The sequence below is a fragment of the Ictidomys tridecemlineatus genome, chromosome 6, assembly GCF_052094955.1.
Source record: "Ictidomys tridecemlineatus isolate mIctTri1 chromosome 6, mIctTri1.hap1, whole genome shotgun sequence".
NCBI classification, from domain to species: Eukaryota; Metazoa; Chordata; class Mammalia; order Rodentia; family Sciuridae; genus Ictidomys; species Ictidomys tridecemlineatus.
In genome coordinates, this window is record NC_135482.1 from 5,549,849 (window position 1) to 5,605,678 (window position 55,830).

The 55,830-nt window shown below is 51.0% G+C and overlaps 5 long non-coding RNA genes and 1 other non-coding gene across 8 annotated transcripts; 2 read left to right on the forward strand and 4 right to left on the reverse strand.

The window, feature by feature from the left end:
• Positions 1 to 6,864: 6,864 nt before the first annotated feature.
• On the reverse strand, positions 6,865 to 9,389 carry LOC144378482 (uncharacterized). 2 transcript variants are annotated; one of them, XR_013440191.1, is made up of 2 exons: positions 8,640 to 9,389; positions 6,865 to 7,354 (listed from the first exon to the last, which is right to left on the reverse strand). It is a non-coding gene; the product is annotated as an uncharacterized LOC144378482 (long non-coding RNA). The 2 variants fall into 2 exon arrangements; XR_013440193.1 differs by having other exon boundaries at positions 8,069 to 9,389.
• A 6,352-nt stretch (positions 9,390 to 15,741) lies between these two features.
• LOC144378483 (uncharacterized) lies at positions 15,742 to 18,251 on the forward strand. Its single transcript, XR_013440194.1, has 2 exons — positions 15,742 to 16,070; positions 17,937 to 18,251. It is a non-coding gene; the product is annotated as an uncharacterized LOC144378483 (long non-coding RNA).
• A 6,152-nt stretch (positions 18,252 to 24,403) lies between these two features.
• LOC144378484 (uncharacterized) lies at positions 24,404 to 28,155 on the reverse strand. 2 transcript variants are annotated; one of them, XR_013440196.1, is made up of 2 exons: positions 27,460 to 28,155; positions 24,404 to 26,846 (listed from the first exon to the last, which is right to left on the reverse strand). It is a non-coding gene; the product is annotated as an uncharacterized LOC144378484 (long non-coding RNA). The 2 variants fall into 2 exon arrangements; XR_013440195.1 differs by having other exon boundaries at positions 24,404 to 27,056.
• On the forward strand, positions 26,502 to 32,173 carry LOC144378485 (uncharacterized). Its single transcript, XR_013440197.1, has 2 exons — positions 26,502 to 27,191; positions 27,752 to 32,173. It is a non-coding gene; the product is annotated as an uncharacterized LOC144378485 (long non-coding RNA).
• A 1,002-nt stretch (positions 32,174 to 33,175) lies between these two features.
• On the reverse strand, positions 33,176 to 35,157 carry LOC144378302 (uncharacterized). Its single transcript, XR_013440001.1, has 3 exons — positions 34,973 to 35,157; positions 34,304 to 34,454; positions 33,176 to 33,460 (listed from the first exon to the last, which is right to left on the reverse strand). It is a non-coding gene; the product is annotated as an uncharacterized LOC144378302 (long non-coding RNA).
• An 11,025-nt stretch (positions 35,158 to 46,182) lies between these two features.
• On the reverse strand, positions 46,183 to 46,286 carry LOC120888731 (U6 spliceosomal RNA). Its single transcript, XR_005732424.1, has one exon. It is a non-coding gene; the product is annotated as a U6 spliceosomal RNA (small nuclear RNA).
• Between the last annotated feature and the right edge of the window lie 9,544 nt (positions 46,287 to 55,830).

The following is a 55,830-nucleotide window of genomic DNA, read 5'->3' on the forward strand; positions in this document are numbered from 1 at the left end:
AGCTGTGTTTTGGAGACAGAATACGACCCAGAACATGGGTGTATTGGGGTTTGTTATATTAATCTCTACTGTGTTTGAAATTTTCCATAATAAAATGATAAATAACAAAACAAAAAACTCCTATATTCCCTGTCCCCTTTTAGCTTTGTATCAAGGTTATTCAGGGCTGAGGCCATAGCTCAGTTGGTAGAGTGCTTGCCTTGCATGCACAAGGCCCTGGGTTCAATCCCAGCCCCCCCCAAAAAATGATTATTCAAGGGCTTGACTCCTCCGCCCTGTGTTGGCCTGAGCTCAGGTTCATTGTCCCCAGCAACTCCTCATTTCCTCCCTCAGAAGCCACAGGGAGTAACAAACCCCAGTGTGTCCTAGGCCGCTCATGTTGTGTGACGCGGTCTGCACTGAGAGACTATGGATAGGGGAGAACAGAAGGGTCCACAGGACAGACGGGCTGCTCCCAAGCTCCTGGGCTCAAGTGATCCTCAGGCCCCGGCCTCCTGAGTGCCTGGGGAGATGGGACAGGGCTACCATGTCTGGCTCTGTGATCAATCGTTTTTTAATGAAAAAAAAAAAATCAATGATCAACTGAATTTTAAAAGTGATACTAGGTTTTCTGGGTGTGGCCAGGCCTGTGATCCCAGCAACTCAGGAGGCTGAGGGAGGAGGACTACAAGTTTGAGGCCAGCCTGGGCAATTTAGCAAAGTCCTATCTCAAAATTAAAAATAAAATGGGCTGGGGATGTAGCTCAGTGGTAAAGTGTCCCTGGGTTCAATCCCAACTATCCAAAGTGAAAGATAAAAAAATTTTAAAAAATCACAGGCTCAAATTCTCCAGAAGGTTTTTTTCACCTCCAGCTCCTGCACCCACATCCCCCTTGTCCCCAAGGCCACCCTTCACTCTCAGCAGAAGATGTTGCCTCCAGGGCTAATGGAGGGAGACCTACCTGCTGCCTGGCTCCACTCCCCTCTCCACCCTCCCCCAGTCTCAGGAAGACCCTCAGCTTCCTACTGCGCCCAGCCGGGCCCCGCCCCCTCAGCCCCTCCCTCGGCTCTCTCTGCTCTTTTCCCTCCAACACGGGGCGGGGGTGGGGGCGGCCTGCTCTGGTGGCTCAGAAGACCCCTCCCGTGGCCATGGGTGATTGGACGGCCCGCTGCACCCTTGCACCACAGGATCCCCTCCTTCCAGGACCAAGCCCTTGTTCCCCAGCTTTCAGGAAGGTCACCAGCTATGGTGGCCCTGGCTATGAGAGCTGCCTTGACAGGGACACCCTGTGTCCATGTCTCGTCAATTCAGAGGACCAGTTCAGCTTCCCACTTTCCCATGGGCCTCCCCTGCCCTGGCTGCCCCTCTCTCCCCACAGGGGCAGCCCGCAGGGTGCCCCTGACCCCCACCGCAGAGGAGCTGACTGATGGCGGCTTGGCCGTTCACTGGGTCCACAGACTGGGATGGCCAACCAGCCGGACAGCAGTCAAGACCCCGCCCCACGGAGCTTGCCACAGTGACGGGAGACGGACAAACAGAACGGGCCAGAGCGCTCAGGAGCACTGGTGTGGCGCTCAGTCCTGTGGATAGAGTGCGGGTTGCCGTGCACCGTTTCCTGGAGTCAGGAAAGGTCTCAAGGGGTGACACTTGCATTTGAGAGAGGACCTGAAGGACACCAGGAAAGGATCAGGGATCTGCAGGCAGGATGTCCAGGCCAGAGGTGTGGGCACAAGGTGGCCAGGATGGTGGAGCAGGGCCGTGGGAGGTGGTGGGAGACCGTCAGGGCCACTGTGCCCAGTTAGCACAGCCCATGAAGGGACTCCTGGGCCTGAGATCGAAGCCCTTGGAGGAATTTGACAGAACAATCGGTCTGAACCTGCTGTTCGAACTGCAATCCCTGATTGCCAAGAAGGAACGGGGCGCGGAGGAGCAAGGCCAGGCAGGGTGGGACCAGGGTGGCAGGAGCCGAGGGGCGAGGGCTGGGGCTGCCGAGTGCGTGTGCGAGGGGCTGGAGGTGCGCTGCAGTCGTGGGCGGAGCTACTGAGTTCCCAGGAGCAGTGGGCGCGGCCAGTTTGGGCTGATTGACAGCTGGTTTATTTTGGTTTTGCTTTATTTTTGCAACTCTAGGGAGCGAGCCCAAGGCCTCCTGAGTGCTAAGCTAGAGCCTCACCATTGAGCTCCACGCCCAGCCCTGGGGCCAAGCACTGGCCTCGCCTTCCCTGAGGACACACTGAGACTAAGCGCTTTGCGGGTCTGGGACCACGCATCCTGCCTCCCAGCGCGTTTGCGCAATCTCCGCTTCAACGTGCCGTGTGTGGTATTAACTGTACAGTTTAACTCTTCGGAGGAAATTTATTCCACATCTGGAGCCTCACACGTCTGCTAAAAGAATATTACTTTGGCCCCGCGCGGTGGCCCTCGCCTATTATCCCGGCAGCTCCGGAGGCTGAGGTAGGAGGATCATGAATACAAAGCCAGCCTCACTAATTTAGTGAGGCCCTAAGCAATTCAGTGAGACCCGTCTCTAAAGAAAATACAAAATAGGTCTGGAGATGTGGCTCAGTAGTCGAGCGCCCCTGAGTTCAATCCCTGGGACCAAAAAAAGAAAAAATATCTATATATGTATCTCCTTGCTTCTGCAGGCTCCCACTGTGCGGCTCCGGCCTTCACAGCGGCTTCTTCTGAACCTCCTCACCTGGCTTTGATGAGCCCCAGGGGCTGGCCCAGCTCTTACCGCTGTCTCCAAGTCCCACCTCATCATGCCCACACGCATGTGCACGCTCTGCAGGAGACCCACACGGGCCAAGCCACTCGTGACTTCCGTCCCTGTCTGGCTCCCCCACCCTCCGCCAATCTATGAATGAGCTCTCATTAATGCCACCTGTGCCCTGAGGTGCCATCTTCAAACTTAGAACCACAGTGATGGGGGGCCCAGATTCTTCCTGGAAGGTCGCTCCATTTCCAATATTTGACAGCAGCTCTGTCCAATAGAAACGTAATGCAAGCTGCACGTGTAATTAAAATTATTCTAGGAACCTATTTGAAAAACTAAAAAGGAAACATTTATTTTACCCAATCTATCCAACATAATATCTTTTCAACATGCAATCATGAAAAGTACTGAGACGTTTTATATTCTCTTTTCATTTTATATCAAGCCTTCAAAATCTGGGGCTTTGCCCATCCCCCCAGCACACCTCCACCCAGACCAGCTGCACTCCAAGCTCCATAGCCATGGGTGCTAGCTGCGACGGTGTGGGACAGCGCGTGCTAGGTACTTGGTGCTCCCATCTGGCCCTCAGATGAGCAGCTTCTGTCTCACCTGGAAGCTTGTTAGAAATGCAAAGCCAAAGCTGGGTGTGGTGGTGCAAATCTGTAATCCCAGCAATTTGGGAGGCTGAGGCAGGAGGATCACAAGTTCAAGGCCAGCCTCAGCAACTTAGTGAGGTCCTCAGTAACTTAGTGAGGTCCTCAGTGTTGTGGTTTGGATGTGAGGTGTCCCCCAAAAGCTCACAGGTAAGACAATGCAAGAAAGTTCTGGGAATCTTAACCTAATCAGTGAATTGATCCCTGTTGGGATGAACTGATTGGTAACTAGAGGCAGGTGGGGTGTGGCTTTGGGTTATATATTTTGTGTCTGGAGGGTGGACTCTTTCTGCTTTCCTCCACCACCCTCTTCCTCCATGATACAAGGCTACACCTTGGGCCCCAAGGAATGGAGCCGGCCTTCTGTGGACTGAGACTTCTGAAACCGTGAGCCCTCAAATAAACTTTTCCTCCTTTAAAACTTGTTCTGGGTGGGGGTAGGAAGGAGAGTAGAATGCATCATTACCCTATGTACCTATACAACTGTACGATTGGTGGGATTCTACATCATGTGCAGCCAGAAGAATGAGAAATTATTCTCCATTATATATGATACAGCAAAGTGCATTCTGTATAAAGTACAACTAATTAGAACAAATTTTAAAAATTAAAAAAAAAAATTGTTCTGGTAAGATCTTCTAGCCATAGCAGAGGAAAAGGCTGAGACCCTATCTCAGAATATAAAAAGGGCTGGGGATGTGGCTCAGGGGCTAAGCAACCTGGGTTCAATTTCTGGTACCAAAAAAAAACAAACCAAAAAACCAAAAAACAAATCCAAGAGCCACTCCATCAGAGTCTGCCCTGACAGGAGGCTCCGGTGATTTGCCTGGGTGTTGAAATTTGAGAGGCCCTGGTGACCATTGTTTTGGTTTCTTCTTTTGTTTTGCTTTGTTTTGAGTTGGGGGTCTCACGGTTGCCCCCGGCTTGTCTCAAACTCCTCCACCTAAGTGACCCTCCCGCCTCTGCCTCCCGAGGAGCTGGGACTGCAGGCCTGTACACCATACCTGACTTTGGTTCGTTCTTAAAGATTTACTTATTGGTGCACACCTGTAATCCCAGCTACCTGGGAGGCTGAGGAAGGAGAGTTCCAAGGTAGAGGCCCGTCTAGGTAATTTAGCGAGACTCTGTCTTAAATAAAAAGGTCTGAGGAGGTGGCTCAGGGGTGGAGTGCTTCCCCAGCGGGAGCCGGGCCCCGAATTCAGTCCCCGGTACTGGAAGGAAAAAAAAAAAATAGCTTGCTTGCATTTTCAGACTCCACATCATTATTCTGGCTCCAAAAGCGTAGTCAACTTCCCCTATAATGGTTTCTGTATTAGTCAGGGTCCTCCAGGGACACGGAATCAATAGGAGGGAGATAGATACACGGAGATGAGTGATGAGGGGCTGGCTCATGCTGTTAGGAGACCCAGGAGCCCAGGATCTGCTGTCTGCAAGCTGAGGCCTGGGAGGGCCAGCGGCGTGAATTCCACTCCAAACCCCAAGGCCTCAGGAGCAGGGAGCCAGAGTGTGAGTCCCAGTGCAGCTGGACGCCCTGAGAACCAGGAGGGCTAGGTGGCCTTCCACTCCAGCAGAGGGAGCCCGCCGCCGCCGCCTGCACCCAGCTTCCATGGGGCCCACCCATGGGTGGGGTGCTCTGCCACACTCGGGCTACCCTCTCACATGCTGCTCCTTCCCCGAACACCCTTCCAGATACTCCCAGAAATAATACTTTAGCAGATCCCTGGGCGTCCCTCAGCCAGTCAAGGTGGCCCAGCCACGTGACCGTCCCAGTCCCCATCTCTGTGTTTAGGAAGGGGGCAGCCTCCGTCTCTGCAGGGTTGGTCTTCCCTCCGGTTCTTGGTCCCACGATCCTGCCTCCTCTGAGGCCCTCTATGTCCGTCCCCCTCTTTCCATCATTACCTCAGGTGACCTACATCTTATAAACAGACGAAGCCACTTACTTTGTCCCCCTTCTTCCCAGGCCATTACGTGTTCTTTCTCTTTGAGCCTCAAATGGTTCACCGTGATCCAAACTTGATGAATTCTCACTGCTCACTCACTGCTCGGCCCGCTGAGCTGCAGCGTCCACCTCCGTCCTTACAATTACATGCAGCAGGGTGACAGAGGACCTCGCACAAGGCTCCTTCCAATCTCCATCCCACTTAACGAACTTGATGTGTAGAATTCCTGGGTATTGCTCAGTATCTTTAGTGATCTTCAGGAAGCCTCTCTTGCCTGGCCCCCAACCTGCCTCTCCAGCTCCTCCTTCAAAAGGAATCAAGCCCTTTGTCTTAGCTGAAGGCAGCACATGGCACATGCCTGTGAATGCAGTGACTCAGGAGGCTGAGGCAGGAGGATTGCAAGTTCGAGGCCAGCCTCAGCAACTTAGTGAGGCCTTAACCATTATCAAATATATGATGTGAAAATATTTTCTCCCTTTCATTCAACTTTCTTGATGGTATCTTGATGTGCAAAAGTTCTTAACTCTAACAAAGTCTAACGTGTCAGTCTTTTTCCTTTATCGCCTATGCTGTTGGTGTCATGTCCATAACATCGTCACCAAATTCAGTGCCACAAGATTTTTCCCAGTGCTTTCTTGTAACAGCTTTAGTTTTGGCTTTTGTGGTGTGTGTGTGTGTGTGTGTGTGTGTGTGTGTTGCTGGAATCCAGCCCAGGGCCTCACGCCTGCGAGGCAAGCACTTTATCACCAAGCTACATCAGCCCCACTTTTATCTCTAAGTTTGAGTCTTTGATCCACCCAGGCCTCTGTAACCACTGCCTCCTGCGTAATTTTTCCTGAATATTTCAAAAGGTGCCTGAAGGGTAACGCGTCCATGATTAAATTGGATACTTTCCCAGGGGCTCTTCTTTATTTTCTAGTCTCAAGTAACATTTCACCATCTTCCAGGTTCAAGCAAAAAAAATGGTCGGTCACCCTCAACCCTCAGGGACCAGGTCTTGAGGTGTCTCCTGTTACGGTTTAGATATTAGGTGTCCTCCCAAAGCTCACGTGGGACAATGCAAGAAGGTTTAGAGGAGAAATGATCTGGGTGTGAGAGTCTTATCCCAATTAGTGCATGGATCCCCTGACAGAAGTCACAGAGGTAACCAAGGGGGCAGGGTGCGGCTGGAGGAGGTGGGCGCTGGGGGCACCTTTGGGGTCTATATCTGTCTCTCTGCTTCCCGACATCATGTGAGCCATTTCCCGCCACCACACTCTTCCACCATGAAGTTCTGCGTCACCTCAGGCCCCAAGGAATGGGGCCAGCCTCCTATGGACTGAGACCTCTGAAACCGTGAGCCCTCAAATAAACTCTTCCTCCTTAAAATTGTTTCTTTCAGGTCTTTTAGTCACAACAGCGAAAAAGCTGACGCATCTCCCAGCCCTGCTCTGCCCTCCGCCGTCTCTGCTCTGTCACCCAGGCTGCCCGGACCCTGGTCAGGTTATGGGAACGCTCCTTGCTCCCCACTCCAGCCCATTTCCCACCCCAGTGAGCCCCAAATACCAGCTCCTGGCCAAAGAAGACCACACAGGAAGATTTCTCAAAAAGTTGGAATTGATTCCATTTCAAGGAAGTTTGTTAGGATAACCATAGCTTCCCGACATTAAAACGTCCTCCCTTAGCAAGAGTGTCAGATGGATCGTTCTAGGACTATAGGCAAAGATTTAAGTTATGTTTTCATTGAAGTAGAACATAACACAGAAAAGTGAACCTCCTCACCAACGTATAGCTGGGTGGATTTTCACAGACCAAACACACACTGTGCCCAGCACCTCGACGAAGGAGCAGTCCCAGCACCCCACAGCTTCTGGCTCACCCAGCACCCTCCATACCCGGGTTCCTCTTAGTCACCACGAGGACAAGTTGTTGACTGAAGCCGGGAGACTTCTAGGTGCCGCTCTGAGGTCTTACGGGATGTGGTGGTGGGCCATCTGCTGACCCTGATGCCCCTGCAAATCTTGACAACATCTTTGTCACCTCTGTCTTGATGTCTTCAGTCTTGGGGGACGGAAGAGATTGGGTAAACCTAGGGGTAATCAATCTCGAGTTACCTTAAATTATAACAGGGACTTATAAAGGCTGCCTTTGCTGAACGCAGCGACGCTCAGGCCTGCAGGTCCCTGACGGGTAATTAAAAGTAAAACCGGATTTTCTGCTGCTGTCACCATAGTGGCAGGTGGGGACTGTTCGTGTTCCAGCTCTTCTGGCTCCGCAGCGGGCAATGCCTGCTAGCAGATCAGCAGGGATTTCTTCTCAGGGTCTGGTCTTGTGTTCTCGAAGAATGAAATTCACGGTCGATAAGGCCGAGTGTGAGAGAGTAAGAGTTTTTGGAGAGAGAAGGAAAGCGCTCTCGCTGAGCAAGAGGGGGCCCCATAGAGGGTGGCAGAGGACGGGTTTGGGCCTAGGGGTATTGATCTGCATGGCTCGGGGTGCTGCCTGACTTATATGGTAATCTGGTGTCTGGAGGTGACTTGTTCATTGGTTGGGTCGTGATATTCTGCTTATCTGTGTTCTTTTAGCCACTGAGTTTGAAATTATCTGCAGCTCCCCGCAGGCCCATCCCACCTTGCTTTCTTTCTCACTTCTCTGGGCCACCGGGAAGTCACTAGGGGAGTAGGCTGCCCCCACCCCCGAATTACGCCCTTGGTTGGGGGTTGGAAGGTTTCTATGGAACCACCCATTTTTAGGCAGCAGTCTGCACTTTCTACCAACTTTCCCCCCCTCTTGGGGGCCTGCCTACCTGGTTTTACTGGGTAACTCTTCCAGCTATTCAAGAGCAGGATGAAGCTTGGCATCTCTGCCTTCATCTCCTTCATTACCTTAAACTTCGGGTCACGTTCCGGCTCACCTTGGCAGGTAGACATGTTAATCATTTAAGGAACGTTCATCTAAAAACTAGCAGTCCGAGGTTCATTAGCCCTGATAACTAACCTCTTTTGTCTCCTTTCAAGACTGAGACAAGATTTGCAGGGCCACTGACTGTCAGCTTTTACAGCGTCCTGTTAAGACCCCTAGAGTGGCACCTACGAGTCTCCAGTCATTGCCTACAGCTTCCAGGAACAGCAGAGCCTGGCGGACAGAGCACCCATCGCGAGACTGCCCCCCCAACAGGAGCAATCACCTATGGGAACTGACTTGTGCCCTTCCAGGATCACAGGTTGGATAAACATCTTGAGCAATAAGTGGACACTGTCCCCTCAAGAGCTCCCTTGCAGAATCAGCTGAGAGAGTGAGCATCCAGACCGCAGCTCGACCAAGACTGCGTAACTCTGCAGACCTCTCACCCTAAGGCTCCCAGGTAAACCACAGACCTGTCACCGGTGACTCTGCCCTCCAGTGGGCCATCCCGATTAGACTTTCCTTTCCTGCTTTTCACCATTACCTTTTCTGTTTGGCTTTTGGGGTGAGTGGCCAGACCTGGCTTATCTTAATGCCCAAAGGAAGGCCTCCAGCCTTGGGCTCTAGGGGAAAGAGATGATTAACGAGGTTACGTTCACAGTAGAGCAGAAACCTGACTCAAAGGTGAAGGTACAGATGGCTTAGCTGAGTGGCCTCCAAAACCAGTGATTATTAAAGTCAGCTAAGAGCAGGTGAAGCTAGAGGGCTGACGTAAGTCTTCCCTTGGTACATCACCACTAACCTGAATCTAATAGCATAAATTAGTTTCGTCTGTTTTTCTATAAGCAGATTCATACAGTGGAATATCACTGAACCGGGCCTGCTTTGCCAGTGCAATATGCCAAGCAGTGACGTCTTACACAAGTCTGGGATCCGCCTCACGGTCAACAGGGCTTAGGATTGTCGTGGGATAAGGAAGCAGGTGGCCTAAGGCATGGGGAAAGGCAATCTGCGGTCCACACATGCGTAGTCAAACATCACGGCTCTCATAAGACGGCATTCAGAAAACGTGGCCTTAGCCTGATCTGGGGTGGGGTTTTGAACTTCTGGTGAGGAAAGGTCACCCAGGTGATATTCGTACAGACTCAAGCAAAGGGGACAGTGACTTCGATCAGTTTGAAAGACAAAGGCTGCCTCTCAGTTCCTGAAGCTCGCCTTAGGCCACCATCACATTCTGACCCATAAGTCGGGGGTGTTATCTACAGCAAAGCCAGGGGGAGTCCAGGAATCTGCTCAGCTCTGTGACCTCTCAACTTAGTGACACAGAAGTCAGCTAAGAGCAAGCGAGGCCCGGGACCGGATCAGGCTCTGCTGGGTTCCTCTGCCCGCTGTGCTGGCGAGGCCCACGCTCATGCACGGGTGGTGTTGGGGTAGCTCCTGTCCGCTCCCACGGTGCTCCACGGTACGAATGCACCACGCTTCACTTATCCATCCCATGGTGAGTGGGCGTAAGAGGTTCATATGGATAATACAACTTGGAACCTGTATTATAATAAGAAAATATATATGGTTTTTGTCTCCAGTTCCTGGCCCAGATCTCCTAAAGAGTGAATTTCCTGAGTGTTGGGAGTATCTTCTGAAATAGGTTCGGATCACTCCTGAGTTCATGCTAATGAGCAGCTTAGTGAGGGGCCCCCTAGATAGGTCTTTCTGGGGACCAGCCCCATTCCTGAGGCCATCAATGAGTGGGATGGAACTCTCAGTCTCACCCACCAACCTCCAGAAAGGGGGACCAGAGGTCAGGTGTCTCCAAACTCTCAAACAATGAGATCTGATGAGCTTCCCCACCGGTGAGCACCAGCAGGTGCCTGGAGGGCAAGAAAGCGCCCATCCCCCACACCTAGCCAGAGCTCCCCGCATCCCCCACCTTCCATCTGCCTGTTCCTGAGTTGCATCCTTTAACATAAACTAGTCGATGCAAGGAAAGTGCTCCCCTGAGTTCAGGGAGCCATTCCAGCAAATTATCCAAGAGGCAGAGTGGCAGGGTGGTGACTGGCTGGGGGGGGGGCATGGGGGGTTACTAAGTAAAATATACCACATGCCAACATCAGGCCCATAGCAGGGATTTACAAAGGCTGCCTTTACTGAATGCAGTGACTCTGAGGCCTGCAGACGCCCAGGGGACAGCTGGAAGCAGGAGGAGGCCTGGCACCTCCCTGCCAGTTCTCATGGATCTCCTTATCACCTTAACCTTTGGGTCAGGTGCCTGTTAATCATTTAAGGAGTGTTCATCTAAAAACTGGTGACTCCAGGTTTATCAGCCCAAGATATGTTATTATTTGTACTGGGGATTAAACCCAGGGGTGTTTTGCCACCGAGCCACATCCTCAGCCCTTCTTGTTTTTTGAGACGGGGTCTTTCTAAGTTGCTTATGGCTTCACTGAGTTGCTGAGGCTGGCCTTGACTTGGCGACCCTCCTGCCTCAGTCTCCCAAGTTGTTAGGATTATAGATGTGTGCCCAGCTTATTAGCTCTGGATTGACCTAACCTATCTTGTCCCTGCTTCTGAAGCCAGATTTAAAGTTAGGTAGTCAGTGTAGTTAGATCGGGTCTAATACCGAGTGAAATCTAAAATGGAGGCCATGCTGGGAATGATTCAGGGAAACGCAGGACAACTCATGGAATGTTAATGAAGTCCAAAAAGGCCCTAGGCCAAAGTCCACCTCAAAGAAGTGTTAATGAACAGCCCCCAGCAAACTTGAAGGTGCTGACTCAGAAGTCCTTCCTGCCCAGATGACTTCTTTGGCCCACCTGTGTCCCACCCCTCGGGCCTTCCCACCTACATTCCATCACTGAAAGAACTATAAAAAGGGGAGACAACCGCACTTCCACGGATTCCACCTCTCGGGTCCCCCTCTTCCTCCAGGAGAAGTCTTTTCTGCTGTCCTTTAATAAACTTCTAATTTCTACTCTGACTTTGCCTCCGCGTGCTTCTTTGGTGTTATTCTTCAACATCGGGGAAGCAAGGACTCGTCACCAGCCAACAGCGGTAACACTTCAAGACTGAGATAAGATTTGCAGGGACACTGAACTGTCAGCTCTTGCAGCATTAGACCCCTGCAGTACTGCCTAAAGTCTCCCATTATTTTTTTCTACCTTATAAAATTTTTTATTTGTTTTAATTAGTTATCCGTGCCAGTAGAATGCATTTATGCACTTTAATAAATCATACATAAACGGGGTATAATTTCTCATCTGATTGTACGTTATAGGATCACATGGGTCATGCCCTCATAAGGTAATAATGTCTGATTGGTTCTACTATCCTTCCTCCCTTCACTCCCCTCTACCTAAAGTATCTCTATTCGTCCCTTATTGCACCTCTCCCCTTATTGTGAATTAGCATCCACCTCTCAGAGAAAACATTCAGCCTTTGGTTTGGGGGGACTGGCTTATTTCACTTAGCATAATGTTCTCCAACTCTATCCATTTACCAGCAAATGCCATATTTCATTCTTCTGTAAAGCTGAGTGGTATCCCATCTAACATATATACCACATTTTCTTTATCCATTCATCTATTGAAGGGCACCCAGGTTGGTTCCATAGTTTAGCTGTTGTGAATTGAGCTGCTATAAACATTGATGTGGCCGAGTCACTGTAGTATGCTGATTTTTAAGTCTTTGGGGTATAAACCTAGGAGTGGGATAACTGGGTCAAATGGTGGTTCTATTCCAAGTTTTCTAAGGAATCTCCATACTGCTTTCCATATTGGATTCACCCATTTGCAGTCCCACCAGCAATGTACGAGCGTGCCTTTTCCCCCACATCCTCACCAACACTTATTGTTGCCTGTATTCTTGATGATTGCCATCTGACGAGAGTGAGATGAAATCTTAGAATAGTTTTAATTTGCATTTCTCTAATTGCTAGAGATGTTGAACATTTTTCACATTGATTATATTTCTTCTGTGAAGTATCTGTTCAGTTCCTTAGCCCATTTATTGATTGGGTTATTTTGTTGTTGTTGTTGTTGTTATTGTTAAGGTTTTTTTTTCTTTTTTTTTAAAGTTCTTTACATACCCTAGAGATTAATACTTTATCTGAGGTGAATGTGGCAAATGTTTTCTCCCAATCTGTAGGCTTTCTCTTCATATTATTGTTTCTTTTTTTAATATTTATTTTTTAGTTGTAGTTGGACATAATTCCTCTATTTATTTATTATTTATTTTTATATGGTGCCGAGGATTGAACTCAGGGCTTCACACGTGCTAGGCAAGCACTCTACCACTGAGCCACAATCCCGGCCCTATTGACTGTTTCTTTTTTTTTTTTTTTTTAAATTTTTTTAATATTTATTTTTTAGTTTTTGGCAGACACAACATCTTTGTTTTGTATGTGGTGCTGAGGATCGAACCCAGGCCGCACGCATGCCAGGCGAGCGCACTACCACTTGAGCCACATCCCCATCCCTTGACTGTTTCTTTTGCTGAGAAGAAGCTTTTTAGTTTGAATCCATCTCATTTATTGATTCTTGTTTTTACTTTTTGTGCTTTAGGGGTCTTGTTAAGGAAGTCAGAGCTTAGGCTGATGTGGTGAAGATTTGGGCCTACTTTTTCTCCTATTAGACACAGGGTCTCTATTCTAGTGCCTAAGTCTTTGATCCACTTTGAGTTGAATTTCATGCAGGGTGAGAGACAGACGTTTAATTTCATTTTGTTACATGTGGCTTTCCACTTTTCCCAGCACCATTTGTTGAACAGGCGATCTTTTCTCCAGTGAATATTATTGGCACATCTGTTTAGTATGAGATTATGTATTGGTGTGGGTTTGTCTCCGTGTCTTCTATTCCGTACCCTTGGTCTACAAGCCAGTTTTGGTGCCAATACCATGCTGTTTTTGTCACTATGGCTCTGTAATATAGTTTAGGGCCTGGTATTGGGATGCCTCCTGCTTCACTTTTCTTGCTAAGGATGGCTCTGGCTATTCTGGGTCCCTTATTTTTCCAGATGAATTCATTATATTGCCCTTTCTAGTTCCCTTTTAGGAGCACAGGTCCAATAGATAAACATCCTGAGCAACAAGTAGAAATTGACCCCTCACATGATAAAGGACTTATCCAGAGCAAATGGAAGAACCCAAACTGAGAAGGATCAACCAAACTGAAGGCTGACCAAGACTAAGTGTGTGTGTGTGTGTGTGTGTGTGTGTGTGTGTGTGTGTGTGTATTCGTGTGTTCACAGGAGATTGAATCCAGGGGTGCTCTAATACTGAGCTACATCCCCAGCCCTTTTTTAATCTTTTGAGATAGGGTCCCATGAAGTTGCTGAGGTTGACCTTGAACTTGCAATCCTCCAGCCTCAGCTTCTCAAGTGGAGGGATTATCAGCACCTGGCAAGACTACTTAATCATGAAGACCTCTGCCTCCTGCCCCAGTTCTATAGCTCATTCCAGCACCCTGAGGTCACCCTGCCTTCCCAGTATGGCCAATTCACTACCAGCCTTTCCTGCTTTTTGCCATTACCTTTTCTGTCTGTTTTGGGGGGTAAACAGCTGGACCTGGCTTGTTGGGACTCCCCAGAGTCAGACCTCTGGGCCCAGGACCTTGGTAACAGCCCTGAGAGGAAGTCCCTGTGCCTCGCTTGCTTGCCAATCCCGGGGGAGGACACCTGCCGCTCGTTCCAGGATCGCCCTCCTCCAACCCCATGGAGAGTCCTGCTCCTGCTCTCAAGGCCCCTGGTGGGACTGGGGCTTCCCCGACCCCAGGGTTCCAGCTCAGGCAGACCCAGCCTCTTCCTGCAGGCCCTTGCTCACAAGCTTCCATTTCTGACCAGCTTCAGAGTCCCCTCCCCCTCCAATGGGCACAGCAGTCCTTCCTCCCAGGCTTCCCGGGCTCGGAGGGGCTGAGCACCACCTGATTCGCCACCTGCTGCTTCAGCGTCTATTTCATTCGAATGTCAGCTCCACCAGGGCAGGGGCTGTGTTTTCTTCACAGTTGTATCTCCAGCCGGAAATAGCGTCTGGTACTTAGCAGGTGCTCAGTAAATATTTGTTGAATGAATAAATGTATGAATTTGTGGAACATGTCATACCTTTTCACACTCCGTGCCTTGGCATATGTTATTTCTTCAGCCTGGAAGCCCAAGTTCCTTTTGGATGTGGTTACCTTTAAATTGCACTTGTCACCTTCAGATGGGCATGCCTAATCCCCAGGGTGCCTCCTCCGAGGGAACCTGCCCACCTCATCCACACGGTCATAAAGGTATTTGTGACCATCCCTAGGCCATATCACCTGAGCCATGTCGGATCCCGGTCTGTGTCCCAGGAATTGTGTTTTATATTCCATCTTTAGGGTTTCTCTAAAAAGAAAGAGGAAAGAAATGGAACTTTTTACTTGAGAAGCCTTTTTATGTCCGTCGTCTGTCACTGCAGCCCGAGTGGCAGAAAGAAAAAACCCAAATGTGCAGGAAGCAGAGAGCGCAACAGGCTCCCGGGGCCCAGTGGAGTGTCGTTCTTGGGTCTTGGGGTGCCCTCCTTTGGCTGCCAGGGAGCATGGGCCTGACAGCGCACAGCTGGGCTCTTCCCAGGGAGCTGCCCTGGCCAGCTGCAGTGAACAAGCAGGGCCACTGCCAGAGCCAAGGCGTCTGTGTCTTTCCCGGTGGCAGAATTTACTGAGTGGTATAAACTCACCGGCTACACCAGCTTGGGCAGTCGCGGTGCCTGGAGCACTCCTGGGCCACTTGGCAGTCCTCGGCTGGGCAGTCACGGGTCCTTTTATTTCATTCCATCTTAATTTCTAATTATAACACTGAGGTGACACAGCAACTTTACACAATGATATAGTTAGTCTAGAGAAAGGCTAAGAGAGAGGGCTGAGGTGGCCACGGGCCCGGGGGCTGCGCTGAGGGCAAAGGCGGAGAGCGAGAGCGGCTGCAGTGCTCAGGGGGCCGAGGGGCCGCTGAAGGCCGGTCGGGTGCAGCCGGGCAGAGCACAGGGCTCCCTCTCGGCCGGGGTCCAGGGGCAGCAGGCGGTTGCAAGGTGGGCCTTGTCGAGCAGGAGGTGGAGCCCAGCTGAAGCTTGGGGACAGAGTCCGAGGGTCACGGTGACCTCCTGTGGACCTCATGACCCCTTCACAAGATGGCCCGATGATGGCGGGTGTGTGCCCACACCATGGGTCTTGGGGTGCTCCTCCTCTGTGCTCTCCGGTGAGGGGTGAGGGGCTTGCTGCTGTCGGAGTTCGGGGTGTTAGATCGGCTCCTGGGCCTGGAGTGGTACACCCAGGCATCCATGGCAACTGGTTTAATTTGATAAGGTCACTGGTGGTCGTCACTCATTAGCATGATTGGTTTATGGGTGTGAGCCGGGCAGACAGAGCGGTTGCCTTGGACAGATAAGGTGTGGAGCCCCACCTCAGCCCTGTACTCCCACGGAGCAGCTCAGGGGCAGCTACTGCTTTATAAAATGGATGACTCAGGGTTGGGCTCGGCCTGAAAACCACAGTTCTCTTCACCACGGAGTAACTCAGCAGGACAGAGCCAGCTCCCTACCAGGGTTGTGTCTTGCCAAGAGCAGTCCCTGACCAGTGGCCAGCTGAAGCCGCGGTACAAAGGGCAGTCCTTTACCCTGATTTAGGATAACTGGGTGGAAGTGGCTGAGGCTCCCAGGGCAGCCCCCTCCTGCCCAGTCTGGCAACTCTCCTGGAAGTGCTGACCGGCAGGCTTTCTGTTGCCCCTTTCAGAGACCCCAGCCTAAGACCAGAGCCTTCCACGCAGGCTCCTCTGGGCCTGAAGCTGGAGGTGGTCATGATGATGCCCTGAGCTCAGTGAATCTCAGCTGGAGGGAGGTCAGCGGCAGCCACTTTGGCCTCTGGCACACCAGGGCAGGTCAGGGGCCACGTGGCCAAGGGGTGAGTGTCAGTGTGTCCCTGGCACTTGCGTTCTGAGGGGTCTCCCGGTGCTGGGACTGCGAGTTGAGGTCCAGGTCACCACCCCGCCGGCGGCCCTGGGCTCCCACTGCCATCCACTAGGGGTCGGCTGCTGGCAGCTTCCTGGCCTGGGGTCCCCTCTGCCGGCCGCCTCGCCGCCTTAATTAGGGCAGCTGCGTTTTTGCCAGCTCGGGGTCCTTCGGCTTGGCGCGGTCCTTGGTTCCTGTATTCACAGTCTAGGGAAGTGCCCAGGCAGCGGAGGCGCCGGGACGTCCTGGATGGGCTCCCTCTGGGCCCTCGGGTGCCACTGAGGAAGGGGAGGTTAGCCCAGCCCGTGGCCACCCCTCCCGCCGCCAGCCACCGGCCCTCTGGATGGGCTCGGCGCCGATTTGCCCCCAGGTGGCCGGTGGCGGCTGCGGGTGGACAGCTTCATGGCTCCGGGCAGCGGGTGCGCTCTCCGACTGTGTCCTGGCCAAAGCTGGCTTTGGGCGGCGGCAGGAAGGGCGACTGCCGGAGGCTTCCCGGCCCGCGGCTCTGCAGCCCCGCGTCCAGCCCCGGAGAGCCACAGGGGCGCGGAGGAGCGCGGAACGGTGACACCCGAACCCTCCACCCCGGCGCAAAGGGCACCTGCAGCCTCATCGCAGGAGACCTCAGGCGCCGCGACCTCAGGCGCCGCGACCTCGGGCGCAGGGCAGCCACCGTGGAAGACCTGCCGCACAAGGCAGGCGGGACAGGAGCGCCCCCGGGGGTCCGTACCCGTGGCCTCCCAGTCGCTGACCAGGGGGACCCTCCCAAGCCCCGGGCCCTTGGCGCTCTGCTGCCAGTTCTGGCCAGTGTCTTCCGCCCACAATTTGGTTTTTCCCGGGTGAGAAAACGGGGAGCGACACACCTTAGGAGGGGCTCCTCAGCTGTGCGTGGTCAGGGACCAGCGAGGGTAAAACACAGCGAGGGCCACCTCTGGTTTTGCTTCTTTGTTTTGGTTTTCACCTCTGGGGATTGAACCCAGGGCACGTGCCAACAGGGCTGTGCCACAGCGCCCATGCACCACATCCCAGCCCTTTTTTTTTTTTAAGAGAGAGAGAATTTTTAAATATTTAGTTAGTTAGTTAGTTAGTTTTAGGTGGATAAAACATCTTTATTTTATTTTTATGGGGGGGTGGTGCTGAGGATAGAACCCAGTGCCCGGCATATGCTAGGCCAGCTCGCTACTGCTTGAGCCACATTCCCAGCCCCAAGCCCCAGCCTTTTTAAAGTTGTATTTTGAGACAGGGTTTCACTGGCTGCCCAAGCTGTCTGGGAACTCACGCTGCTTCTGTCTCAGGCTGCGCAGGGGCTGGGATTTGGGGTGACGGCACTAAGTGGACTTGGTCTGTCAGGCAGGGGGCCAGCATCTGCTGAGGCCTTCCTGTTGCTGCTGAGTGGGGGACAGTGACTAGGAGGGCCCTCCTGAATGAATTCATGCTCTTGTGGGAGTGGTTGGTTATGGAGGATGTGGACCTGATAGAAGAGTTGGGCTGCCTTCTCCCTGCTCTCCTGCCATGGCCAGCCTTCTGCCACCTTGGGGCCCAGCAGGAAGGCCCACACCTGGGGCCATCCCTTCACCTTGGACTTCCAGCCTCCAGAATCAGGCAGTAAATAAAGTATTGTACGGATTGTCCAGTTGGTAGAATTCTGCTACAGAGGCCCACAAAGGACAAGGACAGTTGGAGACGTCCAAGGTGGACGTTTGGGGCAGAGCTGGAGACGGGGGCTCCCTGTGTGATGGATTCATTCTGTCCCACAACTGCTGGTTTCTTCTAAGCACTCAGGGAAGATGGGCTGCAGCCCCAATCGTTCATCTTCCCATAGATACCACCCCTTCCTGAAGCCTGGGGGCAAAGTGGAGAACTCTGATTGGTGGATCAAGATCACACGCCCACCTCGGGGAAATGGGGCACTGGGACTGACATCAGGGCCGTACAGAATGAGGATGGAATTCCCCAAAGGAAGCAGAAGAAGGGACGGGAAGCCACTCCCAGGAAGAGGAAACCGAGTTCCTAGTTGACCACAGCATGATGAACTTTATCCCTGTGCCCGGTCCCTAATAAGAAAGCCAAAAGGAGTGTCATCACCATCACGGCTGGTGCAGCATCTTCCTTGCGAAATACCAAACATCATCCAGAATTCTATGGCCCTAACAGATCTGCTGTTTTAACTTCTTCTTAAACCTTTAGGAGACCAGGGGTTTCCTTCTCCCATCAGCCTTTTTTGGAGGGAGTCCGGCCCAGAGCAGGCCCTGGGGCGTGAGAGGGACAGAGAGATTGATGAACACCCAGAGCGGGAGGGAGCTAGGAGACAGAGATCCTGAATTCTCTGTGTTCTGAGGGAGCAGCGGGGACCTATTCCTAGGCAGAGGAGACCTCTGAGACAAGTCTTGATGTGGGAGCCTGGACTCAGAGGGACTCAGAGGCATGAGGGTGTGGACTGGGAGGCAGAAGAGAAAGCACAGGCCAGAGAGCGACAGCCCACAGGCAAGAATTTGGAACGGCCACCACCTGGCTGTAAGGGCCCATGGGTGTCTACGAGGGACAGATGAGGCGTCAGAGGTGACGGTTCCATCAGAGGGAGCTCACAGGGTGCTCGAGCAGTTTAGCAGATGGATGTGCAGAGTATAGACTCTTTAGCTGCAGATGGCAGAAGGCCAACCTAAATGAGCCCAAGTCCCCGAGGAGATTCATCAGCTCTGTAACCTCGGAGGTGGGCATAGAGCTGCCCTGGGAGACCACCTCTGGGAAGTGGCTCCACTCTGTGTCTCGGCTTCCTTCCCAGATACTGCATCCTCCACCCACGTCCGCAGCCGTGGGCTCATCCACGTGCCCTTTCCAGTTAGGGCAAAGGTGTCCTTGTTCTGACTCTCTGGGCTTGGCCTCATGCCCACCCCTCGACCAAACTCTGTGACCAGGGTTGAGCCACTGGGGGTGGCCCAAGTTGGACCTGGGTCTTTTTTGGTGGTGGTTCTGCAGATTGGACCCAAGGGCACTTTACCACTGAGCTACATCCCCAGCCGCTTTTTATTTTGAGACCGTTCTCTCTCAGTTGCTTAGGGCCTCGCTAAGTTGCTGAGGCTGGCCTCAAACTTGCCATCCTCCTGCCTCATCCTCCTGAGCCTGTGGGATGTTCTTTGGCAGAATTTTCAGTGGTATGCAGGGGTTGGGGTGGGAACAGGTAGATGCGGTGGAGTCGCTACGAGGGGCTAGGCCCTGGGAGCAGCCACCCCTACCTGTATCTGCCGTCCAGTGCTATTACCTGTTTATAAACAGAGGAGGGACATGGTGACTACTGTGCTTGGGGGGGAATTCCACAGATGTACCCCGAGGGGACGGGTTGGGAAGCCTTCGCCGTGTTCTAGGAGGAGGCCAGGAAGACCCCAGCTGGGGAGGAGAGGGCGGCCAAAGAAACGAAAGAGCCGTCAAGAGAACAGACGGTGAGCAGCTGATGAGGTGGGAGGCAGAGCAGACAGGGGGCAAGTCTCCCTGGCAGACCTGGACAGGGTGACCGCTGGGGCAGGGCAGCCCTTAGTGGACAGGGGCGGGCTGGAGAGAGGGCCCCTGGGGTTCAGGCATGTTACTGCTGGGAGGAGGGCTCTGGGTTACTGAGGAGCAGGACAGGATGAGTGTCCCCTTCACGATGCCCAGTCACTTTAACACGTGCCACACCGCAGCCCAGGTCTTCTGATTCGGGGCGCGAGCGCCTTGGGGTGCCGGCACTTCGGTTCTGCTCTGTCCCATTTCCTTCCTTCTTCGCCTCTTTGAGCTGTTGTCTGTCTCCTGCTTTCTCCCGGAGCCCGGGAAAGTGGGTCAGGCACTCGGTGACCAGGGGCCCCTCAGTCCTCAACACGGTCCTCTCACTGATGGATGGTTTCCCCATCAAACCAGATGCTGGGGTAGACGGTTAGGTGCAGTCCAGAAATACGATACCACGGCTGGCCACACGTGCACATTCAGACTTTAATCTCAAAGTAGATTTTGCACACCTTCCCTGACTCTTTCAAAACGTCATGTTTGGTCATTTTGAGAGGCCAGCTGAATAAAGAAGATAAATAATCCTAGAAGCTAGATTATCTGATGTTTTTACACACACTCTCCCTCTCTGTTGAGACAGGGTCTCTCCATGTTGCCCGCCTGCTGGTCTTCATCTCCTGAGTGGCCTCTGGAGTGGCCGGGACTGCCTTGTTTTTTTGGGAGGAGGAGGGTACCAGGGATTGAACCCAGGAGCACCACTTAGCCATGTCCCCAGCCCTATTTTGTATTTTATTTAGAGATGGGTTCTCACCGAGTTGCATGTGAAGCCGTGCCCAGCTTCGTTTTTACACTTTTAAACAACACTAGTGTTTTAGATTCAGCCTGGTGTCGAGACCCACACCTGTGATCCCAGTGGCTCAGGAGGCTGAGGCAGGAGTATTGCAAGTTCAAGGGCAGCTTGGGCAATTTAGTGAGACCCTAAGCCCTTAATCAGGTAGTGAGATCCTGTCTCAGACAAAAAAAGAAAAAAAGCACCCGCATCCATGCAATCCCCAGTACAAAAAAAAAAAAAAAAAAAAAAAGTTCAGAACCTGAACTAAAAGCTGAAGGTATCATCTCCTCTTACAGGTTGTACCAATTTTATACATGGCATCTGGAGACTGGGGGCGTAGCTCAGTGGTAGACACTTGCCCGGCATGCACAAGGCCCTGGTTCCATCTCCAGCACCCAAAAAAATAGTACAATACATGTCACAACTGAAGTTCCAAATGGAGATATGTACACCCTTCCCTCTGGGTGAGGTTATCATGAGCCAGAATTAATTTTTAAATGTCACCTTTTCTGTCCCTTGGCTTGGATCCCCCCCTGGTGCCTGACAGCTCCCATGGTTACATCTCTGGCCAGCACCTTGCCCCTGGACACCTTCCTCCCGTGCCCAGTGCCGCCTCTGATCCGGGCTTGCACATCCATGGTCTGGGGGCGGAGGGGTCCTCCAGCCCCCAGGCTCCCTCAATCTTCCCCTTTGAGTCCACTGCACCCCGTCCCTCAGCCGCTCAGACCCAAACCCTTGGTCACCCTTTCTTCCTTCTCTTTCACCCTAGAGTCACTTTGTCATTGGACACCTCAGCTCTGGGTTAAATTCAGTGCAGAAGCCGCTCCCTGCTCACCCCTCTGCCGCCCCTCCTCTCTCATCAGGAATGCTAAGTGCTCACACTCCATCTGCCACCTGCTTCTCCTTTGGCCTCCTAAAATCTCTTCTCAACACAGATGCCCTGCTCAACATTTTGCACTGACCCCTCCACCCCCTCCACAAATGCCAGCGTCCTCACACCAGCATGTGGGAGGCAGGTACCAGGGAGTGAGCCCGGGGTGCTCTACCATTGAGCCACATCCTCAGCCCTTTTATATTTTTTTATTTTGAGGAAGTTGCTAAGGTGCCGCAGCCCGGCTGGCTGGGCAAAACAACCGGGGGGGTGACGAGCAACTTGTGTACATTGATACAGCAGGAGTGGGAGCCGTTTATTGTAGGACAGGAGCGGTATATATATACTCCACACAGCTTATCTCATTAACATAAACTACAGCCGTCAACCAATCAGGAATCTCCACACTTCATGGCTCGCTGGCGTTAACACTCCCTCTGCACAGTGCCAGGCGCCATCCTGACTTGTTTACAGACCCTAACACTAAGGCTGATTTTGAACTCTGGATCCTCCTGCCTCAGCCTCCCAAGGCATGGGTTACAGGTGTGTGTCACGCTCTTCAGGACACAGTTGTTCACACTTGTGCTCTGAGTCCCTAGGCCAGTAGGCACCTGCGAAATAGAAGGAACAAATGAAGGTGTGTTGATAGCCAACGGCCTCGGGGCTCTGCCACCCGCTGAGCAGTGCTAAGAACGGCTGGGGACCAAAAACTTGGGGTCTCAGAGAGATTTATTCTCAGAATTTCCACAAGGTGTTTTTTTTTTTTTTTCTTTAAGAGAGAGGAGAGGGGGAGGGAAGGAGGGGGAGAGAGAGAGAGAGAGAAAGAGAATTTATTTATTTATTTTAGTTTTTGGCAGACACAACATCTTTGTTGGTATGTGGTGCTGAGGATCGAACCCGGGCCGCACGCATGCCAGGCGAGCGCGCTACCGCTTGAGCCACATCCCCAGCCCCACAAAGTGTTTTGTTGTTGTTGTTGTTTGTTTGTTTGTTTTTTAACTAGGGAGTGGGTGTGAGGAAGTTAGGAGGCAGAGATGTATGGGATGTTGATCTTGAAGAATTAGTGATCTATCATTCCAAACTTTTCACTTATTGAAATGAGCAAATTAAAAAAAATTTAAATGGGGGGCTGGGGATGTGGCTCAAGCAGTAGCGCGCTCGCCTGGCATGCGTGCGGCCCGGGTTCGATCCCCAGCACCACATACCAACAAAGATGTTGTGTCCGCCGAGAACTAAAAAAAAACTAAAAAATAAATATTAAAAATTCTCTCTCTCTCTCCTCTCTCACTCTCTCTTTAAAAAAAAATCTAAAAAAAAAAAAAAAAAAATTTAAATGTCCAGGCTGGGGACGAAGCTGTGGGAGAGCACTGGCCTAGCTGCACAGGGCCATGGGTTCAATCTCCAGCACCGTAAAAAAGAAAAACATTATTTTAAATTTCAGAAAGAGAGAAATTCATCTCAGATGAGGACAGGTAGCAGAGGCATGTCCCTGATCTGGATCCACACATGTTTGATGATCGTGTGTCCTGTGTGAAGTTTGCATGTGCACACCACATGTGTTGTTCGCTTGTTAGGAGCGTGTCCAGAGCCTTCACCAGAGTCTCGGAGGACCTGTGGCCCACAACGCTTTAGGAGCTCCTGAGTCAGGACAGCCCCAAACGCATCTAGGTGTCCCTGACAACCCCTCTGCCCCCAGAGAAGGTTGCTTTCCCGTCTTTCTGCCTCAAGTGTCTCACTTTGGAATAGTGCAGTGAAGTTGGGTGTGGTGGCCACACCTATAGTCCCAGCAGCTCAGGAGGCTGAGGTAGGAGGATCGCAAGTTCAAGGCCAGCCTCAGCAATTTAGTGAGATCTTGCCTCAAAATAAAAATACCCAGTGAAGCCTCCCCGCTCCCCCCCTCAAAAAAAAAAGAAAGAAAGAAAGGAAAAAGGCTGGGGGGATGTGGTTCAGTGGCTACGTGCCCCTGGTACCCAAGTTGGTGAGGGGGGAGAACAAAAGGAAGCATTACAATGACTCTCTTTGGTGTCACAGAGGACGGTACTTGTGTTACAAGCCCCGAGGTTTGAATTGGTTCAGATAGACGTCTCAAGGACAAGTACTAGATAGAAGTATGTGGAAATATGAACGACATATTTTCCCCAATTAAATAAATAATGTAATTTTTATGCTTAAATCTGATTTTTAGAAAGTATTTATTAGGCAATGGATACCCTTTTAGAAAAATATTTTCCACATCCCTGCTTAAATGTATTGCATGCGCTGATAAATTATATGTAATATATTTAAATATTTACATTGGGTGCTATGATCATTGACTGAGAAATAGTTTTGGAACTTCTCTTACAAAGAATCCTCGGAGGAAGTCAGAGCTACACAACAACATCATTACTTTGTTTGCTATATTTGAGTTTTGTTTTGCTTTTAGTCCTAAATGATATTCCTTATTTTTTTTTCAAATCTCTATTTATCAGACTGGTTATAACTTTTGCATATTTCCAGAAATAAAATTCACCTCCTGAAGATGAAAATGTGTCGGTATTGATGCTCCCTGGGCTGGTGTCATAAGTATATGCACTTATTAAAACTCATCATATGGTGCTCCTAAGATAGTATGCATTTTTGGTGGCTTCTAGAAGCTTAAAGCCAAGGCAGACAACTTCTCAAACTCTGTGTTGGAAAGGCAATTCCCAAAGTCGGGCCAATGGCACTGCTCCTAAGACCTCTGCTACCCTCCTTGCTTGGAAGGATCTGTCCTCAGGCAGAGGCACACGCTGGCACCTGCTTCTCTGTCACTGCGTGAACTTGACCATGGCAAGCGTTACAGTGTCAACTCTGTGGTGCTGCCAGCCTGGGAGAGATGTGGTGCCCAGAACACAGGCAGAAAGGCCAGGTCATGGATACTGCTGTGGGGTGAACCCTTAACCTCATGGAGCAAGAAATTAAGGCCTAGAGAAATTCAATGATTTGTCCAGTGTCTCCTGATTTCAACAGTAGGGTCTTCATCTAGACCATGCCTGTGTCTTCTTGATTTCATCTATGATTAGGTGCTACAATGATACCAGCACCCAGTGTAAATCAATTCATGGGCAATAATTCCCCTTTGTTGCAGGAATGGAAAGTGAACGCAATGGCAACATTTATTATATATTGAATAAGGCTTTGGGGAAAACTTATAGGAACCTCAGGCATCCTTTTAAATAAACTTTGCATTTAGACATGAATTGTTCAGTTCTAGGATTATTGGAAATACTGGGTCCCACAAATAGATGAGTGGGTGGGCGTGGAGCTGATGAGGGCTAAGGCACAGAGAAAGGACACCTCCTGTTTCAGTCACTTCTATCCCTGGCTCATTGTGGGCCTCTGAGCTCCAGGTGTTTGATTTATAAAATGGATGCTGACAAAGAACTTTGCAAACAGAGCATAACAGAAACCAAAGCCACAACCTGATTAAAAAAAATACCTGATTATCAAGATGTGATTGATCCTATAAACTCCATCCAAAATGTATTTCAAAGGCAACCATTTCCAACAGTTTGGCCTGCCTCTCCTGTAATTATACAATTATTAGGCACAAGCGTTCTGGAAAATGTCTCTTTTGCATGTGAATTTTTTTAATTAAAAAAAAAAAAAAACTCACATGCACATATTCCCCACGTAGGCCGTCTATGGTACATCCTGCCATGGACTCATGATCTTTTCTCAAAGGTGCTTAGCAGATATTCATGACCTAGTGGGAAGCTCAGTATTGTGAGAATCTAAATTCAGATTGATTAGCAAACTGCAGAACTATGAGTAGGACAAATTAGGTCCAGACTTAAACATCTTGAGAAACTCCAAGCTATTAAGGAGAATTAGTAGATGGTTGAAATAATTTTTCTGGAAACTGTTCTTTTTATTTTTAATTTTTATAGTCGTAGAGGGACAGAATCCATTTATTTTATTTGTTTATTTTTATGTGGTGCTGAGGACTGAACCCAGAGCCTTACGCATGCTAGGGAAGTGCTGTGCCACTGAGCGACAGCCCCAGCCCAAGAACCTTGCATTCTGTTGCTGGGGGTGTAGCTCAGTGGTTGAGTAGTCGCCTAGCATGTGTGGAGCTCTGGGTTCAATTCCCAGCACTGTAAAAACAAGCAAAAACAACTTTATAATCTGGTTATAAAAGGACACTTTGGCCCCTAAGTAGTCTTTGATGATTTTCATAAATCTTTTATTTATTTATTTGTTTGAGACAGGGTCTGGCTGTGCTGCCTAGGCGGGCCTCAACTTTTTCTTTTTTTAGAGAGAGAGAATTTTTAATATTTATTTTTTAGTTCTCGGCAGACACAACATCTTTGTTGGTATGTGGTGCTGAGGATGGAACCCGGGCCGCACGCATGCCAGGCGAGCGAGCTACCGCTTGAGCCACATCCCCAGCCCCCAGGGCCTCAACTTTTGACCCTCCTGTGTCAGCCTCCAGAAAGACTGGAATTACAGTCTTGAGCCACTATGTGCACCTACTACTATTTTGTAATTTTAATGAATGAAGAATTTTTCCTCCCGGCTATTGAGGGAAGTTGAAATTATTTACTTTGATCCTCAATGTTATTGGTAATAAGAGTCAAAACATCATTTTGAAGGGCTCAGTGTCTCATGACTATAATCCCAGTGATCTGGGATTCTGAGTCAGGAGGATTGCAAGTTCAAGGCCAGTCACAGCAACTAAGTGAGTCCCTAGCAACTTAGCAAGACCCTGTCTCAAAATTTAAAATAGGGGATATTACTCCTAGGACAGCGCCTGCCTAGCATGTGACAAGTCCCCTTGTCCATCCTTCATACCTTTGGGGGAGGGGTTGTAAAGAGACTATTTAAAACAGTTTTATGTTATTACACTTTGCTTAATTCAGGCCGGATTCAAGACAGTCCTCTCTCTCCCCCCCTCCCCAAGGGTCCCCCATGGGCCAAAATGGCCTAATTATCTCTCATTGTTGTCACCTGGTGCGCTGGGCTGGACTTTGTTTCCTGACCCAGCTGGTTTGCAGATCATTGACCAGAATGGCCCTGGTGGTTCAATAAGTTCAGAGCGAGCAATTCAAGCTCTTCAACTCTAAAGTCACTGTCTACAGTCACTCTTTGGTGACTTCCTTTTTGGCAAGATAAATATTTTAAAGCATAAGAAATGGGCGTTCTCTTGCAACTTCATGCTGGAGACAGTCAGGGGTCCACCCTTCGGCCTGAGTGAGGGTCGCTAATGCCGAGCTGTCCTGACACCGAGCCTTCAGGACCCGCGCTGTGAGGACCAAAGAGCCAGCACGCGCGCTCCCGGCTTTGTACTCGCTGCGGTTCTCTGAGCCCGGGTTCAATGGGAATAAACAGAGGCGCCTTCAAAACAGAAAGGGAAATCAGCCACTGCGAAGAATAACTGCGTTCCACGAGGCCTCTCAACAAGGCCACCGCCGGGAGCCGCGGTGTCCCCAGGCGCAGGGGCGGAGGGGCGCACCTGGCGGCGAGGGCGGGGCGGGACGCGGGATGCGCTTTCTTTTCTTGTCAAGTGAATTCCCCGAAGGGCTCCGAAGCTTCTGCTTGGCAGAACAAGGGAAAATAAGACATTTTTAATGTATTCCATTGTCTTTCCCGGTGACAGAGCGCCGTCCCCCAGCAGGTTTCCAAGTGTCTCTGTCACTGCGCGCCCGGGCTCTCCTCTCCGCGCTGCCGCCCGTAATGAGCGGGAAGAAGGAGTGCGCCTCGCAGAGGGCGATTATCACAGGTCTCCGAGCCCCTGCTTCCACCTGCAGAGGAAATCACGGCTCTGCGGCGCGGGCATTTATTCTTGTGCAAGTTCATTTGCAAGTTGAGCAGAACTCAAAGGCAGGAACCCACCAAGACAGTGAGTCCCGAAGGAGCGCCGTCCGTTTAAACATCTGGTGAATTCTTTCCCTCGCCCCCCAACCCCCACCTCGCATTCCCGGGGGCAGTCCCGTCCCGCATCCCCTTGGCACGGTCCTGCGGGCACTGGGTTGCCCGAGCTAACTGGAGCCCGGGATCCCTGGTTATTGCAGTCTGCGCTCGCTGCACACTGCAGCAGCTCTTGACCTGCAAGCCCTCCCAAGGCCTGGTGCCACCTGAGCTCAGCCAGGCTAGACTGAAAGAGAAGTGTGAGAAGGATCCCACAATCCTCCTTTAACCCCATACCTGCTGTGGCCTCCAGGATGTCTGGCAAACTCCCAGGGATCTCACTACTTCCTTTTTCAAATGCAGGTTGGCCAGTGTCCTCCTGGGGATTCTAAGGCCATCTGAGGGACAGGGTGCAGCAGTGGTGGTGGTGGTGGGGGCGTGTCACAGACTTCCCGAGAAGATAAGAAAAAGTGATGGCTGCATACAATGTTTCCTCTTCTTCCCAAGGTTCCTCTGTCCTGTGGCCTAAAGTCCTGGCAAAATCGCCACTTCATATGATAGTCTTTATTATTTATTTATTTTGAGACAGGGTCTCACTAAGTTGCTGCCTTTGAAGATGAAGTATGCCACAAGCCCTGGGCTGTGGGTGACCTCCAGAAGCTGGAAGAAGCAGCTACAAGATTCTCCCCTGTAGCTCCCCTGGTGTTAGCTTAGTGAGTCCCTTTTTGGGTCTCCCTAAGGGACCCCTTCTGACTGCCAAAACATGAGTTTGTTGGTTTGATCCACTTACATTTGCAGTAATTTGTTAGAAATTGTGACCAGCCTCAGCCTCCGTGCTGGCTGCTGGGAGAGCCTTCCCCGACCACCTGTCCAGAGCCAGGTGTGCGGCTGCTGTCCTGGTGTGCGGCTGCGGCAAATACCTGAGCGGAGCCACTTAGGAGAGGAAAGGGTTATCTTGGCTCACAGGGTTGGAGCTTTCGGTCCATGATTGACTGCCCGGTGCTGGCACGTCATGGCAGGGGCACCGCAGAGCCGAGTCCTTCACCTGTGGTCCAGGGTCCCACAGTCCCTTCAAAGGCCATCCCCCAGGGACCTGAAGACCTCCCAGGAGGCCGGCCAGCTCCCCAAAACATCACCCTGAGGAGCAAACCTTTGTCACCACATGGGACTCTGGGGGACACACAAGATCCAAACTCCAGCACTTGGGCAGGTGCTAAGCACTGCTTTAGGGACACAGCAGTGAACAAGATGCTAATAACGTGTCCCTGCAGGGGGACAATAAATCAATAAGAAAAATAAACACATGGCAGATGTGAGGACAGGAGTGAGGGACGCAGAGCCCTGAGGAGAGGGAGGCTGGGACCTGGGGAGGGTCTCAGTCATGAAAGGCACCGTGGAAGGTAGAGGCAGAGGCGGGAGCAGATGAGGGGAGGCAGGGGCTCTGGGGAAGGAGCGGCCAGGTGGACGGGAGAGCATCCGGCAGGGCATCGATGTGTCTATCGCCAAGCGTCCTTTGGGGAGCACAAGTGGCAGGTTAATAACCCTGCCCGCTCTCCAGGCACGAGCCTGGACAGAAGTCACCAAGCAGTGAATTCAGGTGGCTGGGGCAGTCGGAAACCCGTGGGGGTTTTGAGCAGAATAGGACAGTGTGTTTTTAGAGGATTTCCCTAGCTGGTGGGCGGGGACTGACCCTAAGGACAAGAGGGCAGAGGAGAGAGGCCACTGAGGGCTCCCAGGACCCCCAGGACCCTGAGCAGTGGACTCAGGGAAATTGAGTTTGACAGTAGGGTGAAAGGATCTGCTCTCACTCAGGAAGTGGGGTGAGTGAAAGGGGCACCCTGAGTAGCATCGTGTTTCCTTTGCAGATTTTTCCAGTCTAGAAAGACTACCTTTTTGTTTTTTTTTTTTATACCAGGGATTGAACCCAGGAGTGCTTAACCACTGAGCCACATCCCCAGCCCTTTTCTTTTTCTTTTTTTTTTTTTAAGAGAGAGTGAGAGAGGAGGGAGAGAGAGAGAGAGAGAATTTTTAATAATTATTTCTTAGTTCTCGGCGGACACAACATTTTTGTTGGTATGTGGTGCTGAGGATCGAACCCAGGCTGCACGCATGCCAGGCGAGCGCGCTACCGCTTGAGCCACATCCCCAGCCCTTTTCTATACTTGATTTCAAAACAAGGTCTTGCTGCTGAGTTGCTTAGGGCTTCGCTGAGTTGCTGAGGCTGACTTTGAACTTGTGATCTTCCTGCCTCAGCCTCCTGAGCCGCTGGGATTACAGGCGGGCGTCACCATACTTGGCTGAAAGTCCCACTGTGTTTACATGTTTGTCCTCTGTGTCGATATTGGTGCAAGAGCTCAGGGCGGGGAGCTGGCTGGCATAGAGGAGCTGGTCCAAGCAGGCATTCAGGGACGGAGAAGGGCTGGCATTTCAGTAATCATTGTGCCAGGAAGAAATCTCACCCAGACCAAACTGAATCCGTGTTTGCCTGTTACGGCCTGGATATGAGGTGACCCCCAAAGTGCCCGAGTAATGCAGGAATGTTCAGAGGTGAAGTGATCAGATCGTGAAAGCTTAACCTAATCAGTGGATTAATCCATGTCATGGATGAAGAGTTTGAATGGATTATTGTTAACTGTAGGCGGGGGCAGGGCTGGAGGAAGTGGGTCACTGGGCACCTGCCTTGGGGATTACCTGTTGAGTCCTGGCTCCTCCCACTCTGAAGTCCCTCCTCCCCTCAGGCCCAGGGCTGCTGAGCCTCTGAAGCCACAAGCCCAAGTAAAGTTTTCCTCCTCTTCAGTCCTTGCCTGGTATTTTGGGCTCGTAAGGCTGATTAACGGATTCCCAGAGTCACCGGTGGGTGACTCCCTGACGAAGCTGGGCACAAGGCCGGGTGGGCCACCTCCCCGCCTGCAGCATTTGGTCAGGGTCTCCTGGCCTCACATCGTCGCTCTCTTTCTTGCCTTTGACGTGTGGTGCCACACTGAAGCGAGGGTCTTGGAAGCACCTGGTTAGAGATCGAGTTCACAGAGAGAAGCCCGCCAGGCCCCGTACAGAGGACATGGGGCTGTTCTGCAGCTCTGGGCCGATCCCACAGGCTCAGGAGTAGCCTCTCCATCCCCACCATCAAAGCAGACAGAGCCAACTGGGGCTGGGGCTCAGAGGTAGAGCGCTCGCCTAGCACCGGTGAGGCACTGGGTCCGATCCTCACACCGTATAAAAATAAATGTATTGTGTCCGCCTACAACTTAAAAAAAAAAAAAAAAAACCCAAATTAGACAGAGCTGGCGGCGGGGGCGGTCTGTCTGCCTCACCTACTGCACAGGGCAGTCTCGCCTGGTGGAGCTAGTCCTCCTACTACGTCCAGGAGGCCAGCGTGCCTGGTTCTCATTGCGCTAGCCAGCGGTCTCAGCCTTTCCACCATCTTCTGTTCTCCATCACAACTCATCCAGTAGCTCTGCCTGGTGAGGCCCAGGGCAGAGCCTGCGGCGGGAGGCACAGGGAGCGGTCTGTAGGCTCCAGAGGAGTCACGGAGGTTTTCTCTCCAGGTCTGGAATGTTTCATTTCCACACGGCTGTCGGACACAAGCCTGGGCCCGTGTGGGGGGCAGCTGCGTGTTCGCGTGTTCATGATGCGTGATGTGGGAGGCCAACCTCACAGGTGACTGAGTTACACTCCCCAGCTGGGTGCTGAGGCGCTCAGTCACAGAAATGGGTGTGTCTTGCTGCAGCCCCATGGGTGAAGCTATGCTCACCTGTTCCTTTGTAATATAACCCCTTGCCCTGTTTAGGATAGAATCTTCCATGGAAGTGCCTTGTGTGTGTCCCCTTCTCTTACTGTGCCCTGGGGTGTGGTCTACCCAGGTGTCAGTCAACCTGCTGACAGTGGATATCATGAAGATACTCAGCCCCCTGAAACCTGACCCCTGGCCTCATTTGAATAGCTTCTCCTCAATAAAAGTGGTCAGCGCATGCTCTAGCTCTTTCTCTCTTTCTGCAGTCCCTTAAGGTCAGAGGAGCCGTCACAGCAACCCCAAAGAAAAAGGTATTGTGTCTCTTGTGTGGTTATTTTGTGCAGCCCAGTTAGCCCAGTTTAACTGGAGTGACCCCTGAGCCTTTTAGTCGCCGGAACAGAAACCCGGCAGCGTGATCCTGTGGATTTGTCCTGTGACGTTGTCTGAGGCCTCCTGAAGCAGACAACAGCTACTCATCAGAAGGTCACTCTCACGACGCTTCCCACGTGGACTGATTCGCCCTCCAAAGAGAAGGGATGGACTTTTTGACCAATTATTACATATTGATCATGAATATGTATGAATACACAAGTGAACAATGGCCAGAGTGTATATAAAAAAAAAAAATAGAAAATTGACTCCTAACCTGTAGCAACATGCCAAGAAAATCTACCCAGAAACCAGCCTTCTGGAAGCCAGACTTGTAGGAAGCCAGACTTTGAGCTCTAGAAGGGTAAACAATAACTTCTGCAATCATCTGCCCCAGACGGCCAGGACTGAATTAATAACTAACAGCGTCATTTATGTTTGTGGAGGGTGGTGATTGGGGATTGAACTCGGGGACACTCGACCAGGGAGCCACATCCCGGCCCTATTTTGTACTTTATTACAGACAAGGCCTCACTGAGTTACTTAGCACCTCACTGTTGCTGAGGCTGGCTTTGAATTCACGATCCTCCTGCCTCAGCCTCCTGAGCCTCTGGGATTACAGGTGTGTGCCACCTGCACCCCAGCTTCATTAAGTTTTGTCCCCACTTCCAACTTAGGGCCAACCCGAGCAAGCCAAATGTCTGTCTGCAACCTCACATACAATGCCCCCTAGTCGGCCACCAGCAGCGTCTGCAGTCCCACTGCTTTGGGGGGACACCCGAAGCCCTTCCTTCCACCTCAGAATCTTCCCTCTCCCCCCCACCTGTTTTCTCATCTCTGTCAAAAGGCAAGTGACGGTGGCCATTTCCTTCTCTACAGTAGGATCAGAATAAATAGCCTCTGCTTTTCTCATTTGCTTCGTTTTCTTCCCCACGGTGAAGTGGGGGCTAAGGAGATTTAAATATGCACATAGGCAAGGTCTCGCTGCCCACCACACATAGATGCCAAGACTGTGGCACCGTTTTAGCAAAACGAAGCAGCTTTATTGTAGATTGATCCACAAGGACAGGAGGCCACTTAAATCTGTCTCCTGGGTCTGCTGGGAGCAAAGGAATTTAAGAGGGCTGGAGGAAGGGGGGCTGATGGGGTGTCCCCGGAGTCTTGGTGGGGGGTGTATGTCCAGGAGGAAGTGTGTACTTTGCATTTGTGAAGTTTCCAGCCTCTGTTCCTCTGGTCAGCACGCAAATGTGACAGCGTCCTCCTCCTCTGGGCCCAAGGCCCTGCTCTCTTCTCACTTTCTGCTCACTCACTTTAGCACTTTTTTTTTTTTTTTAAATACCAGGGATGATTGAACCCAGGGGCACTCTACCTCTGAGCCACATCCCCAGCCTTTCTGATTTTTTTATTTTGAGACAGGGCCTTGTTAAGTTGCTGGGGCTGCCCTAGAACTTGCAATCCTCCTGAGTCGGCCGCCCGAGTCGCTGGGACTACTGCGTGCACCACCGTGCCCGCCTTCCACTGGGATCTTGAGGTCGTTTTAGGTCAGGTCTAGGGTTCTGCACCTACATGCTGAAAAACAGCTTGAACAGTTTTAGGAACAGGGAAATTGCTATTTTATGGCCTGGTTTCACATGCATTAAAAATATATTTTTGTGTGTGTCTGTGTGTCTGTGTTCACCCATACAGAAAGCACAGAGATGGATATTAGTTTTAAAATCAGGGCCGGAGATGGAGCTCAGGAGTGGAGCACTTGCCCAGCATGTGCAGGCCTCTGGGTTCCATCCCCAACAGCACAAAAAAAACAACAATAACAATAAAAAAAATAAAAATTAAAAAAAAAACCAAACCCTAGTTTTCATTTGAAAATAACTGAATTTTAATTCTAGGTTTCTTTGGCAAATATCTAAGCGTGTCTAAGCCAAACGCGGCACTTTCCCAGAAATTCCTGTATCCAAAATGTCACGGTTCTAAATATGACGAGCTTAATCTTCAAAGTGTAACCTCTCCCCTGTTGATGGGGAAAGGGTGGCTCATCCTGGGAGGGACAGCGCCGCCTCCTCCAACTCTCTGCCTTGAGACGGTGAAAGTAGGACAGATTCCTGGCGCAGCCCGGGCCAGACGCCATCGATCCTGGGCAGAGACATCTCGGTTCTTAGAGAGGGCCTGACGCTCAGAAACCACGCGTGGACGAGGGGGACCCTGCGGTCAGAGGAGGATGGACAGGACTCTGTGGGGCTGCAGTCTGTGAGCGAGGGAGCCGGGAAACCTCCTGGAGAACCCAACGTGAACTCAGGGGAATTAAGGGACCCTCCACGTCCATCACCTACGGCCAAGCACACGGCCTCTGTTAAGATTTTAAAACCTAACTCTGATCTCTAAAGCAACGACCTGTAGCACTGTGACTTTCTGTTGGACTAGAGCTGGTGTGTGGGAACGTTCTGTGGGTAGACGCGGCTTTGAGGGTCGCCGCTGGCCATCCCCCTGCGTGAAGTTGCTTTATCCTCCTAGGGGCCCTGGGGCAGGGAGAGTGATTTGATTCAGGTTTGCGAATCTGTCCGCACCACCAGCTGTCTGCCCATCCCCTGAAACCAGAGCCCTGCTTTGTTTGATCGTAAGTTGGGGCAGGGCTGAGGCTTCAGGGCTGCTGCCTTAGGGGTTGTGGCTGTGGAGAGGCCTGCTACAGGGGGGCAGCCCTGTGGAGAGGCTGAGGCCCACAGATTCCTCCCTGGTTAAAGCTCCCCTGACCTGTGGGTCCAGTGCACGATGAAAAATGTGAAGTGCAAGCCTCTCCGCCCAAAGTCAGGGCAAGTGCTGCCAAAGGTACCAGCAGGCCAGGCGCCTCCTTCCTCCTGAGCTCTGCCGTGTGTTCTATGTGCCACACTCCCCAGGCAGGAGAATTCTTCAAAGGAAAGCACAGACTCCAGAGGTGCCCAGGACCAGCTCCTGGACCCTGCCAGGGGTCAGTCTCCCTTTCCGCCACCCTGACTCGGGGTGCATGAGGACCCCCAGGAAACGCAGCTCCATGTCCAGCACACTGGGTACCTGGGGTGGGCAGAAGTTCATTCTCTCCAAATGGTCTGCGGAATACAGGACGGGGGTCTTCCCGGGTCAGGACGGCCACTCCCATGCCCCGCCTCGAGACACCGTGGGCACCAACACTCGCGGAGGGGCACGCTGGGTGGTACTTGGTTGTCTGGAGAGAGGGAACAGATCGATGTCTGAGAACCGCCTAGTTCTAGAGGTAGCGGCAGGCCGTGTCTCAAGCAGAGTCCCCAAGCAGAGTCCCCAAGCCCCAGAACCTCGTGCCATCTGACTGTCACTCAAAATACACAAAGATAAAATGACGAAGATTTTCAAGACGCAACCGCCGCGCAGGAGGTGCCAGAGGCAGGGCTCTTCAGAGGACGGGGCCCTGGGTGACCGCCCCAGCTGCAGCCCAGGAAGCCAGCACCCCCAGCACCCGCTCCCAGTCCTGAGAGAGCTGGCCTCCCGAAGGCTGCAGAGTCCCCTGTGCGTGTCTCCACGGGCCTGAAAATCCACAGGCCTAGTGAAGACGCCCACAGGACCATAGACAGAGGTGTCTGGAGCGGAGTCGGCCCAGCTCACAGGGCCCCCTCTTCAAGGTGGAAGAAAGAAAAAGCACTTGAACTTGCTAATCAAAGCTGACTCAGCCTCTGCAGTCTTCAAAGACTCCCTTCCTCATTAACTCACCAAGATTAAAGTCAGGTTCAAGTTCCCCACGGAGGCTCTTCTCCCTGCTCCTCCCAGACAGGACAGGGGCAAGGCAAGCCAAGGCGACCCCGGGTCCTGCTCTGAGGCCTGTGGCTGGGGCAGTGACCAACTCACTGAGAAGCTGCCATCCTGCCTGGTTCTTGGGCCCCAGTCCAGGACTCCCAGCCTGGCCTTGGCCTTCTGATCTGTGGAGGCCTGAGCTGCTTCCCAGGCTCCAGGCTGGAGGGAGCACAACCTGTGGGGCCACCCTTCAGACCCTTCCTTGGCCACTACCAACCCCAGCCCTGGGTGGGGACATGCGTAGGTGTGTGTGTGAATGGAGGGTAGATGAAAGGAAGGTGGGTGGATGGAAACCAGAATGGGACAGAAGACAATGGGGACAGGTGAAGGAAGGGACCATTTGCCATCGACAAACGTTTAGATTCCCATCATTTTGCACACTCTGTCCTTGCTGCAGCAACAAAACCCTTAAAACATCTTCCGTGGACCTGGACTTGTTCCAGGGCACAGGAAGCCTCTTGCCCACAGCCACATGTCCAACCTTCTTGGATGAGGGTCCTCCAGCCCCAGTCCAGCCTTCAGGTCCCTGCAGCCCTGGCTGACACCGTGACTGAGACCTCATTAAGATTCTGAGCCAGAGCCACTGGGATTCCTGACCCATGGAATTGTGACCTGCTCCAGACATCTGTTGCTTCAAACCGGTAAACTCTGGGAACCTTTGTTATGTAGCAATAGATCAGTTAACACCCCTAGCAAAATTCTACCTGCGTCTCAGTGACCAAAACGATGTCACTTGGCCATCCTGAGATTCAGGGGAGATTGGGAATGTAGTTTAGTTGTGGCCACTTTAAGCAGCCCTCACCAATGGAACAGAGGCCGGGAGAGCCTGGCAGGTGTACCGTGGCTCCCAGGGTGTGGCTCCGGGGTGTGGCGCCAGGGCCCACCCTGCTGCTGAGCCAGCAGAGGACCCTGGAGAGGGCTGCATTCCCGGGTCAACTGTGATAGATACCGCGTTACAGACGGGACCGCGACTCACTCATGGCGTGAGACGTGGTCACTTCTGAGTCTCGGCTTGGGCGCGGGGTCCTGGTGCGGGGGCCTCTCCCCGCTCCCCAGCCACTCTTCCCCAGGACCGGCCGGTTGTTCTTCTCGAAGGCCCTGCCGTGGCTTGGTGGATCCTCCTAGGTCTTTCTCGGGTTAGTTTCAGTCCTGCTCTTAGAGATTCCCCTTATTTTCTGCCTTTTCTCTTCTGCAGGGCACCCGGCCCCGCCAGTGGGCTCTCCTTCCTTCCCGACGTGGGAGCTCAAGGTCGCGCTTCGGCCCTGCAGACTCTCGGCGTGGTGTTCGTCCTGTTGACCGCACAGTGACCTTTCCGTTCTAAACCGTTTCCGATCTCCCTTCCTTCACTTTTCCAGTAGATAACGCATGAATTTCAATTTCAAAACATGGGGCTTCACCGGGCAGCCTGGTGACGTACTCTCATCTCGGCCTCACAGCCAACGTCCGCTCACCATCTGGGTGGAGGACGGCGTTGAACACGCTACACGGGAGACGTCTGTCAGGCCCCGGTGTCGTGAAGAGGTGCATCCTCTGGTCTTGGCCACAGGAGTCTGTCATTGACCGTCAATCCTGCCATCTCCATTTTTGCCTGCTTGATGTACCACTCACCAAGAGACGGACAGCACGTGTGACATGGGGTTTTCTGTGGCAGCTCAGATCCCCCCTCAAAGGCACTGGCTGCAGGAGGCACAGTTCAGCCACAGCCTCCCACAGCAACACCCTCAGACCACTGTGGGGTGATCTCGCCCCCTCTACCCAGGGCCAGCGATGGGCACCAGGGGGTCACCGGAGCAGGGCCATTCCGCTTGGTGTGAGACTCCTCCACTAAAGGACCGTCCTGGCTTGGGGACTGGCCACAGCTTTCCCGTGGTCACGCTGCAGTCTGAGCCTCGTTCCTTCCTCCCCACCCGGATGCCAGGCCTGAGTCCCAGGTGCTGCTGCGTCACACCCCCCCGTATCTAGTTCATCTTGGCCTCTGTGTCCTGGACTCCAAGCCAGCCGCTGACGGTGGGTCTGCCGACTTCTCTTTGTAAGTCGGACAATTCTTTTCTCTTCCTTTCCCCCCCCCTTTTTTGTCCACTTTTATTTTCTCTGACAATCTGACATATAACTAGATCTTCTTGATGCACCGTTCCCATGATTGTATACAATAACCTTCCTTATTCCTCACAGTACACTTGATTAAAAGTGTCTTTGTCCCTGAACAATACACGGTGTCGTGTTTACATTTTTTAAACTGGAAATCAAGGCGTCATTTGAAGCCTTCCTGCGCGTGTTACTCGGGGTCTGTGAGACTCGGTCACACTGACACGCGTCTTCACGGCTGTGTTGACTGTTGTACGTCAGTGTGTGATGTGAATGAAATGCATTCCCTCTTCCCTGCCACTGAAGGGGATCTCGCTTATTTCCAACTTTTCCCTGTTTACCCAACCTGCTGCGAACACCCTCATACACGGCTCACGGGGCTCACCTATGAAAATTTCTTTAGGCTGCTTGCCTGGCAGTCGAGCTGTTGGGTTGCGGCATCGGTGCACCTTCATGTCACTAGCTGAGGTCAGACTGCTCTGCAGCGAGGGGGATTTCTTTCTCCAGATCTTTCCGTATCTTTGGTATCCTTAGCTCTGCTCTTTGGACAAATTGATAATATCTTGTTGTGGTTCAAGCGTTCATCTCCCCTAATATCAAATAGTCGAGCATCTTTTTTGTGTTTACATTAACAATTTCTATTTTATTTATTTTTTAACCTTTATTTTATTGACTTATTTTTATATGGTGCTGAGGATCGAACCCAGGGCCTCGCACACACGAGGCGAGCGCTCTGCCGCTGAGCCCCAGCCCCAGCCCCAGCCCTGACTATTTCTATTTTCTGTAGACTGCCCTTTGTTGGCCCGTGCCCATCTTTTCTAAGGGACTGTTTGTCTTTTCCATTTTATTTCTAGGAGTTCTGAATGCATATGGGAAAAAAATTCCTGGCCTGTTACATGTGTGTTCCATCTTTTCCTTGTCTAAGATTTGTCACTCCAGTGTGTGCTGTGAAGTAGAGATCCAATTTCATTTTTCCCATCTGGAAAACAAATTGTCATAGCACCATTTATTGAAGAGTGCTATTGTTTTTTTTTGTTCCGTGTTTTGTTTTCTTAAATATGGGGATCTCCCTAAGTGGCTGAGGCTGGCCTCAAACTTGTGATCCTCCTGCCTCAGCCTCCCCAGTAACTGGGATTACAGAATTGCACCACTGCCCCAGCTTTTAAACCCCGGTGAGTTGTTGTGGTTATTGATTTATGTGACCAATGATTGTTTGAATTCAACCACTTTTTCTCGATGTCTTTGCTGCTTAGCATTCCATTTTGGAATTTCTTCCCAACATTTCTTCTCATATTCATATCTCTCTCTCTTTTTTTTTTTCATCCTAAGGATTGAACTCAGAGTCTCACACCTACTTAACCTGTGCCCTACCACGGAGCTACATCCCGGCTCAGATTTATCTTCTAGCAAAACTTGAATCCCAAGACAAACCAGTCAAGAGATTGGGGGAAAGGATTATCATTTTCCTGTGAGATTTGAAGTTCAGCAGTCAATGGAGAAATGTGTCTGGCGCAGAGGAACCCGCTGACACTGAGTCAAAAACCAGGGCAGGGACGTGGGTGCACAGAGGGAAGGGTAGAGGACGTCTCGGGGGAAAATGGCCACAGCCACCTTGCTAATCAGCCGGTCCTAACACAGCTTTTGCCATGCTGTCAGCAGGTGCCTGCCGGTGGCCCTGGCTGTGCTGAGTCACTTCTACAAGAACAATGATCAATCAGCCTGTGTGCACGGTGCACTTTATATAAATCCCATCGGGGCGTGCCAAGAACAAGAACAAGTTTTGGAAGCAAAATAAGTCTTAAAGTTGGCAATTCTGACACGTGTGGAGCCTCCTGAAGTGACGTGTGAGGGGCTGTTAACCTTGCCGGCAGAGCCATATGCTGCATTGTTTGAATATAGCTCCAGAAGGTTCGCTGGCTCCTGTAGGATCTCAACACTCACTATGGGCTACAGTTCTACATACAGAGTATTAATCTTAAGTTTTCTTAGTTGTTAAAAGGTTTTAGGTTATTAGGTGAAGAGGATGAATGATGTTGGAGGTACTTGAAGAGTAATTTCCAATGATTTGAGGAATTTCCAAGAATTCCTGAGAATTCTGATTTTTTCTTTCTTTCTTTTTTAATAGTTGTAGATGGACAGAATGCCTTTATTTCATTTTTTTTTTTTTTTTGTGGAGTTGAGGATCAAACCCAGTGCCTCACGCATGCCAGGCAAGTGCTCTGCCACTGAGCCATCTATCTCTCCAGCCCCAGCAAATTCTGATTTCTTAATTCTAATCCTGAAGTTCGGTATCTGTGGACTTTGAAGACACTGGGCAGTGTGGCATGCTCCGCGTCCACCGGCTGCTCCAGTCGAGATGGCTCGTACTTAGGAACATGGACTTTGCTGCTAAGCCCGGGGAGTGGTCTACACCTAGACCTGATTTGGGCAGGTTCCCTATGCCTCAGCATCCGGAAGGGGGAATGACGGTATTGCACCCACTCAATGTGTGGTCATGAGGATCAGAGGAATAGGAAAAAGGGCTTCAGAACAGTGCTTGGTATACAGCAAGCACTCAATAATGGGATTTATTCTTGTTTCTAAGTCTCCTCTTCTCTCTGCTTTGTCTTTTCTCCCTCCTGAAGCCCATGCACCTTTTTCTCCCCCACTCCCAGGGACTGAACTCAGGGCCACATCACAGTCCTTTTTATTTTCAGACAGGGCCTTGCTAAATTGCTTAGGGCCTCACTAAACTGCTGAGGCTGGCCTGGAACTCCTGAGCTGCTGGGATTCCAGAAGTGTGTGGCTGGGCCGGGCCCCAGGAGCTTCTAGTCAATGAGCCGTCTTAGACCGTGCCTTAGACGGTGTCTCCCGGTGTCCTCGCCTCTGCTTTGCATTCTGGGTGTCTTGCATATCTTCCAGTTGACCATTTTCTCTTTGCCTTTGTCCAGCCTGGCATTAAGCCTGTCCTGAGTTTTAAATTTCATGATTTGCGTTGTTCATGTCTAGTAGTTCTATTTGGAGCTTCTCTGTTCATTTTATACTTGTGATTACTGGTATTTTCAGTTGTACACAGCATCGGGGACAGGGGACCCATAACCCCCTGTCTGTTTACTCGCCGTTCACAGGTATCAATCCAGACAACTTTGTTTAATCCTCGCTGCCCCCATGGCTCCCCACCCTGTTTGGAGGCTGATCTCGGGGTACCCTCTCATTTCACCTGTAAATACTGTCCACTGTCTTGCCTGTCCTTCTTTTTGTGGTGCAGCGTGCTTTCCTTGAGAGTTTGAATCTTGAGCTTGATATTGCCCTCCACAGGGTTCTGTGGCTTGGAGTCTTGGGCCTCTGAGGGTGACCCCTTGAACTGGGCTTTGGTCCTGGGAGCTCCTCTTTGGAAGAGCTTTTTCCCGGTGGGGGTTTCCTGCCTCCTGAGCGGGAAGAGCGCCCCCCAGAGGCTGGCTGCGCTGCGTCACCAGGTGGTCCAGGGTTACCGCCTGCCTGATGCCACTTTCCTTGGTTCAGCCTAGAAATCCCAGGCCGTGCAGTACAAAATTTGGGCTTAAGCCCACTCAAAGCACACGAATGAGGTCTGGATCTTTCCGGGGGTCTGCTCAGCTCCCCGCTGTCCGCCCACAGCTGAGGCACCGGCACCTTGTTATCTCCTGGAGCAGGGGTGAGTTTTTCTAGTTCTCCTACAGAGGATCTGGCTTTCCACTGGCCCCAGCCTGTCAGCCAAAGATCTTATTTCCAGGCCCCAGGCCCGGGTTTGGGCTCTGATTATCCTTCCACCCCATGCTGCCTCCCTCCCCCAGGAGACTTGGGACTGGGTCATGTGATCTCCACTCCGGCTTCTTCGCCCTCTTTGTTTCTGTTCCCCCGGGATATTCCTTTCTTGCTTGCTTGCTAACTCAGTCCTGCGCTGACTACTTATTTATTTATTTGGTTGTATTTTAGCCAGCATTTTGATGTTATTGGAGGGAGAGGTTTCTTACCTTATCCTAGTGGAAGATTTGGTCAGAACTGAGTTGTTGTTTGGTGGCTTGGTACCAGGGATCGAACCCAGGGGTGCTCTACCACTGAGTTCCCCAGCCCTTTTTATTTTATTTATTTTTTATTTTGAGACAGCATCTTCCCAGGTTGCCCAGGCTGGCCTCAAACTCTCAATCCTCCTGCCTCCAGCCTCTTGAGTAGCTAGAATCATAGTTGTGTACCACTGCACCCAGTTCTTTTATTCCTAATGTCTGTTTAGTTTTTTTTTGTTTGTTTGTTTATTTTATTTCCTATTTGCAATTTTATTTTTTTTATTTTATTTTTTTTATTTTTTTGAGAGAGAGGAGAGAGAGAGAGAGAGACAGAGAATTTTTTTTTTTAATATTTATTTTTTAGTTCTCGGCGGACACAACATCTTTGTTGGTATGTGGTGCTGAGGATCGAACCCGGGCCGCACGCATGCCAGGCGAGCGCGCTACCGCTTGAGCCACATCCCCAGCCCCTATTTGCAATTTTAAAAGCCACTGATACCATTATCATAACATCATACTCAAATCAAACTCGCCTGTCCCCAAAGCCATTGCGGGGGTGCACTCAGCTCTCTCTGATCCTTTTTTGGCTAAGGACCTCGGATGGGCCACCCGCGCTACCCAGAGCAGGCCTGCCCACAGCCCTGGGTTGGCCACTGACCCTGTACTTCAGTCCGAATGTGCCCCTCACAGAGCTTGGAGGGCCAGAGCCGTGCTGTCCCCATTTTGCAGACACCTTAGATTTCTGGATTTTGCTGTGGTGTCACTTCTCTGTCAGTTTTTCCTTGTAAACAGCCAACATCATCTATAACACTGATTTGTATGACTGTCACTAAATAGCCAGCCAGCAAAAATGGCCTGAGTGTTTGTAACTCAGTCCTTTTCCTGGCAAAGAGGAGGAATTCAGGAGATGGAGCACGCTTCACCCTGTCATGGCCTCAAATCTTTCGCCCCATGAACACTCGCCACTGGGCTATTGCTCATGTCCTTGGATCGGTGAGGGCCCAGCTCTGCCCCCTCCAAACCTGTCTCTGCTGTATTGCCAAACTGGCAAGAGACATTATTTGGTCAGGCCCTGCCCCTGTCAAAAATCCTGCTCAGGTTTCTTTTGGGGATGCCCTAAAGTTAGTTCTGGGTTACAGGTGCACAATTCTGTAGTACACTAAATACATCAGATTGTACACTTCAAGTCAGTACATTTATGGTCTGAAGCTTGTGTGTGTGTGTGTGTGTGTGTGTGTGTGTGTGTGTGTGTTGCTGCAGCCCAAGGTCTCGTGCATGCTAGGCAAGCACTCTACTACTGAACTACACCCAGCATATGGTCTTACTAATATCTCAGTAAGGCCGTTCATTTGTCTTTTAAGTGCATGAGAATTATGATAGAGGGTGGGGGAGACTGCTTGGGCATCCAAAGCTCCCCTGAAGTGGCCCTTCCTGTGACCTTCAACCCCCACCATATCAAAGTTCTCACTGTTCCTCCAGAGTACCACCCTGTTTCATGGCACCTGTGACTTTTTGCATGAACTGTCCCTTCCACCTGGAACATCCTGGCCTCCAGGTCCTCCAGCCGACTCCTAGTTACCCTACAAGACTGAGCTGCAGCTCGGTGCCTGGCACCTCCATGGGGCTCAGTGCACACGTGTTTACCCTGACCCAGTTCTGCAGATTTCACGGTGGCCTGGTGAGTGTGGGAGTCCAGAGTGCAGACACCCTTTCCTGGGGAGCCGTGGACGAGCAAGGCACAATTCCTTCCTTGCACCGGTCTTTTGCTTCTGATTTAGCAATTACCAGTTGGCACTTTAGCAGGAACCACCTTCCTCTTCTTTCTGGAATGCCTCTCTGCCGAGGCCCTTCCCCTTGGGCTGGGGGGACACAGGCTTTACTGTACTAACAGAACGAAAGGGGGGAAGGGCCAATTAACATTCAGCTAAGAGAGAACATGATTCCTCCTATCAGCAATAAAAACTGACAGCTCTATCAGAAAATGAGCCCGGGGAGCCACGAGCCCGGCAAGGCCAGGTGGGGAGGGAGGGGGTCTGCAGACCCATCAGGAGTGATAAAGATGGCTGAGGGCAGAGCGCCTGCTGGGAGTCGGGGAATCGCTGGCAGCCCAAGGAAGCGCCTGGGGAGGCCAAGAGCTGGCTCCTGCTCTCCATGCGCCCGGGGCAAGAAGGCTGCCTCTCCACGACGCCGCTCCCCGTGCTCCCGTTTCCTCTGACCTTATCATAAAAGGAGGCCACGTGGTGCCTATTTATGGTACAGGACAGTCTGGGGAGAGGAGGCTCACAGTGGGCCAATTCCGAGGCTGATGAAATTGCTCTGGCCTCCGGATCTCTCCATGCCGTGAATGCTAAGCGCGGGGGCAGGGCCGCCGCCGACTCCCGCAGGCGCCTCCAGCCTGGAGTCAGGCGCACGCACGGAGGAGGGTTGCTCTGCAAATCCCGCTCCTAAGCCGAGCCGCTTCCCAGAGCCCCAGAGCAGCTGCTCCGAGGGAGACAAGTGCAGGGGAGAAAGCTGGGGAACGCCCTCCATCAGTGGGAGAAGAGGGCCAGCACTTAAAAATAGGGCCACTAGATTTCTGTTTCACATCCGAGCACATCGGCTAAAAGAGAAGAGGCCAATGCGAATGAAATGGCAAGTGACATGAAAGGGGTCCAGGAGCATCCGAGGTGGGGTTTCCAGGGGAATCAGGGAGAGGCAGTTGGGGGCCGAATGCAAAGACCCCGAGAGCAGAGCAGGGCCAGCGCATCCTCCAGGAGGCTTCTGTGCCCACCAGGTGAGGCAGCGCAGGGACTCCTTTGCTCAGGTCTCTGTCTTCAGCAGACAGTGACGGGGTGGGAGGGGCGAGCAGCATGGTCAGCTGTGGGCTCTAAACCACTCCCACAAGTTTTGAACTCAGAATTTTCATCAGGTCCAAAATGGTCTACTTTGTTTTATTTTATTTTTTTTACGTCCTTGGTACAGTAGATATAAAATGTCAGTAAACTTAAGGCTTTTAATACTCAGGAATTGACCCCAGTTGCAATCACCCATGAGTTCAGACAGCTCCTGGGTGCCATGTCCTCGATGGTGATTAGAAGGCGTCTTTCAAGACACATTGCTGATTTTTGAGGCTAGCAGCAAGGAAATGCTAGCTGTTGTAACAAACGACTCCCAAAACACTAATGGCTTCACCCCAGAGACATGCGTTTCTCACCCACAGAACTGACTAATGGGAATGGTAGTGGCGGGTGGGGGCTTTCCTCCATACAGTGACTTGGAGACCATGCATGCGCCTGCCATCCCATCTGGATTGACTATCCAAAAAGGCCTGTCTGCCTCTGTCAGTAGGAAAGGCAAGGGGAAAAGGATATCTCACTGTGCAAGGCTGACTCGTTCTTCAAAAATCAATCATTGCCCATCTGAGCTCTTGCCTAACATGCCCAAGGCCTGGGTTCGACCCCTAACATGCAAAAATATACAAAATCAATTAGTGGAACCCGCCTATTAACAGGCTAAAGAGGAACAATTACATGATGATATCAATTGATGCAGAAAAAGCATGTGACAAAATCCAACATCCATTTATCACTTCCAACAAACAACAAGAACAACAGAACTCCCAGCAAACTGAGAATAGACTGCTCTTCAACTTGATAAAGAACACTGCAGGGGCTGGGGTTGTGGCTCAGTGATAGAGTACTTGCTTTGCATGCTTGAGGCACTGGGTTTGGTCCTCAGCACCCCATAAAAATAAATAAATAAATAAAGATATTGTGTCCATTTACAACTAAATATATATATATATATATATATATATATATATATATATATATATATTTTAGTTGTATATATATATATATTTTTTTAAAAAAAAGAACACTTGAAAAAAATTCTACAACTAAGAATCCCAGAGATTTTGATCTTTTCAATTTTTATTTTGAGTCAGTTCAAAGTACTTTACAATCTCCCTTTTGATTTATTTTTTGACAAATGGGCTTTTAAAAAGTGTATTATTTGGGCATTTCAGGGATCTTTCTGTTATTGATTTCTAATTTAATTCCATTGTTGTAAGAAAGCATACTTTGTGTGATGTGAATCCTTTTAAATGTACTGAGGCTTGTGAATGACTCAGAATATTGTCCATTTTGATAAATGTTCTATGCCAACTTGAGAAGAGTTTGTATTTCTGCTGCTATTATTGGGTAAAGTATGAATGTCAATTAGGTCAGGGTGGTTGATAATGTTCAAATCTTCTATATATTTTCTACTTTTCTGTTTATTTTTATATCAATTATTGAAATTTCCGGGGCTGGGGATGTGGCTCAAGCGGTAGCGCGCTCACCTGGCATTCGTGAGGCCCTGGTTCAATCCTCAGCACCACATACCAACAAAGATGTTGTGTCTGCTGAAAACTAAAAAATAAATATTAAAAAATTTTTTAAAAAGAAATTTCCAACTGTAATTATCAACTTCTCTCTCTTTGTAGTTCTATAAAATTTGTTTCAAGTATTTTGAAGCTCTACTGTTAATATTTAGGATGCAATATCCTTTGAATGAATTGACCCCTTAATCATTTGTAAATTACTTTCTTCATCCCTGGTAATATTGTTTGCTCTAATATCTACTTGGTCTGATATTAATAAATCATTGAAAATTTGGGGGGGATTAATGATAACATGATATATCTTTTCTACCCTTTTGCTTTGAACTGATTGTGTCTTCAAATTTGAAGTGCTTTTCTTCCTTACCATTTTTTTTTTTTTTTGGTAGTACTGGGGACTGAACCCAGGGCCTCAGGAATGCTAGGCAAGGCTCTACTACTGAGCTACATCCTCAGCCTTCGAAATGTGTTTCTTATAGATAGCATATTGCTTTTTAAGTCCAGTCTGATGGTCTCTATCTTTAAATTTGGAGATTTAGACCATTTATATTTAACGTGATTAGGATATGGTTAGGTTTAACTCTGACATCTTGTTACCCATTTTATATATTTGTCCTACCTATTCTTGTTTCCCTTTTCTTCTTTTTCTGCCTTTTTTGGTGAAACTAAATACTTTTTTAAAAAAAAATATGGAGCACTTCATGAATCTGTGTGTCACCCTTACACAGGTGTCATGCTAATCTGCTCTGTATCATTCTTTTCTAGCTAAGGTCTCTATTACCAGTGTGTTATTAGTTTTTAGGCATTTCAAGTGAATGGAGTTGGGAAATAATTTTATTTTTAAAGAAAAAATTTATGAATTGCTTTATAATTTTAGTATTTGTGCTACCAAAGCAAGCACATGACTAAATATATTTTAAAGACTTGTTTAGTTGCAGATGGACACAATGCCTTTATTTTATTTATCTATTTTTTATGTGGTGCTGAGGATTGAACCCAATTCCTCACATGTGCTAGGCAAGTGCTCTACCACTGAGCTACAACCCTAGCTCCACGACTAAATATTTTTAATGAGTCTGTTATATCTGATGTGTAGGCTTATGAGTTATAATTCGTTATTTTAATGATTGTTTTAAGGTTCACAGTATACAACTTCAATTTATCACAGTCTACCTAAAAGTGCTGCTCTACCACTTCATATAAAGTCTAAGAACCTCAAAGAGGAATAAAGGGAAGGGAGGGGGGTGGAAATAGGAAGGACAGTAGAATGAACTGGACATAACTTTCCTGTGTTCATATATGAATACACGACCAGTGTAACTCCACGTCATGTACAACCATAAGAATGGGAAGTTATATTCCATGTATGTAAATGTCAAAATATACTCTATTGCCATGTGTAACTAAAAGAACAAATTTAAAAATTTTTAAAAGTCTAAGAACCTTACAATAGGGCATTTCCATTTCTCCCCTCCTGTCTATTAAAAAGATACATAAATTTGTAGCATCACCTCCAGTTCCATTCCCACATGACCAGGTTCGTCCTAGCTTTCCTCCTCTCCCTGTTTGCATCTCCTTCCTCTGGCTCCTGCTATTTCAGTCCCTCTACTTGACGCCACTCTTCGACCTTGTGGGCTGCCCTTCGCCTTGAGTGTGGCCCTGACCCCACTCCCACAACTGCACTTGGATATGGCTGCTCCCGACAACCCACCTTGTTCCCATCTGCCTGTGACTTTTTGAAGAAAAGAGGAAGGCAAAAGCCAGCAAATATTTTTATAAAGTAGGAAAATCTATCAGTCAACTTTCTATCACTGTGACATAATATCTGCTTATAAGGGGAGAGGTTTATTTGGGTTCGTAGTTGGAGGGGTTTCTGTTCATGGTCAGTTGGTCCATTGCTTTGGGGGGTGTGAACGAGTGAGGGAGGAAGCTGCTCACCCCACCGCGGCCGGCAGGCAGAGAGGGAGACGGGAAGGGCTCTCAGATCTCCTCCAGGGGCACAACTCCCTCCCCTGGGCCCTGCCTCCCGTGGTGCCCAGTAGCGCTCCAGGCTGGGGACGGAACCTCTAGCACACGACCTTTGGGGTCCCTTCCCAACCCTGGCAAGGAGGCAGAGGGAGGCCCGCAGGGGTCTGTGAGAGCTTTCTTGCTCTTAGCGTAACTAAAAGGGCTCATTTGTCCTTCTCTCCTTTTTGTTTTGGTGTAAGCCCTCAATTAAGGAGCCCTATTTCCCTTTAGTAGAAAATGGTATTTAGAGGTCACAGTCTTTCCGCCAAGTTCTCTGCTACTGGTTATTAGTCCCTGTGTTTTTCCAGTGGATGGAATTGGGAAATAGTTTTGTTTTAAAGGAGAAAATGGATAATAATAAGTTTATGTTTATATTTTGCTGAGAGCCTTCGCCAAGTAGGAATGACACATGGCATTTTGGGTTGAAAGGTGACCCCGCTCAGGGATTAGGGCGGCTCCAGGTTTAGGGCGGATCCTGCTGGGATTAGGGTTTATCCTGATGCCTCAGGCGCCCACTCCTTTGGAGTTCCCCTGGAGTTCTCCCGGGGTTCTGAGAGAATTGGTGCGCGGAGCCGGGTGGAGGCAGGGGGTACACGGGAAGTGTGGGTAGAATGTTGGTGGGAGTTCGGGAATAAAGAGTTGCTGTTTGAATCTACAAGGCTGTGTGGCGGCTCGGTTATTTTGTGCCCAGACAGACTGCGGCAATATTTCCAGCTTAAATTTGGGATGACAGGGTTTACACATACCTTCTTTGATTTTATATTCGTTTCTTCTTTTCTCTCATGTTGAAAATATTTCTTTCTGAAGTGAATAATTACTTATTTTATCTATGTGGATAATAGGTTATACATTATACTGTTATATGTAGCAGAGTATATTTAATGGATAGCATCTATTTCAGAACATCAATATTATTGCTGACCCTATGATTACTGAAAACAATTTAAGGTTTCTCTGACTTTTTATTTGTTTGATGGGTATCTCATTTGGGGTGTATGATCAAATTAATTTCTCTTGAAATAGCTCCTGAGTAATCAAGCCATCAGCTGTACACAAGGTTATGTCTATTTGTTTCATTTTGGCTTTTTTTTTAAGGGGATTTTTTTTTTTTTTTTAATTTCAGTTTTGTTGTGGTCTGGGATTTTGTTCTTTCCGTGGTTCTGGGGATGGAACCCAGGGCCTTGGGTGTGCTAGGTAAGCCCTCCACCTCTGGGCAACACCCTAGTCCCTCCCACTCTGTGTGTAATTGAATAAAGCATCTATTGCGTTTCCAAAGTCAAAGCTGATAAACAAAGGACCTTTGGAGAAGTCTAGTTGATCCTACCCCTGACACACTGTCCCTTTCCTCCCTCTTTGTGTGATCTTATTTAAAGTTTCGGTTTTTCTTTTTTAAATATAAACAAATACATTTATGGGCTTGGTCCCTCTTCCCTTCTGGCTTAAACGATCGTGCACTGTACCCCGATTCTCCTCTAGTGGACCCTGACACCATATCTCAACTGTGACTTTTGCAGTGGACACAAGTAAGGGCTGGTAAGGGCTCGTGCCAAGTGCCTGGTGGAAAGGTGTGTGCTCCTCAATTTTCTGGGCATGGTGACTCCCCCTCCTATATGCAGAGTGGCCTTCATTGGTCATGGTCAGCGCGGGCCCTGAGCCTGGCATTGCACTGAGCACTTTACGTGTTATTTTTTAATGGTAACAAACCACCCGAATCTTAGCCTGAGGGAGCACACATCTAGTGCCTGGCATTTCTGTGGTTGCAGCCTGGAGGGGTTCTCTGGCTGGGGGTCTCTCAGGAAGCCGAGTCGGGCTGTGGGCCAGGCGGCTGTCACCTCAAGGCTGGACAGGGGAAGGAGCCCTTCCAAGTTCACAGTCCAGCGTCAAAGCAAGCAGGTGAACAGGAGGGGGACCGGGGGGAGGAGAGGGAGAGAGGGGAAGGAGGAGAGAGCCAGAGAGGGAGGGGCCCCAAGGAGAAAGCCCTGGTCCTCCCCGTTCTATTGGGTGGAAGGAGGCAGCGAGTGCGGCCCCACGCAGGGGAGGGCCCACAGGCTGTGAGTACCGGAGCCAGCAGCTGGGGCTCAGACCACAGAACCATCGTAGCCTCACAGCGTAGCCAGTGGCCGGCTTGCTCAAGCACCTCCGTGTTCCCTGTGCTGTGTCAGCTAGGTCACGGTGGCCGTCTCAGGTCCACTTGGGCCTCTATGAAAAGAGAAATGCAAACTGGGGCACAGTCAAGGAGATGACGGGATCAGCCAGGGCAGGGGCAGGAAGGGGCTCCGTGAGGGGAGGGTGAGGCCACCGCGGCTACCGATGATCACCCCTCCACCTCCTGCATTAATGTGTGCGTTTTGTTAAGTGCTCGGTGCCCACTAGAACGTCAACTCTGTCACATTAAGGTGTCTGTCCCCTTGTCCACTGTTTTAGTCAGCTTTTTCACTGCTGTGACCAAAGACAGGGACAATTACAGGAGGAAATGTTTACTGGGGCTCAGTCCGCAGACAGCCAGCTCTGTGCCTCAGGGCTCCAGGTGAGGCAGGACGTCTTGTCAAGACCTCACACCAGGAAGCAGGGAGAGAGCTCTGCTCAAAGACAAAATCTGTACCCCAGAGGCCTGTCCCAGGGACCTAGCTCCTCAGCCACACCCTGCCCGCCTTCAGCCACCACCCACTCCGTGAATCCCTATCATCCCTGATCTGGTCAAGGCTCTCATAACCCACTCATTTCACCTCTAAACCTTCCTGCATTGTCTCACACGTGAGCTTTTGGGGGGCACCTAGCTAAACCACAGCATCCACCATGTCTTCCTGGAGCCCTGGAGGTCAGTAGTCATCAGCCGGTGGTCAGCACGGGTCCCAACATGCCTGGGGCAGCCCAAAGCGTTATGTCTTCATTTTTGTTTTTGAGGTCCTAGGTTTCGACCCCCAGTGTTCTACCTGTGTACTATATTCTCAGCCATTTCTATTTTTTAATTTGGAAACAGGGTCTTGCTAAATTGCTGAATCTGGCCTTGAACTTGCAATCCTCCCGCCTTGGCCTCCTGAGTCTCTGGGATCTCAGGTGCGCCCTGAGGCCCAGCAGCCCAGAGCAGCTTTTCTAACACAGAGGTCCCCGATGCTGGTCCATCCTTTCAGATGCATGACGAGATCCCCTTCCAGATCTGCACCGCGTCCCCTGGCGGCCTCTCAAGGCATCCTGGGCTTCCACGGCCCACCCTGAGCCATGGTTTACCCACCGACCCGTTCCACAGTGGCCCCTCCAGGCCAGGGACTCTGTCCTCTTAAGTTTTATGTCATGGAGCCCGAGGCTCCCAAGGCACCTGTGTGGAATGGAGGCATGCTGGGGTGGGGGGAGTCACTGCCCATCCCCTTCAGAGGCCCAGGGGGGACCTGCTGAAGCACAGGCCCTAGAGGCCACAGGCAGGGGAGCTGACCAGGCTCTGGATTTTCTATAGATTTGGAAATCAACTTTGGGACAAAATGCTGGAGCCCTGGAGGACAGGGACTCTGCAGGATCAGCAATGACCGGAAGAAGCCCCACAGAGGCTCCGCCCTGGGCCCAAGCCACTTGAACAAAAATATTTCAGAATCTTCCCCCAACTGATTTTATATCTCAAAATTCCCGACCTGGCTTCGCCCTGGCCTGAGCGTGCATTCTTCTGTGATTTGCAGTCAGTGCCAGATGTCCATCAGGAAGCGACTGTGCTCACCCGCCATCCACAGAAGGGAGCAGGGAGCTGGAGCTGGGGTGCATTTCCTGGAGCACGGATTTCTCAGTTAATCCAAAGGGACAAAACCCTGCCTGTCCAGAGCGTGCCCCCAGGGGACCTGTTTAAACCTTTAAAACAGACGTAAGAGGTAGGAAGGGAGCTTTGCAGATTTGGGGTAGAGAACATTCCAGACAGAGGGAGTAGCCAATGCCAGGGCACGAGGCAGGAGGCCCGGCGTTTTGCAACGCAGCTGAGGAGATGGCATGGAGGAGGGGGGGGGGTCGGAGCAGGGAGGGTCTCCCCGCTGTCAGAGGACTTTGGCTTCTCTGCTACTTAACATGAGGCTGCTTCAGATTCTGAGCCAGACTGTGTCCCCTGACTCCCAGCGCAGGAGTCCCTCTGGCTGCCCTGTGGGGGACTGGCTAGGGGAGATGGGGGAAGAGACCACCCAGGGTCATTACAGTGGACCAGGAGAGCAGCGGCAGGGCTGGCCTGGCAGAGGGACTGCCTGGCAGAGGGGCCGCAGCGAAGGCACGTGAAGGGAGAGGAATGGATCCGCTGGCACAGCAGGCGAGGGGTGTGAGAAACAGAAGGGCAGGCGACCCTCAGGCCTTTCCTGTGCGTCTGCAGAGCAGAGGGGAGGGCGGGGACTGCGGGCTTGGGCAGCAGGTCCAAGGAGCCCTGAGCTGTGTGGAGATTCCGAGCAGGACGCCGGGCTGGGCCAGGCACGAGGTTGGGAGCCCCAGCTCCGGTAGAGAAGCCACGAGTCAGATGAGATGGCCTGGGCGCGAGTGTGGGCGGAGAGGAGAGGGGTTTGGGGGGCAGGGCCTGGCCTTCACTTTTAGATGGGGTGACAGCAGCCAGCAAAGGAGGAGCAGCTGGGGGAGAGGGGAGGCCAGGAGGGTGAGGCCGGGCACCCGGATTCACCAGGGGATCCCGCACTAAGGTGACTCAAAGTCAAGTGGGTTGTGGCCTGGGACCAGCCACCAGGTTCCCACGCCGTCTTCCTGGGACCTTGGCAGGAGTGCCCCAGTGAGGGGGTGCTGAGAGCTGAACTGAGGGGTTCTGGGGGGCAGAAAAAAGGGAGGTGACAGTCTTCCCAAAGGTTTTGCTAAAAGGAGGGTCAGAGAAATGGCAAAACTGTTAGAAAGTTGATAGCAGCCAAAGGAGGTTCCATGGGTGTTGGTGGCTGTTTTTAAGAAGGGAGAAATCACCATCTCTGCACGTTTTCTTACTGCTGGACCTGACCTGGGAGGGTTTCCCTCAGGAGAGTTGCTGAGGCCACGTGCTCCAGTGAAGGCTCAGGGAGGACACCGTCACGGGGGCTAAGTGCTGGTGGGGACTCGTTCGAGTCCTGCACTGTGGAGGCACCAGGTCCAGCAGTGAAGAAACCAAACTCCCTGCTCATGCAGAGCTTCCGGTTTAGCACAGAGAGGTGGACACAAAAGAAGGTAAAGATGAATAAGGGCGCCAGGTGCCGAGGAGGGGAACGTGCGGGGCAGGGAGCGGAGAGCTCGGAAGGCCTGTGGCAGACGGGTGGACTGCAGAGGCCCCCTGAGGAGGTGAGATCTAGTAAAGCCAGGAGAAGCTGTGATCAGGGAGGGTGCGGGTGTCCCTCCAGGGCCAGCAGCACCAGGGCTGGAGCACAGCCCTGAGGAGGAGGCTGTGGCAGAACACAGGTGGAGGTGACACCACGAGGCCCCGTGTTCATGGCCACGGCAAGGTGCAGAGGGTCTCAGCCGACAGGAGCCTGTCATTGCCTGACCATTACCCTCCTCCCCGGCCTGGCCAGGGGGCCTACAGCATGACCCACGAACGGTGCCCGCAGCCAGGCCTGAGGAAGTGGTGGCCGGCTGTGCAGACCCCGCCAGTTAGCGGGAGCCATGGGCAAGGCCACTTTCTGACTGTGATGGGGCCCTTCCTCCACTAAGAAAAGCATTGATGATGACATGGTGACTGTGACTTTTAAGGACCCTGGAATCCCTGCTAGGGACCTGCCATGGCAGAGTGCAGAGCTGAGCCTCAGGGCTGGGAAAGCCACCAGCCAGCAAGGGTGTCCACCTTCCACCCAGCGGAGCCGCGTCTGACTGAACAGCTTCCTTCCTCCCCAACTTACATGTCATGGCTGCATTAACATAAAGACAAGCGTAACCCGGCTGGGCTGGCTACAAACCATTTTTCCTTTTGATTTTAAAAGAAATTGAAGTATTTTGTGGGTCCAGAGTGCCCCTTTGACACTGTCCTGGCTGAACCTAAGGGGCTGAGGCCCTGCCTCTGAGGCCGGTGTCGGGAACCCCTGTTTCTTCCTGGCAGGATCAGCAGTGTCCTTTCCCCACGGCCAGGAAGCGGCTTGTGGGCACCTTCACATGACCCAGGACCTCCCACCAGTGCAGGGTTCCTGTGCCACCCCCTGGAGGACAGCCGGACAGAAGAGCCAGGAGCACGGTGGGCTTGATGGCGCCTGTTGTGTTTCTGGGATGGATCGTGTTGTGCATGAACTTGGCCGGGCCATGGGTGCCCAAATATTTGGCTAAACATCATTCTGGGTGTGTCTGAGTGAGATGAACTCTTTCTGGGTGAGATTAACATTGGAGTCGCTGAAGGCCTCCTCAATGTGGGTGGGTCGTGTCCCATCTTCCAAGGCCTGAAGAGGCAACAAAAGGAATGAAAGCGTCCTCGCTGTCCGTTGGCCACACGGAAGTCCCCTCTGGGTCTCCAGCTTGCCGACTGCAGATCCTGGACTTCGCAGCCTTCCTGACTGCGTGAGCCAGTTCCGAATAAAATCCCTCCCTCTCCCTGTCCTCTGCTCCTCTGCAGAGCCCTAGGTGACACAGTTTCGCAGACGCTTCTAGCCCTCAGGTCTGCTTTGGGAATGGCAATGCTGGGACAAGGTGCCAGGCCACACTGGGTCAGAGGAAGGGCTTAGGGTAATTAGGGGGGGCAGCCACAGCTTTCAGCAGCAATCTGGGGCCATGTCAAGCTGACCATAGCTCCTTGTTGGGGACATTGCAGTGTCACTGTGTCACCCAGGAGCGAGGGTTCACCTAGCTCATTCAGGGCCGTGCCCTCTATGCCTTAGAAATCCCCTCTGCTGTTATGTTCAGGGCAGGGTAGAAATGAGTATAATGCTCATGACAGAAGGGAAAAAAAAAACAACAGAATATAATAAGCATTTTAAAAGTGCTTTTTTTCATTGCAGTCGATTCCCAGTTTTTCAGGATTTGGTCATCCAGTTTGATCCATCTTCCCCTCTTTCCCTGCTCTTGGCACTTCTCAATATTATTGAAAATAAAAGGAGGTGAAACCAAAACAACAGTTTTACCTTCCTCCATGAGCTTGGGGAGAGAGGCCCAGCTGTCAGCCAGTGCTTGCTGCCTGGCCAGCCAGGCCTTGCCCCGTGGCTCAGGGCCCGAGAGAGCCCAGCTGTGCCGTCCTCCCCCACCAAAGCTCTGAGCAAGTCCACTTTAGAGAAGTGGAAAACCTGTTTGTGAATGTTGTAGAACTTTGTTCACAATCACCCAGACCTGGAAAGGGTCCTTGTCCTTTACCTGGTGGACAGATGACGGCACTGTGGCCATCCACACAGAGGACACTGAAAGTCAGCAACTAAAAGGAAGCCCGTGCTCGTTCCCGCAGCGATATGGATGAACACGGGGACCTCCGTGCTAAGGGAAGGAAGAAACTCGGGCTCAGAAGCGCACCAGTGATTGCCAAGGGCAGCGTGGGGAATTTGAGGGTGGGTGATGGAATGTTCTGGACCTTGACTACTATGCTTGTGGCCACATGACTGTGTGCAATTGTCAAAACCCAGAGAACTTCCACATGTGCTGGTACACATCTCTAGTCCCAGTGAGGCTGAGGCAGGAGGATGGCAAGTTCAAGGCCAGCCTTAGCAACTTAGTGAGACCTTGTCTCAAAATACAATAAAAATGGCTGGCGGTGTGGTTCGGTGGTGAAGGACTTCCCTAGTGAGCCCAAAGCCCTGGGTTCCATTCACAGCATCATAAAAAGAAAGAAAGAAAAGGGGCTGGGGTCATAGCTCAGTGGTAGAGTCCTTGCCTAGCATGTGTGAGGCACTGGGTTCGATTCTCAGCACCTTATAAAAATAAAGGTATAGGAGGAAAGAAAGTAATTTTATTGGTTCCAGATAAATAAGAAAATTGTAACATCTAATTTTAAGGATGTTAACCCTAATTTCATCATTTTGGAGTTTTCTATCAGAAAGAGGCTTCTGTATCGATGAATATCTTATTGATATTTGTGGAGTAGCCAGGCACACAGGGGAATCTCTTTAGCCCTAAGAAATTCGCCAGCACAGGATTATTATCACAACTGTTCAGATGAGTAAACCGAGGCTCGGGAGGTGAAGCAATGACCTTCCAGGGGAAGGTGCTGGGGGAGGTTGAACCCGTCCTGCAGAGTCCCCAGGGTCGTGGATTATGGACAACTGTCCTCCGCTCTCAGACTTTTCCCAAGATATGTGCCTTGGCCAGGAGACTGACCCTCTTTCCCCTCCTATCACTCCCAGCCTGGCTTCCAGGGGGTTTCAAACCGCTGGCTTTCCTCCTCTTAAACACAAAGAAAGAAAAGGGGCTGGGGTCATAGCTCAGTAGGGGAA